We start from the raw sequence: 72089 nt of genomic DNA, 5'->3' as shown, positions 1-72089 counted from the left end.
TAAGGGCTTTGAGGACTCAAACTGAATCATACGATATTAATATGTACATAGATCATTGTGCTAAAATAAAGGTTAAAATACTTTTAAAATACTTACTTGAAATTGGCTACCTACGCAAAAAAAACAAAAAAAAACAAACAAGTCAATCGTGCGGCTTATACACGAGGTGCAGCTTATACACGAGAAATTTTATTTTCCTGAAATCTAAGGGCAAAAAAGGGGGTGCGGCTTATACACGGGTGCGGCTAATAGACGCGAGAATACGGTATTCCAGCAATGTTCACCTAGCTGGGAGCTCAAGATGATCACTTTCCCGATTGAGTCATTAGTAGGGTGTGGATTTATAGGCACTATAAACTAAGAAAAGGCACAAATATGCACTTAAAAGGCACCCTAAAATTAAAAAATGCATTAAAATAGGCAATGAATGTCAACTTATTTCAATTTTCTTCTTACAATGCACACACAGTATTTTCACTTCAGTTTATATATAAAAGTGTGATAACAAACTATTAACATTAATTAATACTCTTTTGATTAAAATTCACATTTGCGGGGAAAAGTAATTCTCACAAAAACAGCATGTGCTAACGACTGTGCGAATTTGAACAATTTGCATCATTGTAACAAATAGAATATTTTGAAACAATGTTCCAATTGAGACCCTCAAATCTGGTAAATATGAGATTTCAGTTAGTACATCATCAACAAAGCCTTACATTTGTCAATATAGGGAAAGCCAAAGGCACATAAAAAAAAACTGAAGTATGCAAAAATTGCATAATAGCGATTTTTGGGCACGATTAATCAAAATAGGCATTTATAGGCACTCTAAAAATGTGTTTTAGGACTAGAAACACCATGAAACGAATGTTAAAGCCTGTTTTACTAGAGAGGAATATAAAAGGCAAATAGGCAAAATTCCGCACCCTAATCATTAGTATTATTCCAACTCATTGCTTCACCATCTGAGACTGTTGGAACACACGTAGTCTGTGCAGGTCCTTTTCGATTGATTGATTTGGTTTATTTTGCTTCGCTTTTCTGCCACTTTTGGCTAATTGCGAAGATAGGTTTGAGTGATGATATGATGATTTTGATGAAGGGGCACTCGTAAAGAACACTCATGCCCAGTCTGAGAATCGAATCGGGGACTGCTGGCATTGTGACGCGGTGTGCTAACCACTCCACCATGGGAATCGGCCAGTTCCATTTCAAGTTATACATACACGATACAGAAACACGTAGTGAGAATTTTGATTATTTAGTAATATTTACTTTCACGGAATAACGAAGCAAAAGTGTAAATTCCACAATTATCTTGCAAGACAATATCCAGCTTTTAAAGGATGGAAGGAACGAATAGGGGTAAAGTGTAAGGTGGCTATCATTATTCCCTGCTGTTGAAAGAGTGATAGAAATGCTCATGGCATTAAAATCATATTTCTCTATCCAATCTAAACTACTTAAAAATTGTAATTCGGTGTTTGGAAATATGTTAAAAGCTAATCTTACTTGTTACATTTGTATTCACTTGTGGGGATATTTCATTCAAATATCCAAGAATTAGAAAAGGAGTAAAAATATGTGCTTAAAATTGTAGATATTCTTTATCATTTGTTAAATAACAGATTAGGAGTGAAAGCAAAGTGTTGGTATTTTTTTATATTGATTAAATTATGAGTAATGGCAAATGTGTTGCCATTTTTTGTGTGTCCTCTTTTTTATGACTTTGTCCTCCTTTTCGCTATGCTTGGTCCTCTTTTTTGAATATGTGTGTCTGGTCACCCTAGAGTTGACCAATCAGATGCTCATACAGCAAGGAAACCCATGGCTCATTGTCATAAGCAAGTTAATTTTGTGTATAGTAAGAAAAAAAAATGTTCCTACATGTGTCTCTGTTTGGTAGGTTGCCAACAGTACAAATTGATGTAAGTATATTTTTATTTTTGTATTAGCTGGCTTCTTGATGAGGATATTTCACAACACTTGCAACAGTGTTTAATAAACTTTAATTTTTTAAAATGATACTGTGAAGTACTTGATTTTTGCACTTAATTAAAATTGATTAAAAAACTTGAAAATGTCTTATCTTATTTGTCATTTATTTGATATCTTCTGAATATCCTTTCTTCTCTTAATTTTTGCAGAGAAAGTTTATGGACACGATCCTAGAAGATGACTGGACAGACATTGTTCGAGAACGTGATCCGGAATCACAGCCACACGAGGGATTAAGGCTTATACATATATATATGCTCGCAAACATTTTAAACAGAGTAATAATTATACTTGATGCAGATCTACATCCAGCGTTCTCAAGTAAGAAAAAATCACATTTCATATTAACCACAGAGTGCTAAGGTGGAAAATCAGTAATGTTAAAGCTAAGGCACAGTCATTTTGACGACCTTACTCTTTTACTTTATAGGAAGAGTTTTATTGACAATTTAAATTGGCTACTAACTAATTTTTTATATTATATTTTTTTTATATTTTATATTTTTTTCCTTGTTCAAACAAAAAGTAGATGTGGCAAATTTGGTTACATTAAAACTATGCTTCGTCGAACGACTATGCCTATAAAATAATATCAAATAATTTGTCAACTGGACCCCAATTCAACCAAGACAGTATCACTCCCTCCACAATTCAAGGCCAATTGAAGGTACTGAGGGTGACAAGTGCATAATGTGGTAAGAAAGGTGGGGGATACTTTTGTATTTATGCATCATCTATTTGATGAAGCCTTAGCTTTCTAGGGTTAAGCAACCTTGTGGATACCAAATTCAGGAGGGTGTTGGAAATGGCTCCATAGGTGTGTGCATGGATGGTGCCAGGGGTAGGAGACAGTCAACACTTACCACAAATGAAATATCATAGCATATCCCGTCGGTGTGGGTAGAATCTTGTCTAAACTTGTCAGAACCTGCTACTGGATTTTGTTGAGGAAAGTGGTTTTTAACGCAGGAAGTCGCATGTCTCTCCTTGAGTCAGGGGAGCCAAAGTCGTAGCAAGAGGTACAAAACATAGGAATGTATGGGGGGGGGGCACTTTTGATTGTGATTCGCCAAGGAAGGAACACTGCGAGGAGAGAACTATTCGTGCCAAATGGGGTACATCATCCCTTAACCTTAACCTGCGCTGCCATTCTCAGTCAGAAGTGTTTGGTTTTAAAACATCAATCATGCCATTTAATTATTAGTTTAGTACCTCATGTCTGGCCCTTTTAGGGCCATCGCTTCCGGTGAGTCTTTTATGAGAAGAGGCACAGAATAATGACAAGGGTGTTGATACATTAGAGCAGTGTTCGAAAAATTTTCTTCAAAGCTAGGTGCCAGCTCTGAAAATCAGGCACCAGGAAACTACCTACTAGCAATTGTGCATACTACAGAGTGTTTCAAAAGTCGCACAACCCAAACATTGAAAATGTATATCATGAAAACCGTACAAGGTATTTACACCTGGTTTTCTGCACTAAACTAATCATGTATACTATCACTGGGTTAATAAATTTATGTTAGCATGTATCCAAATAAAAGCAATTACATTATTTTAAAAAATATTGTTAATTTGCTGAAATCATCTGAGAATTGATTTTCAACAATATATACCAACGTAGAAATTTTCAGCAAAAAATGCAGGTTCAACCAGGACTCAAACACGGGTCTCTGGTATACCGTGCCATTGCTCTAACCACTGAGCTACTGAGCCGGCCAGGCATCGCCTGATTTTTATCACTGTCGCTGTGTGACATGCGTGGAATCTTCTCTGCCAGTGCTACTGCAACGGGATCTGTTGCCTTTGAAATACAGTAGACTTCGACGTTGGCTGGTTCCTCCCAGCGTAGAGATGTTAATTATTGAAGGTGAGGCACACACAGGAAATGTAGCTACTACGTAGAAATTTTCAGCGAAAAATGCATTAACATCTCTACTCTGGGAGGAACCAGGTTGGTTGATTTGTTGTTTTAAGTCCACTTTATGCACAGTAAGGCTAATTGGGACTGGACCTACAGTTTAAAGTGGGATCCGAACCACTTGTACCTCCACTGGGTATCGAACCTGGGACCCCTTGATTACAAGGCGACGATGCTACCACTGTGCCATCAGGAGGGGGGGGAGGAACCAGGCAATGTCGAAGTCTACTGTGTTTCAAAGGCAACAGATCCCGTTGCGGTAGCACTGGCAGAGATGATTCCACACAGTTAAAACAGTGACAAATCAGGCGAGGCCAGGCCGGCTCAGTAGCTCAGTGGTTAGAGAAATTGTACGGTATGCCGAGCCTGCATTTTTCGCTGAAAATTTCTACGTAGTACATCTCCTGTGTGTGCTAATCTTCAATAATAATACCAACTCTTAACAATTTGTGGAAGCATTTGTTGGTTTGACTAGTCGTAAAACAGTTGCTTTGTGAGGTACAGCAGAAGCAGGGGATTTTTCTTGGAAAACCTCTTGCACATGAGTGTAAGAATGAGTAGTAAAATACTCTTCAGCAATGTACACACGCTGCTCCAAAGAATACGCCATGCTGAATCCATTAAAAGAACAGGCATAGTAGCGTCGAAAGTGAGTGAAGAGAATTCAATGTAACCAGAGGCAGACTAGGATTCTCTCAATAGTCCAACTTCGGCACAAAATCTTGGTTTATGATTTTTCACGTAAATATATAGCCAATACTTAGGCACATGTGGCATGCATCTTTTGATAATATTTCGACCTGCTAGCATTGCCATATATGTCCCAAAAATGGCACTTTTTCACTCAACCCATAACATCACCAATAAAAAATCCATCAAATGTTGCACATGTCCAATATTGGTCGCAAATGACAGATTGACATGGCATCAGTCATCAGACATCTAATTATGACCCTTCGAAAATTTCTTACGTATTTTTCTCATTCAAAAGTGCATTTCTGGAAAAAATTTAACGCTGCCTTCCGCCAGTTATTAATTTATCTATATTTTCTGTATGGAGAAAACTGATAATTTTAAGCATTGAAAAATATCTCAATGGATGAGAGACTTTATAATGCAGAAAATCCGGTATAAATATCTCTTACGGTTTTCATGATATACATTTTCAAAGTTTGGGTTGTGCAACTTTTGAAACACTCTGTATAAGAAGCTGAGCATCACGGTATTCAAAACATCGCTAAATCATTCGAGAAAACAGGAAATGGGGTTTTCGGGGGATATAGAGTAAGAAATTATTACTGACTCTTTGGAATGTTTACAACATTGATTTTTTTTAAAAAAATCATTTGCTAACTTACGCTGTACTGCAATTTGAACTTAGAATCATCAAAATTTTGTACATATTACAGGATAAGATCACAGTCGCCAGGCTGAAATTTTTAGTCGCCATGGCGACCGGGATTTTTGAGCCCTGCATTAGAGTGTAGCTAGAACGTAGGAATGGCATACGGGTGTTGACGAAGGATGTACTGTACACTCTCATCTGCCAAATCCATGATAATTTCTACCTTGGCAAAACCTCTACTCCCTTGAACCTCAGAATCAATAATCATCATTCTTCCATCCAAAACTCTGACCTCATGGTTGCCACCTACCCCAACAGCAATAACACCACGTTCAACAACTGTTTCTGTGTTGCCATTATCCATGTATTACCCCCTCCCCCTCCCCACTTCTCGCTGGCCATGGGAAAGGACCTATATATCAGGCATGCATGCCACTAAACCCCCCGGAGAAACCTTTCCTCACAACATAGCTATGGATTTCGCTATCACATGCACTGAGAACATGCATTTCTATCGGAACTTCAAAACACCCCTACGTCAGGGAAAGAATGGTTGGGATTACTTCAGCATGATAACGTGCCGGCAGAGTTAAACTAGATCCAGTCTTGATTAGCCTAGCCTATAAGTGCATAAATTCTTTACGTATGAAAAAAATCAAATTCCTTAATCATTATTTAATATTTGTTGGGCTTTTTTATTGTGTTAAGTGGCTGTATTATCCCATGTTACTTTACTAAAATTTGTTTTTGTAAGTTATTGTTAGGCTTTTCATATTGTTAGTCCTACATAAGTAATAATAATAACCCATGGCGCAACAGTCCAATGAGGGCCTGAGTCTACCTACAGACTGCTGGCCCCACTCCCACCTGATTCTACTCACTCACCTGAGGTGGGAGATCATCCAACCAGGTGACATGTGGTCAGCATGATGAACCCCCAGTCATTGTTGTGGGTTTCCATGACCAGGTTATGCTACTCATTCGTAGCTCCCCAATTTCCTCACTATGGTGGATGGCCACCGGTCCCATACACAGGTCGAAATCTCAGGAAGTGGTTAGCTTCCATCAGGAGACTGCATGCATCCTGTAGCCAGAGCCCAAATTATGCTGCCTGAGACCACACGGCCATGGTGCAGGTCACCCCTGTATAAGGCTACAATTAAATTTTGACAATTAATAACCAAATACCCTATTCCAGTATGCAGCATATAGTTTTTAATTTTCCAAGATATCAGATTATTTTGAGATAGAAAAGGTAATTTGTTTGACGCAACCATGCCTATTAGTCAAGTTGTAACTTCCTATTCCATTAGCAGAAAAGCTGTCTGTTTACCTGAGCTGTTTACTACGTACATCAATACTCCAGGAAGTCTTGTTTACACTTGACTTTGCATTTTTGACATACCTAAAAGGAGCAATTGGCTGGTAGAATAAGTGAATGACCTTGGTCAGGTTGAAGCTTTGAAGCTTCTAGAAAATGTACAGGCTTATGCTTTGTTATGATTGTAATAAATATTTTGCCTCCAGACATAACAATATGACCAGTACAAATAATTTTCTTCTTAACTTGGCTCCAAAATGACCAGTCATCAAATGGTGGTTTATTATCTGTTTTCATCTGTATCATCTATAACTAAACTAGAACCATCCATGGAATTATATAATGGCTTCTCATAATTAATGTTTGTCCTTTGAGAAAGCAACTTGTCACTGCATGATGTCATCTTACATGGTTGCTTAACAACTATACACTATACAGGGTGGTGCAAAATTCTGTTTACAACGCGGAGGAGGTGAATCGCCAAGTGAAATGCAGACGAAAATGTAAATGGAATTTTGTCAAATGACGCACCATGTCAGAGCTAGAGGATGCTGAAATCGTGTGAAAATGGACTTCACACCTCCATATGCCGACAAATAATACTCATAAAGAAGATGCGGCACGATATCCCAAAGAAAACACACCTGAGGCGTTGGGTGAAATTGAGCACATTGCTAAAGTGACCGTTAGGAAGTACGTAGTGCGTACCATCTGTGTTGTCTGTACGGGGTGGACACCTGTGTGGAGTGTTTAGCCCTTTGATGGCCATATTGTTTTAGGGAGTGATAAGTAACATTGGACATCATCAGCGTACAGATGGTAATTTGTTGATTGATATGTTTCCGATATATCATTTATGTAGATGGAGAACAGTAGTGGAGACAAAATGCAATTTATCGGCAGCCATGATGACTTATTTTCAGAAATGAATGTGCATTGCTGTCTGACTGCTAAGAATGGTCGAGTCCAGTCAACAGCGGGTTGGGAAAAATTGAAAGAAAATTACAATTTTGCCAGCAGGATATTGTGGTCGACGATTTGGAAGGCTTTGCTGTAATCGAGGAGCATCAGCATTGTCAGATATATCTTATCCATTGCTGACCTTACATCATCCACCACTTTAATGAGTGCTGTGCTGGTGCTGTGTTGTGGGCTGAAACTGGACTGCAAGGGTTTAACATATTTTTCGATTGTACATAATTAAAAATTTGCTCGTGCACAATTTGTTCAAATACTTTTGACAAAGTGGGGAGGATACTGATCGGTCGAAAATCTTGAGCGCTTACTGGGTTGGTGATTTTAGCCAAGGGGCATATGTGAGCGAGTTTCCAAATGTTTGGTCACGTGCCAGTATGTGTTGAAAACGTCTGCAATTGCGAATGAGATGTGGGAAGCGATACATTTTAACATGTTTATAGAAATTTCATCTACTCTGGTTGCATTGGATTTTATTTTATTAATTGCAGTTTGGACCTTAGCATGAGTTATAAAAGAGAAATCAAAACTATTTTTGTTGTTGCTTTTGTGAACACTTACGGAGTCGATCGTATGTTTTTTAATTTTTGGATTTATGTCTGATGAGTTCTAAAAATGACCATTTAGTTCTTCAGTGGAAATGCCAATTATTTAATTTCTATTGTGTTTTTTCCCCCAACACCGAACATTTTACGAGGGTTACTATTTATATTTTGAGCCTTGGCAACACTGATTGAAGTTAGGCGCGATTTGACATTTGCACGGAATCGTCTGGCATTATTGACCATAACGTACTTCAAATGTTTTGTCAATAGCTTCATTTGTGTTGTTTATGTTGCCTTGGAGATTGCGCGACAACAATAAAATGGAATTAACTCGTGAACATTTTCGTGCGATGATTTTTTATGATTTTCAACGTGGATTATCAAGACAAGAGTGCATCGATCAACTTACTTCCACATTTGGCGATGAAGCCCCATCCTTTGCCACTGTGAAACGCTGGTATAACGAATTTGATCGTGGCCGCCATTCGCTCACCGACGAGATTCGCGAAGGTCGTCCAAAATCAGTTGTTGTTCAAGAAAACTTTGATGCTGTGCAAAACCTAATACTGCAAGATCGTCATGTGACATACTGTGAGATTGAGGCAACCATAGGCATTAGTTCCACCAGCATATATAAAATATTACATGATCATTTAGCTGTGAGAAAGGTATGTCTCGTTGGATCCCACACAATTTGACAAAAACTCAAAAAGACGCTCGCGTCAATTGGTGCAAACAAATGCTCAATAAATACAATTGTGATGCTTCAAAAGACGTATATAAGATTGTAACAGGTGACGAATCATGGATATATGCATATGAGCCGGAATGTAAACGGCAGTCGACTGTATGGGTGTTTCAAGATGAACCCAATCCAACAAAAGTTGTTCGCGCTCGAAGCACATCGAAACAAATGGTCGCCTGTTTTTTCGGGAAAATTGGTCATGTGGCAACTGTGCCTTTAGAGGAACGTAGAACGGTCAACTCTGAAAGGTACACAACAATTTGTTTGCCAGAGGGCTTCGGTCAAATACGGAAAACAAACAAACGCCGTCGGATCATTCTTCATCAAGACAATGCCAGCTGTCACACATCTCGTCTAACAACCGACTTTATGAACAGTCAAAAAATCGAATTGATGGGTCATCCGCCGTACAGTCCTGATTTGGCACCCAATGACTTCTTCTTGTTCCCGAATGTCAAGAATAAATTGCGTGGACAACGATTTTCGTCGGCGGAAGATGCCGTTGATGCGTTCAAAAACCATATTATGGAGGTGTCTCAAGAAGATTGGAAAAACTGCTTTGACAAATGGTTCGAACAAATGCAAAAGTGTATTGACCATAAAGGTAAATCCATAGTGATTTTGGTTGTGATCTATAGTTTAATAGTTGTCCGGCAATGGAAATCTTTCTCTTTCATATTTCCTGCATGCACCAATTCCGAAGAACGCGGTATTCTTCAAAATAATCACGCACTGACTGCAGGTTTAATCTGAGTGGGGACTTATATTGCCTGTATGTTGCATCCGTGCAGGACATTAGCTGCAGGATCTCGAGGGTGATCCACGGGCTGGGTCTCTCCTTCTTTTCACGGGCACGTTCTTGTTGTAAATATGTAGGATGAAGTAGTTTATGAAGTTCACTTTCTCATCCACCATTTGAAAAGAGGCAACAAGGTGCCATGGCAAATTTGCTGCTTCGATATTCAGGGCTTGAATGTCAAGTCATTTAAAATCTCTGAAGTAGATTACTATTGGTTTGTATTTATATGTTTTAAGAGAATAGGACATAAAAATAAGATCATGCTTCAATATGCCTGGGACCGGGAACTATCTGAAATTTAGAATTTTTTGTGGGTTAGTTGTTAATATGTGGTCAATAAGAGTTTCACTTTGTTGGAAACGATGTGTAGCTTTACATTATGTATTATGCCTGTAGTTTTATAGATGTATTCTGTTTGTACATGTACAATGTGAAAATTCCAAACTTTGTAAAAGTTGAAAAAGTTGAATGGATGTTAATAAATCAAATTTAATCAAATCAAAACCAAAAACAATGGTGATGTGGGATCCAATGTGCTGACCAAGTGTCACCCAACGAAAATCCACTTTACAGGTCTTGGCTCTCAATGGGCTGTTGTGCCACAAAGTTTAGTTTTTTTGTTGTTTTCTTTTTCACTTCATAACCATAAACCTCCTTGATTTTATGAATATCAGAAGTTGGAGGTTTTTTTAACATGCAAAAATTAAATGAAAGCTCTCCTTCACACTTGACAGTGTTCCATATTTTCTGGTTCATCTTGACTGTCCACAGAAACATGTAGACAACCACTACCATGATGTAACTTGGACAAAAGGTCGCACACAACTGACTCGTACCAGGTGATCTAGGTCTTGTGCACTAACCAATCACTCCACAGTGTCTCGTGAATTCTATACTACCTTTTGCTCCATTGAAGCTATTATTTATTTTATGAGGATTGGGGCCATATATGCTCTATTCTACATTGATAGGTTTTTGGGTCATTGCTATGAACAACATATTCATAATATCCAGTTTACATGGTGAGTGTGTGAATGATTGCTTCTTATTTCTTTTCTTTTAGCTACATTCCTGCCTTCTGTGAGAGACACGTATGAAATCACGCCCCCCCTGATCATCGCATGGGGAAATGCAGCACATAATCATTGTGTGCCGTTAGTGCCAGTACAGTCAAGTAAGTACTAATAATACAATTAATAAATGTAGAGCTTTTCCTCAATTCTGAAACAAAAGGATACTTACTTAAACTCTGTACCAGCTAACTGTAGACCAGGCGAACGAGAACAAGTCTCTGCACAAGTAGTGACGTGAGACGGCTCCACCAATGAACAGTGAGAGAAATGGGATTGTGTAATTTCTACTTTCAGTAGACAGAATCTACTGTTATCAACTGTACTGTACTGTACTGTACTGTGTGTCTCAGAAATCTACTGAAACTCAAAGGTTTCCTACTGAAGAAGTTCAGTAGGCCTACTTACATGTTTCAGTAGAAGAAATACAAGTGAAAAATTCTCTTCATTACATGTAATATTGTATAAAGTGTATGTAACTCAACATGTTGGCTGTAAATATAACTTTTCATTCCTCCTGATTTACAATTTGTTTTTATATCTATTTGAAAATCTAAACTCAGTAGATGTTTCAAAATGCCTATAGATCTACTGAAAACAGTACAGTAGAGAAATGAAAAGTGAATATAACTTCTTCAGTATTATATTTAATATGTATGTAGTGTTTTTAGCTTAAAATGGTGGCTCTAATTATTACATGTCATTCATCCGTATTAACAATTTGTATTTATATCTCTGAAAATCTAAACACAGTAGATGTTTCAAAACACCTATAGATCTACTGAAAACAGTATGCAAAATTTTCAGCAGGGGAGTAACCTGATTTCCTCCTCCTCTCTGTCATTGCAAACTTTTGAAAAGGATAATACCAAACGCACATGACAAACAGGCCATATTTTTTTCTCCAGGTCCGTACGATTGGTTTAAGAATTTCAGGGAAATATTAGGGATAAAACTGCAAGAGCAAATTTTGACAAGCTGTGCATTTAGCATATGGACTAAGATCTGGACCATAGATCTGTACATGTCATGAAATTTCTGTACATGTATGGTCAGGACCGTAGGGTTGGCAACGCTGCTTTCAGTCTGATAGTTGTAGCAGAAATTGTACATTCTGGAAACTGTTGTTCGAAATGTCGTACATTGAAAATTGTAATAGATGAACCAGTATCTATCTCACATTTGATAACCTGTGAATTTATAGATAAGTTAATTGTGTAATTTTCAGAAGAAAATACATTGCTTGTTGAACTTTGGGGTGAAGTTACCGAACGTTCAGTTGAACCAGCTAATACAGATTGTTGACTGAGTGCTTCTACCTTTAGATGAGTTAGCATGAGAGCTGTTAGGTTATCTGGAAGCTCCTCATCAGTATTTCCATAGTGTGGGTGCACTCTGGATGCCCTCTTCATAGATTTATTATCTTTAATCCTTTGTTTCATTTTGCATTTACTGCTCCAATGTTCTTTGCATTTGAAGTAATTACAGATGGAATTCCAAGCTGGACATCGTCCTTGTACAATTGTCACACTGATTAATGTAAGATTTTTCGTGTGTAACTTGTCCACGTTTCTTTAACGTACACGAATCTTGAGAATAGGATATTCTTTAGTATACGATGAATTATCAGGCTTATCATGAAAAGTAGAGCTAGACTTTGTGTGTTATGAATTTATATGTTTAGGATACGTGAGAATAATCTCACTTCACGTTCTAGCATTTCGAGCTGTAAAGCTAATTCCTGGCATTACGCAAAAGTTAAATCAGTTTCTGAGGGGGGAGGGGAATGTTCTACCTTTTGGGGGGGGAGGGGAATGTTCTACCTTTTGGGGGAAGTGCATCATGGGCCTTGGGGGGATGGGCACCCCTATTGAAGCTTGCTGTTTCAACCTATGAACTGAGAAACCGATTCTCCTTGTACTTGCATTTTCTGAATTTAAACCTCTCTGTGGACTCGTTCACTTTAGGCCTGTAATGATGTAGCATCTTATCTTTCATTCTCGTGTACGACAACTGAGAATGTCGTTTCCTTGTAATCGAGGGGTCCCTAGTTCGATACCCAGTGGAGGCACATAATGGTTTGGATCCCACTTTAAACTGTAAGTCCAGTCCCGATTAGCCTCACTGTGCATAAAGTGGACTTAAAACACCAACTCAAACCAAACCAAACGACAACTGAGAAATATCCTCGGGTGCAGTAACATTATGTAATACTTTAAAAGCTTCTGGATCCATAACTGCAAGAAGAACAGGAACCCTTCTTTCTTCAGAAACATTTTGAGCTACGCACAGTTGCTCGAACATCAAGACATAATTGTCAACATCTTCAGTTCCTTCGTGAAACTCACTGAAAGGAATGTTAAGTGCCATTGTATAAATTACTAATGATGCGGTGATGGATCCAAGTATTGAAGTGAATGTTCAGCACCGAATGCTATCCGTCAACCTTGTGACCAAGAAAAATCTACAGAACCTAAGTACTCACGTACGGTTGCTCCAACCAAATAGAAATGGAAGAATACGAGATGTACAATCTCTATGTAAATAAGTTTAGTTATGTATATTCATGAACAAATATGCACTTAGTTTGAAATTGTGCCACATATGTACAGAGTCTATCCTTTAAGCATTCCATCGTTACTTGATTATACAAATCCTTATTTGTTTCAATCATATCCTGTCCACACAGCACCAGAATGAAATGTTCCAAGTGGTTAGTAGAATGTTTAGGTACATGCAAAAACATGGATAGACGAAATAAAATACATTCTGTACATAAAAGCACAAACAAGGTTTAATAGACTTTCTACATGTGTACAACATGCCACCCGAGGAATCTGAAAACTAACTCTATCATCCACAACAGACTGTTGAACATATTTGTTCTTCTTCATAGCTACATGATTATACATACTATAATGCTCAATCACAACATAGGTGGAGGTTGTTGGGAGGTGAGCGAGGTGTTGAAACACTGACCTCTGAGAGCCAGGGAGAATGGCAGGGCTTTCTTGGTGTGGAACGGATGGGAGCTGGAGAAGTGTATTGCTTACGGTTTGTAGGTTTGATGGGGATAATTTTTTCCAAATGTCCTTCCCTCACATGCACATCCACATCCAGGAAGGTGATTTGGTTGGTGGAGTGGGTTCAGGTGAACTTGATGGAGCTGAAGTGGTTTAGTTGGTCTAGGAAGGTGGACAGGGATGATACTCCATGTGTCCAGAGCATGAAGATATCATTGTTGAAACGGAGCCAGAGGTTTCAGGGATTGGGTCTCCAGGAACTCTTGTTTGAGTTTACCCATGAAAAGGTTGGCATAGGATGGGCCATTCTGGTGCCCGTGGCTAGGCCCTGGATTTGAAGATAGTACTTGTCCTCAAAGGTGAAGTTCCACCCCTTCTTCCCTCGTTTGGAAATCTTCTCATAAGCTGACTGCTGTAGAGAAGTGTTAAACTTAAAATAAAGTTTGATTCATTTAGTTTGTGGTGATAATTTAATCTTTATGATACCCCCTGATATATTCATTCTCTGTTAAGTTATAATTAAACATGTTTCTTGATTAAAAACAGAACTAAAAGATAAAAAGTCTCTCTTCATGACTGTACAGTCTAAGGCATCATGCTTTGGACACTGGCTATGGGACGTGTGCAGATTTGAGTCTCCTGGGGAAGTGTAATAACTTTTCTCCTGAGATTTCATCCTGTGTCTGGGATAGGTGGCTACACACTGTTGTGAAGAAATTGGGGAGCTTTGAATGAGTAGCATTACCTGATCACAGAAACCTACAACAAGGACTGTTGGTTCATCATGCTGGCCACACGTCACCCTGTAACTTATTGGATGATTTCCTACCTTGATAGATGGGAGTGAGGCTGGTGGTTGGTAGGGAGACCCTGACCCTCATGGGTTGTGCCATGGGTCATTTATCATGTTCAAAGGGAATAAACGTGATCTAGTAGGAGACACAAAAATTATGAAATTTACATAACCAACTTGAGGTGAAGACAGTTAAAATTCAGGACTTCAAAAGCGTTTTCTTTTATAAGCTGACATGTAACATGTTAAGACTTATTATATTAGGCTTGGCTTATATGCTTTAAGAACCATACTGTTGTTGATCAATGTTAGTGTTAATCTCATGATGTCTCATTTCTAGCATCAAACTTCACATTGAGTATAAGTTACATCCCCCCTGCATTTGCAGATGAAGAGTCAATAAAAGAAAGGTACTTAGGCACAGGTGCCATTGAAATACAATCAAATGGTATAACAGATGATGTTCTGACATTTGTAAATACAATGAGATCGTCATTTTTTACTGAATACGGAATTCCTTCCACTTTCGTGCAACACGTATATCGTGATATGTACCAAGTAGACAGTAAGTTTACAATTTCTTTTGTTCATAAATTGTAGACCTAGTACAAAAAAATTAAAGAGAGTTGGATTCATTTAATTTCTTGCAGATGATTGCCCATGAAGTCAAATTCATGGTTAAATTAATTAAAATTAATTTAAAATAATAATAATTCTTGACATAGAAATTTGTTAAAATGTTTAGTCTTGAATATGTTGAATCACTACAATGAAGAGGCTAATGTTAATTAGTGCTAAAGTGGTATTTTTTATTAGGTGTATTTAATATGTTATTAAGTTCTGCAAAACACATGCAAAACTTGCAAGATAAATTTCATTTTCAGATATACAAGAAATTATGTTTACATTCGACAGCAAGTATGTTGTGAACTCTTTATTTTCAATTTTCATATATTTATACTAGCTAACACTCCCGCCTTCTTAAACCTGAAGATTTATGGCTGCAGCAACACAAGCCTTCCATCTGCCCCTATCCTGGATAAGATCAATCCAATGTTTTCCATCTTTAACTGATTTTCTACAGGTCTCTTACCATGAGGTTTCCCAACAAGAATCCTGTAAACTCCTCTTTTCTTTCCCAATTGTCTGTAGGGTGTGCAAAATTTGATCTGTTAAGTTTAAGTCCACATTGATAATCTTCTATAATTTCATTAGCATGTGGGGTTATGCGACACACGGTTTTAGAAGCAATATCGAGCAGAGCTACAGAGAGCATGTCCTTGGCAACCAATCAATGGCAGAAGTGCAACATTGTACACTTAGGTACGGCATACAAGTTAAATGCCGTGTTCTGCATTTTTCTTGCATGCAAGAAGTTTTTCATAAGATGGGGCTCGACATTTTGAACCTGGCTGTCCATGTCCCATGAATTTCTGTCGCCTACAGCCGGAGTTATCGTTCTCAAAGAAACACGGGAAACAGCACATCTCAACACACACACACACAATTACCCTTTCATTTTCATTCAGTGTTCCGTCTATTTTTTCGTTGCCACCGTGTTGCCCCCAATGAGTTGTTATGTCTTGGTAAAGCTATGAGTGTTAAATACGATTCAATATGCACAATGACCCTTCATTGACATGGGGGTTCACGAACATTGTGAGTCAGATTAAGTCAGTTTAAGTTCAGGGTTTTTGTAACAAGGGTGGTGTAAGATAATTTTACATGTATGCGATGAAGAACAGTTGTGAGAGGATTCAATACAGCCCTTATTGATTTGATTTATTTTACTTCGCTTTTCTGCCACTTATGGCTAATCCTGAAGATGAGGATGGGTGATGATTAGGGCCAGGGACTTTATGTCCTATAAAAGTGTAAAATATGTATGTAAATATGTCAGAAAAAATTAAAAATGTGTCTTAAAAATTGAAAAATATGTCAGAAGAACGCAAAAAAAATGCAGTGAATCCCAAATATATGCAAAGCAGAACTTCCTTTTTTTCATTTACAATTCAATTCTGGGTTTTCCACGCAGTATCAACAAAGTTCGGATTATGTATTAAATGAAATTAGAATGTCTTTCATGTAGAATGCATGGAGAAACATTGAAAATATCGTGACACTTATTGCGCAAATATCCTCAGTTGCATTTACAATTCTGCTACATTTTGTCTATTTGTTGGAAGTGTAATTTTCGAATTTATATACAAGAAAAGGCAGAGTTTAAAGAAAAAAAATACTGTATTCAATCTCCATACAAAATCTTTGTTAAAACATGCCTCACACACAGAGGAAATATTTTAAAAAATTATCATACGTAGGCATATAAACAAAGAAAGTTCACAAATTTTTAATTTTACTAACCTCAAGCATTGCAGTGAGAAATGAAAATTCTCTTCAGGTTCTCTACCGTGAAACTTTGCCTGTTATCTACCAGCAGCACTTTGTAGCGTGACAATGTAAGTCGGAGCATGATGTAACTGGAGCAAACCTAAAAAATGCTACATCTGCAGGTGTCAAATCTTCCTCAACACTTTCCAGAGTTGATCTTCCGTCACCGCTCATGACACCAGCGATGGTGGTGAATCCAAGATTGTTGTTCAAGATGGTTTTGAATTTCTCTCTAATCAAATCTGCTGTTTGCCCCCTCACTATTGACAATTTTGTTTTTACTTCTTCTATAATTTGAAGTTAGTAGTGCTCCAATTGCTCAATGCACGACACGAGGAATGCAATTCGCAGAAATGTATTTTGAAGTAATTGCTGAACAACACTAACAGATGCAGCACCTTCACTTTCAAAACAAGAAACTACTTCGGAAAGAATGTTAAGATTGGTGCAGTAATATTGAACTTCTGAGAGCCATGTTCCCCACCACGTCACCACCAGCTGTGGTGGCGAAAGAATATCTGGTGCAGCTTCCTTTAGCGCTTGGCATCGTGATGGGCACTTTTGACGCAAATCGATCTACGTTGGGATACCTTATTTGAATTTCTTCGCATAGACTATGAGGTCCGTGTGCCAGTGAGGTTATGTGGATCATTTTCGAATATAGAACCCTAAGGCTTTTCCTGCCTTCAAAATATACCTAGCTGCATCGGTTACAAGTAACAGAATCCTATCATGCGGAATACCTTCAGGAAATAGTATCTGCATTGAGTTTTCAATTAAACTAGCGATTGTTGAATGGTTTACCTTCTCCAGCTGATCAACATGCACAAGGAATATTTCTCCTGCCTGTTCCGTTTCTAAAACACCCGGGGTGTAAGGGGTGACCTTCCACGTAGTACACCCAAATGTCAACCTCACTTCCACATTAGTACACCCTGGACTGAAGACTAACGAGGCTCTGGCGACTGGCCCCATGGCCAGTATAATTTTGTTTGTATTGTCCTGTTCTTTTGTCCTTATGTGTGCTGAGTGCCCCTTTACAGCCTCAGCTTTTAACGAAAGTCAGAAGATTTTAATATATTTTTTTATTTATTTATTTCTGCAACATTAGAGTTGTTATTTGTATGACGACGGGAAGTAATAAGAATCAGTTTCCTTGACTTACTGTTTATTCGACACAAACACGTAATTACAGGTATTACACCCCGTACAAACGTCAAGGCACTGCTCGATTCCCAGTCCGACGTCAAGCGATCTGCCGTTTCAACTACTAGCACCGCCCCCTTTCCACCTCGCTCGAGCCACGAGGCATGAGGAGCTCTGAGGTAGTCTACCACGTCACAGCGACGATCCTACCTCAATACACTCGGGTACAAAATTAATCAAATAATACAACTGTCATAACTCCCCTCTCTTGGGAGAAAAATTTCCTTCAAGTGAAATTTTTACAAAATAAAATACCCATTTATAATTTACACATTGTTATGTTATCTACACTCATACTTTGTGTAGTTACAGTTAAACTGGTATACATCATGATCAAATATACTGGATATAATCAATACAACAACATTTATGTTAAAGAAAATATAAAAATAGCAAATAAATATAAATAATTTGAAACAAAATCTAAATCTTTCTTTGATCTACCCAAAACAAATGTTTGTACAATTTTGGATTTAGTTTTTCCAATTGGCTTAAATAACAACTTCTCTTTTCAATGGTACAATTCCAGATTTTTAGATTATCACTGTGATGGTTACCACTGATACTGCCAGTTTTCAAATCTATTACAATGTATACATTAGTTGCTTGTTTGTCAATTACCATATACGGGCCTTCATAGACCTCACTGTACTTTTTAGTGCGATTTTCTAGGAGGCTGCTAAGATAATGTGTTTTTACAAATACCAGGTCTTTTATTTTAACTTCAGGTCTATTTTCTTGTTGTAAGTTGTACTTGTCATTTTTTTTCTTCCTTGCTTGGAAACCTTTTACAAAAGCCATGTATAGTTTGTCTTTCCACAGAGAAATTTCATTAGGCGGTAAATTAAAATGATTCAAAATACATGAGTTAAGATCTCTGTTTAGTTGTAACTCTGAGGGAGCAAATCCTAGCTGTGTGTGTACACTATCATTTAATAAGCTTACCACTACATCTATATATTTCGGCCAATCTTTGTGGTTGTTTTTACAAAAAACACGCATAAGCCGGTTGAGTTCGGAATGAATTCTCTCAACTAAATTAGAACTAGGATGATATATTGGGGTATACGCCAATTTTATACCTAAGCTTGTTAAAGTGTCCACATATTTGTTAGAATGAAACACCGTGGCGTTATCACTAACCAACCTGTGTGGAATGCCAAAATGCCTGACATATCCTTCTAGCAAGGCTTTTACAATACTGTTGGCTGTACTTGACCTCATTGGATAAGCGAACAGATATTTAGTGTTAGCATCTTGTAAGGTTAGAAGAAACCTTTCTCCTTGTGAACCTTTAATTAATGGTCCTTGTATATCTAAAAACAAAATAGTTTCACCTTGGTTACAATGTTGTTGGAATATGCCCTTGGGCGGATGTCTACTCGGCTTCGTTCTCATACATAGTTCACAATCTTTGATATAACTCAGAATACCTTTTCTCATACCAGGCCAAAAGTACAATTTCCTAACTCTTCTGAGTACCTTTTCACAACCAAAGTGGCCCATATTGTCATGATAATTCCTCAGTATTACCGAAACTAAAGATTGAGGTATACATATTTTCCAGATGTTCTCAAAGTGAAAATCTCTTATCATCAAAATTCCATTGCATACTTTATAAAACTTTTTCCAATTTCTACACCTTTGAGGTAAACTTACATTTACGTTTTCACAATTGTTCAAATAATCAATAATAGGTTGAAATAACTTATCATTGTACTGTTCTTGGACTAACAACTCTACAGGTATATCTAATACTTCATTTTTAAACCTTACATTATTGTTGATGTGCATCAAAATCGGCTCTGATTCTGAAAATTGTCTGGACAATAAGTCCGCTAGGCCATTGTCAGATCCTTTGCAGTATTCTACAATGAACTGGTATTTTTGAAGTTGAAGGGACCAACGCAATAAGCGAGGGTTCCAATTCTTCGAATGGTTCAGCCAAGTGAGACACTTATGATCACAAACTAAAGTAAATTCTTTACCCAAAAGATATTGATTACATTTCTCAATACAAAATAAAAGACTTAAACATTCTAGCTCGGTTATGGTGTATTGTTTCTCATAACCTTTCAGTGTACGACTTACATAACTTATTATTCTTTTCTCACCATCAATTATTTGATACAAATATCCTCCGATGCCAAGTAAGGAAGCATCTCCCTGGACATAAAACCTTTGATTAAGATCAGGATGAAATAGTTTAGCATCATTAGAAATTTCTTGTTTGAGCAAATCAAAACTCTCTTGTTCCTTCTTAGTCCATATCCATTTCTTACCTTTCCTTAACAATTCATATAAAGGTGCACATATGGTAGCAAAGTTTGGAATGAATCTTCTCATCCAAGAGAAACAACCTATTATTTTTTGAAGTGTCTTTACATCCTTTGGAGTAGGAAGATTGAGAATAGCCTCTACTCTTTCTGGATTTACTCTTATACCTGTTTTGTCAATAATGTGACCCAAGTACAATAACTTTTCTTTACAGAGGAATGTCTTTTTGAGACGTACAGTCATACCAGACTCTCTTAATTTAGAAAATACACTTCTTAAATGTTCTATGTGACTTTCTAAAGATTCACTTCTAATGCATAAATCATCAACATAAATGATAACATTCTCTGACAGAATGTCGCCTAATACCTTGGTCATTGCCATCGTAAATGCTTGTACTCCATTACATGTACCAAATACTAAACGTTTGTATTGGTATTGTCTACCTTCAAACAAAAATGCAGTATACTTTTTAGATGACTCTGACAACAAAATCTGGTGAAATCCAGAGGACATATCGATCAGTGATACATATGGTCTACCAACAAATCCTTGTAACGCCTCTTCAATATTAATTGGTCTAATTTGACTAACTTTTTGGTGTTGATTAATATTCCTGAAGTCAGTACATACTCTTACACTTCTATCAGACTTAGGAACTATTACTAGTGGATTTAAATAAGGTGAATCAGAAAGTTCTATAATGTCCCACTCAAGTAATTTTTGAATATGATCTCTAACATTTTGTCTGTAATGATAAGGTATTCGATATGGCTTAGAAACTAAAGGTTCTGTTGTATCTAATTCAATATGATGTTCATATTTAGTACATAAACCAGGTTTTTCATCAAACAACATCCTAAATTCAAGTAACAAATCAAACAGTTGCTTCTTTTCATCTTCATCGAGTATTTCAGCTTGCATAGCTTTTAATTTAAGATCTTCTACACTAGCAACAGTTATTTCCTCTTTTGACTTTTGTTTTACATTAAGACAACTACTCTCTGCCTCTTCACTCACATCAAAAGTTGGACAAGATATAGGTAATAATTTAACTAACCTTTCACCTTGTTTGGTGTGTAACAATAAAGAATTTTCCTTGAAGTTTACAAGAGCCTCTACATTATACAAAAAATCTAAACCTAAAAGAATTTCTACTGTCAAATCTTTGACGACAACAAACTGAACAAAAAACATAATATCTTCAATTTCTATATCCACACAAAATTTTCCAAGTACTTTCTGTTTTCTTTTTCCAGAATAGTCAACCAAAATAATATCTTCTATTGGCTCTAATTTAGGTCTGGTGACTTCGCTAGTAATACGTTTCCATTTGTTCTCTGACATCAAACAAATGTCACTACCACTATCTACTAAGCATTTACTCTCTATCCCATTAATATTTGCAAAGATAGAAGTTGTATTCTTGACTTTGTTCCCGAGGTTTACAGGTAACATTAAGTTATTAGAACTATATTTCGCTTCATCTTCTAACAAGTCTTCATAAAAATTAATATCTACCCTACATACATTTTTAAGGCATGATTCACAGTTTGCTTTACTAGAATTTTCATTACAAAGTTTGTTTCTTAAATCTTCAGTATTAAGATTGGCTACTGACACAATATTCTCATCTTCGTCTATGCTATTCTGTGTCACAATAACAATAGACTCACTATCTAGTTTAAAGGTTGTTCAGGCATAAACCAGGGCGCATTCACCCTAAGTGAAGACCCATCATTACCATTTTCTATTTCTTCCCTAGTACTAGATCTAGGTTCACTTCTTTGAGGATTGTTTTGAACATCATCGTGTGACACAGTGTTTGTACTAGTATTTCTATACCTAGGTCTACTATTATCAGCATTTATACGATTTTGGTTACTATAATTGTATCTACCTCGAAAGCTACTGTTTCTATAGTTATTACCAGAATATGGAAAACGGTTTACTCTCCAAGATCTCTGACCAGATCTACTATCATTACTACTATTATTATCAGTGGCATATCTCCTGACATTACCATAATTCCTTACATTAGTCTCATGGCTTGTATTAGAATTTTGCATATTGCTTACTCTAGCTTGATGATTTCTTTTAGTTTCATTAACAACTTGTACTTGTCTAATACCAACAGGCCTTCCATCTCTCCTACTTTCACCTTCAGCACTTGCATACAAAGCTTCATGACGCGCAACCAATTCCGCAGCGGTACCAAGACTAATATTAGGTTGATTTAAGATTGCTTCTCGAACTCTATTTGGTAACTGTTGGGCTACTAAAATAGTTTTTTGCTGTTCTGGCATGTCTGGCTGAATGGAATTTAGTAAATTAATCTGTGACCAGAAATAATTTAACAGAGTTTGTCTACTTTCTTTGCTGTATCTCTTGCACAAGACATTTGCAAGACATGTTGACTTCCACGATGCACTTTCAAAGGCATTAAGGAAAAGAACCTTAAAAGAACTATAATCTACAATGTGTAGTTTCTCCTGAGAGAACCAATTTTTAGCAACACCTTTCAAAAGCATTGGTACATACTTCATGTAATCTTTTTTGGGAACATTTAACATATCCAAGCGATCCTCAACCTCTTGAAGAAATTGTGACGCTAAATAATCCATCCTGGTTGCAGTAAATTTGGGTAACCTATCTAGATCAGAGTACTTAAGTGTACTAGGCACAAACTTCCTTCTGTAACTACTACTTTTGTGATCAGTTCCACTTTCCGAACTACTATCATGAAATTTATCTCTTGACATGCTTTTCGCAACTCTACCTGTCTTATAGCTACTTACAGATTTACGTTTAAGCCCCCTTAACTGAACTTTAGTTTCAGAGCTAGAAGATTTTACATCTGAATCAGATTCTCCTTTACGTAATGGTCTTTGATTTCTAAACGTGATATATTCAGTTTTTTCAATGGGTAAAGAAGCTTTCCTTGCTTCCCTTTGCTGTTCAGACAATCTAGAAACATCAGGACTAACTAAGCCTTGTACTCTAGTTTCTAATCCTAAAGAAGATTTTGCCGGTTCAGCACTTACTCTAAAAATGGAAAAATCATTCGTTAAATCTCTAACTTGATACCGAATATTCTCCAGCTTATCATCTAGAACCTCATATTTGTTAGTAATCTCTGTAAGTTGTTGTAAGCAACCCTTAACAGTAATGTCATTACTAGATATTTTCTGTTGAACGGTTTGAACGCTCAAGTTTAGATCTTGAATAGTTTGTCCAGACTTAACACTAATTTCGTTAAATTTACTATTCAACTCAGCAATAGCAACTTCATGTCCACTAATGTTATTAAACAACTCCTTCATATTACTTTCATTTCCATGTACAAGGTTGACTAAACTTTCAAACTTCTTTTGATTTATTTCGAGTGTTTTCTTAATTTCTACGCATTCATTTTCTACCTGTTTTACATGAGAATCGAAAACCTCTCTCAATTTTTTATGTTGATTTACACACGTAACAGAAACCTCGTTTATCTTCTCTTCCAATTTCGTGCTCAAGTTGACCACTTGTTCCTTTAGTTCATGGGCGCATTCTTTTGTTTCGACCAAATTATCAGACACTTTCTTTTCGACTCGTGCTTCCAATAATTCGAAGTCTTGCCTTAAGAGACCTATACTGGTGCCTACATTACTTACACTGGCCTCAACACTATTAATATCCGCTTTGACGTTCCTTTCAACACTGTTAATATCAGCTTTGACATTAGCTTCAACACTATTAATATCAGCTTTGACGTTAGCTTCAACACTATTAATATCAGCTTTGACGTTAGCTTCAACACTACTAACTTGTTCCGCGAGTCTAGCTTCAAATTGTTTAAAGAGAAACTCCAATTCCTTTTTTGTAGCCATTTTCAATTTCAGTTACTGCTAGCTAAGAATTTTAGTCGCCGTATTCAGTACAACTATTTTATAGTTTCGGTGCTACAATCACAGCGCGATAAAGTTATTCGTCATTCTTCTTTTCCACATAGAAAAAGTTCAGTACTTACGTCCCAACATCACAGACGAAAAAGTTGAATTCTTCCATCTAACAGCTACAACCAGATTCTAACGACGTAGACGATCGAGTCCTCCTGTTCGTGCGCCATACTTATGACGACGGGAAGTAATAAGAATCAGTTTCCTTGACTTACTGTTTATTCGACACAAACACGTAATTACAGGTATTACACCCCGTACAAACGTCAAGGCACTGCTCGGTTCCCAGTCCGACGTCAAGCGATCTGCCGTTTCAACTACTAGCACCGCCCCCTTTCCACCTCGCTCGAGCCACGAGGCATGAGGAGCTCTGAGGTAGTCTACCACGTCACAGCGACGATCCTACCTCAATACACTCGAGTACAAAATTAATCAAATAATACAACTGTCATATTTGTAACGATAAGGGGCTGGACCCCGTATAATGTGATGGGTGCAAAATAGCCTTAGTGCTGACACACCCAAAATTTTAAATTCAAATTCAAATTCAAATTCTAAAACACCCACCACAAGATTTTACATGTAACACCCGCAACAGTCTGTCGTTTCATCCACTGATAGCCACAAGTTTTTGTTTTTCACTTTGTTCCAGATGACATGTATAGTGTCACTGTATATATTTTCCACATAGGCCTTCCTTAGTGTGGATTTGTGAGGAATTTCCCTGTCGCAGTACTTCTGAAGAAACTTACGAAGTGTTGGTTCTTCCAACTTCCACAGAGGAATGCCAGATGCGATGAATGCTTTGCACAGTTCCTGGGTGAAAGAAGATTGCCGACTGCCGTGGACTGACATCGCATGTGGAAGCAATGCCTGAGCTACATTTGTTTTCATCCTTGCAAGTTTCTTATGTGCTTTGCCATGTCTAGATGATGCAACCCTGAAGACCTCTTCGAATATCCAACAGAAATATCACATAGCTTACAAAACAAAATCTTGTCATCTGTCGAGAAAACATCACTACCAAATTCTTTAACGTAACCTCTCAATTTGACGAAATCTGATTCCTTTGCTGGAGGCATCATTCTGATACTATTGCGCCTCTCAATCAACCACGGATTCGAGATTGCCACATCAAACCATATTCACTTGGCATGAAAGAGAAGCTGCTGCGTTAACCAACACTCCTTCGAAGCATTGTTCTTACTTCTTATCGACAAACACAAATGTCCAGGTTATTTTCTTGACATCGGCCTCTTTTTCGCATTATTGGTAAAATCAAAGTCTGCCGACTTGAGCACATAACTGTCACCTGGCACCTGGACGGACATTGTTCACACACAAAAAAAGATTTAATCATAACAACTGAACTAACTAACTAACTCTCTAGCCTTTTTAAACCCGAAGGTTCATGGCTGCAGCAACACAGGTCTTTCATCTGTCCCTATCCTGAGCAAGATCTATATACTCTTTTCCCCTATCCTGAGCAAGATCTATATACTCTTTTCCATCCCTACCGATTTCCTTTAGGTCTATCTCAACATTGTCCCTCCATTTTCGTCTTGTCCTTCCTACAGGTCTCTTACCATTACTTACCATTAGGTTTCCCAACAACAATCCTGTAAACTACTCTTTCCTCTCCCATTCGTACCACATGGCCTGCCCACCTAAGTCTTCTTGATTTAATTATTCTAATAATATCTGGACATGAATACAAATTATGTAGTTCTAAATTATGTAACCTTCTCCACTCACCTGTATCCTTATCCATTTTAGGTCCAAATATTTTCCTAAGGATCTTATTTTCAAATACTCTCAATTTATGTTCCTCTTTCAATGTAAGGGACTAAGTTTCACATCCATATAATACAGGCAAAATTACTGTTTTGTATATTTTAACTTTTGTCTTCTCGTTTAATATCTAAAGAACTAAAAGTTTATGAAGAGAAAATTAACATGCATTTCCTGAATTAAGCCTACTTTTTATTTCTTCTTTAATATCATTTTCATTTGTTAGTATTACTCCTAAGTATTTGAATTTGGAAACTGGTTGAAACAAGTCGTTATCAATAATTAGATTTTGATTATTACCTAACACTTGGTTTCGGCCTGAAGCATATATTTTATTATTCATGTGACTTGTTTTTGCAAAAAAGTAATAATAATAATAATAATAATTCTTGAGTAATCTTGAATCCATTTTATAGCTTGATTTGACTAACTAACTCTTTAGCCTTCTTAAACCCATCATGGCTGCAGCAATACAGGCCTTCCATCTGTCCCTATCATGGGCAAGATCAATCCAGTCTTTTTCTATCCTTACCGATTTCCTTTAGGTCTATCTCAACGTTATCCCTCCATCTTCATCTTGGCCATCCTACAGGTCTCTTACCATCAGGTTTCAACACAAGAATCCTGTGAACTCTTTTTTCCTCTCCCATTCTTGCCACGTGGCCTGCCCACCTAAGTCTTCTTGATTTAATCATTCTAATAATATTTGGACATGAATACAAATTATGTAACCTTCTCCACTCACCTGTCTCATCCCTTTTAGTTCCAAATAATTTCCTAAGGATCGTATTTTCAAATACTCTAAATTTATGTTTATCTTCCAATGTAAGGGACTTTTAGTTTTTTAAAGGAGAAGACAAAAGTTTATGAATAGAAAAGTAACATGCATTTCCTGAATTAAGCCTGCTTTTTATTTCCTCTTTAATATCATTTTTATTTGTCAGTATTGATTTGACTTAATGTAAAATTTTAGGAATATCTGGTTAAAAAATATACAGTTTTTCTTATCAGGTTTTTATCATATCGTACTGTTTTTCATATAGAATAGTTTTTACAATATTATTTTTGTTCTTTCAGATCCTTGCACCGGTATAACAAACCCATGTGATTTAGTAAATGCAATCGAAAGAATGATTCTTGATAAGAGTTTGTACAGATGTGAGACATGTTTAAAATTTTCAAGAAAGAAATTCCCGCAATCTGATCTGAAAAAAGGAAGTGTCCTATATGAGGTAACTGGGGCACGTTTCAGAGGTTTAGTTGATCAACACCATTACAAAAATGATTTTGTGAGTATAATGATATTTCAGTAATTTTATGTTACAGTAATATAAATATTATATTGTCTGGTAGTGCAGCCAGTTCTGCACTGCCATTTTGTTAAATACAGTGGAACCATGATTTTATGTTCCCTGATTATACATTTTCCCCCCTTAGATTCAATGCTCATGGTCCCGGTAGAGCAAAATTCTATAAAATTTTCAAAGATTTTATGTTTCCCTGTATTTTAAGTTCATCCATCTTGGGCCCCTGAAAAACGTAAAATCCGAGATTGCACTGTATATTTAGTTTGGTAAATTTGCATTCACAGAAATGATATTAAAGGTATTGAGAAATTTCTCATTCATATAAATTTAGTTCATGACTTGAGCACTTTTGACATTTTTGGTTGCATTTTTTGAACTTGCCGATGTTACGTGCTGAAATGAGTGAAGCCAACGGCAAACATATGGGAAAATAGTTGGTGAGAATGATGATAGATGGCAGCACAAGAGAGAAAAAAAACGGACAATGAATTATTAATGAATTAGGAGGAATGAAGAAGTGATTAAAACCAAGTAAAAGGAATCAGTAGTGATTAAATGGTTGTAAAAAAGGATAGAAAAACAAAGGAACACGGGAAAACTCAAAGATTGGCATAATCCACATACATTGTACATATAGAAGATTAAAGAAGTTAAGCAGTCATTTCCTTCTGGAAAAGAAGGTAGCTTCTTGCTAGAGTTTTGTTTAGTCCCTTGGTGGTACTATATATCAGGTGCGGTTGGCTGTATAGCGCAAATGTGCAGTGAACCCCCAGTAATTTACAAAATAAACAATAACTGAGATGTTCATAAGCGTAGAGTGCCAAATTCTCTTAGTGACAAGGAGAAACCACGGACCAGAGCCACTCAGCTCCCCTCTAGTTCCGTTTCGTGCAAAGCCCCCGCTGAACCTCTGTAAGGCAACCCCTACCATGCTAAAAGCATAGGACAGCTAGCAGAAGCTCGACGCGTACATATGGCGAAAATACATGCAGTCGGATACTCCAGGAAGGTCGTCTCGTCAAAACGGACATGCGCAGTTTGTAGGATCACCAACGAGCTGGAGTGAACCACGCTCTTCTCTCTTCCAGTGTTGCACTATGTGTTTCAATTTGAATTCATTTGGCATTCTCTTTGTATTATTTATATTTTACAAGACTTATTAGATTAATGAAGAGGGTGTAATATAAATATAGAGGTGACCCCAAACGAAAGCTAGAAGTAAAGATGATGGGACAAATAAGATAAATATGATAGAAAAAAACTTGCCTACACATTCAGAGTTTTCTTCTTTAAGATGGAAACACTTCAGGTGGAAGGAGCTGAAAAGTCAAAAATAGGGCGAGGGCGAGGGGTCGCTTATCAGACAAGACTTAAACAACCTTTTGGTCTTCTTACATCAGACTAAATGCTTTTGTTGACATGTTAGGCTTTTTAGGTTTAGTTGTCTTAGAATATATACACTGCAATTTTCGGGGCTTTACTGTGCTTGACCAAAAATGTAGTATTTACTATTTATTCAAGCCTAACCTAACAATGAAGGCATTTCGCACTTACTTCAGAAGACAACCAAAAAGTTGTTTGGGTTTCGTGCGATCAGTTATACTCTAGAAAGAGAGGGTGTTCGAGGGGACACGCACGATTGACTTTGTTACGTGTCATTGTCTCCATACTTGTTAGTTTGTTTTGAAGTGCGTGGCTGGTGATTGAAATATTTGGCATGGTGATACGTTGAGTGGAGTGAGGTGGATTGTGTATTGGAAGGAGTGTAGTTGTTTCTGTGTGAGAAGTTAACATATTGCATAGAATAGAATCGAATCACTTTGATTTAGCGATATACTTTCTAATAGTTATATAAGAATTATCTTGTAATCAAGGGGTCTTGGGTTTGATTACTGATACATACTCATTTTAGCAGGCAGAGATTTGTATTTTTAACTGTAGGTTCAGGATCCAGTTCCAATAATATAGTCTATTTGACAGTGGTGGGACCAGAAAAGAGTTGGCAAGAGTGGAAGAGGCAAAATTGAGGCGAGAATATTTTCTGAATTCTGAGATACCTTTAAATACAATACCATACGAAAATCTTAAATTAAAATGATCGCCCCCTACACACACACTCCTTGGTACTGCCACTGTTATCTGAACATAAAGCAAATTAACTTTGTCAGTAATCTACCGGCCAAAATTTGATAATTTTCCCAGTACTATCTCTACGAACCAAAGCGTGTAGTGTCTCAAAAGGTTTAGATAAGTCCACTTTGCATAATTTTGGTGAACCCCCAGGAAAATTATGCGCGAGCCGCACCTGTACTATATCCATATTTGTTGCCCCAAAGCACGATGGTTAAGCTATATACATTTGTCGCACTGGGCCAATGGTAGCGCTGGTATAACTGCGATCCTTGGTTGTCCATTCGGTCGTTACCCTGGTGGCGCTATATCCATATTTGTCTGTAAAAGAAGAAGATAATATTTCAATAAAAGAAGAAAGAAGATAGCCTTTCCATAAAAGAAGAAAGAAGAATATGATCTTTCCATAACAGAAGAAAGAAGAAGATGTCCTTTTGATGATAGAAGAAGAAGAAGAAAAAGTTTTGTACCAAGAATTCGTACATATAGTCTTTGTATCATTGAAGTCTCAGAATATATATTTTCTTATTTATATCCATTGGTATATATGCCACTGTTTGATTCACATGCCAAGAAAACAACCCATAACCCATGGTATACAGAATTTACACCAAAAGAGATGTGGCATAAATAAGTGGCAACCAACGTTGTGGCTAGATAATTGTGAATCAGACTGCGAACCGAGAGAAAGTTAAGAATGGAAGATGAAAATAAAGCTGAGGGAGCGAAAGATATAAGTCCAGGATACCGAGGCCTCAAGAGTTGCAACATATGCCTAAATTTAATGGAAATATATCTGAAAAATGCCCACGAAAATTCTTGAATAAACTTTGAACAAATGTACGACTAATGAGGATTCCAGATCACATGATGCTGAGCCTAATCAACACATGTTGTGAACAATCAGCGGCAGGTTGGTACCAGTTTAACCAACATAAGTTCAAGAACTTTAGAGAATTTAGCAGAAAGTTCTTAGATTATTATTGCAGTAAAGATATTAAGGAAAGAGTTGGAAACCTTGAAACGAAGATATGTTGACTGGTCAAATATTGATAGTTTGGAAGAACACACATGGGAAACATTAAGAAGTTTCAAGAATTTGAAAGAGGGATGCAGTGAGGAGGAGCTGGTTAAGCAGGTTATACAAACGCTACCTCTGAGAATACAAAGGGCCATAGCAGCTGTAAAGATAAAAAGAGTAGATGACCTTATACAAGGGTTGGATAAAAAGTAATGGCAACATTGCTAAACCTTACATCATGGCCTCTTGTCTCCAATGAAACCTTAATGGTTTCCATACTCATCTCGAGGAACTGCAAATATTAATATCTGAATTTGACCCTGCCAAATTTACAATTCATGATGGGTTAAAACAAGGAGATGCATTATCTCCATTGCTCTTTAATTTTGCCTTAGAATATGCTGTAAGGAAGGTAAAAGAAACTAAAGAAGGACTAAAATTAAATGGCGTGACTCAGTTGTTAGCATATGCAGATGATGTAGACTTACTGGGGGATGATGTGAATACAATTAAGAATAATGCTAAAATATTTTTCGAAACTGCTAAAGAGATAGGTTTGGAAGTTAACATAGAGAAAACTAAATATATGATTACAGGCCTAAACCAAGTGTTAGGTAATAATCAAAATCTAATTATTGATAACAACTCGTTTGAACCAGTTTCCAAATTCAAATACTTAGGAGTAATATTAACAAATGAAAATTATATTAAAGAGGAAATAAAAAGTAGGCTTAATTCAGGAAATGCATGTTACTTCTCTCTTCATAAACTTTTGTCTTCTCGTTTAATATCTAAGAAACTAAAAGTTAAAATATACAAAACAGTAATTTTGCCTGTAGTATTATATGGGTGTGAAACTTGGTCCCTTACATTGAAAGAGGAACATAAATTGAGAGTATTTGAAAATAAGATCCTTAGGAAAATATTTGGACCTAAAAGGGATGAGGAGACAGGTGACTGGAGAAGGTTACATAATTTAGAACTACATAATTTGTATTCTTGTCCAGATATTATTAGAATAATTAAATCAAGAAGACTTAGGTGGGCAGGCCATGTGGCACGAATGGGAGAGGAAAGAGGAGTTCACAGGATTCTTGTTGGGAAACCTGATGGTAAGAGACCTGTAGGAAGGCCAAGACGAAGATGGAGGGACAACGTTGAGATGGACCTGAGGGAAATCGGTAGGGATGGAAAAGAGTATATAGATATAGAGTATATATTGCCGTGCATTTGTCTTGGATTGATATTTTCATGCCTGAATGGCAAAACATTTTTGTTTCACATGTTCCTCAGATGGTTGCAACTGCTGTTGAATCATCAGCAATAAAAGAACTGGTTGTGAATCTAAGGAAAGATTTTCCTATACCTTTTGATGGTGACATGTCCAAGTCGATCAAGCGCTTCGAGATAGACATGCCATTGAAAGACGATGCTACGCCAGTGTTCAAGAGATATTACGACGTCCCGTACTCGCTTAAGGAACCAGTCAAGAATGAATTACAGAAATTGGTTAGTGACGGAGTCATAGAACCGATCAAATCATCATCGTGGGCTTCTTCTCTTGTTGTTCGTAAGAAAAACGGTGAATTAAGGCTATGTGTGTCCTACAAGAACACTGTAAATCCGCAACTTAGGAAGATGGGACATCCATTACCTAAAATAGAGGACCTCTTCAACAAGATGGTTGGTTGTAGTTGGTTCGTTTCATTTGACCTTCGAAGGGCTTACCTTCAGTTACGCCTATCTCTACAGGCTCAGAAGGTCCTTGTCTTCAACACGGAATTCGGGTTATTCAGACAGTTGAAGCTTCCCTTTGGAGTAAACTCTGCCAGTGCCATTTTCCAAGCCACGATGGAGCAGATATTGATGGGTGTAGACAAGGTTTCCATTTTCCAAGACGACATTTTAGTAGGAGGAGTTACTCTTGAGGAGGGCTATGATAAAGCACGAAAGGTGCTGAATCTTTTCTCCGATTATGGCATCCGCATAAATGAACAAAAGTCTATGTTCTTTGTGCAAAATGTGAAGTATCTGGGACATTCTCTTTCACAGGAGGGAATTCGTCCTCTGAAAGAAAACATTGATAAAATAATTCAGTGCAAGCCACCCACTAATGTTGGCAAATTGAAGTCATTTCTCGGTATGGTCACGTATTACGCTTCGTACCTACCAAACCTAGCTGACTGTGTTGCCAGTTTATATGATTTGTTGAAGAATGGGGTACGCTGGTCATGGACAGATGTTCATCACAAGGAATTCCAGGATGTCAAGAATCTGCTATCTAAGGACTTAGTACGTACTGTATATGATCCTTACAAAGACTTATACCTCATGTCGGATGCATCTCCTACCTCTACGGGAGCAGCCATAATGCACAAGATAAACGGAGTCCTAAAGCCTATCATGTGTATGGCCGGTACTTTATCCACTGCGAAAAGGAAGTACACTCAATTGGAAAGGGAATCACTTGCATTAATACGTGGAGTCAAATACTTTCACAAGTATCTCATTGGACGACATTTTGTTGCGTTCACCGACTCGAAACCTTTATCTCACCTGCTGGATCCTAGAAGTAACCTGCCTGCTTTAGCCATCAGCAGAATCAACAGATGGAAGTTAGTATTGGAAGAATATGACTTCAAAACTGTTTAGACGCCTCATGTTGAGTTGGCTGATGCACTGTCTAGAATTTGTGTTGCAGATGATCCAGTTCATGATTATTATGATGATTTCGCATGTCAGTTGACAGCTGAGCTGGTTGTCCTTAATCTTATTGAATCTTCGGTGTTGACGCGCATTTCGCTGGAATCACAACGTGATCCTGAGCTTTCTAAAGTCTTCGAATATGTTCAAGGGAGATGGCCACAATTCATCGGAAGAACAAAAGGTCAGCCTCTCAGAAAAATATCCGATAGGCGATATGATGTCCACATACAGAAGGGATGTATTTTCATGGGCGAAAGACTGGTTGTACCTGAATCTTGTATCCAAAGTGTCCTATCTCTGTTGCACAAATTCCACCAGGGAACATGCAAAATGAAGGAAATAGCTCATTCATCATTCTTCTGGAACACGATGAACGAAGATATTGAGAGGGTTACGTCTTTGTGTGACACATGTTTGCGATACAATAACAGGCCCAACGTACCGGGTACCGCATTCGAAACGTGGCCTATTGCATCGCAGCCTTTTGAGCGTGTTCATCTTGATTTCTTCCATTTCTCAGACATGAATTTCCTGTTGCTGGTTGATGCTTATTCTCATTGGATATCGGTATGGAGAGTGAAGAATATGCAATTTGACACCATGATTGGTCATTTAGATGAATTTTCTTCATGCTTTGGATATCCGAAAACCTATGTAACTGACAATGGCCAACCATTTGCATCTTCAGAGTTCAAATCTTATTGCTCAAAGAGGAATATCAAGCTTCTTCACTCAGCTCCGTACACCCCTTCCCCCCCCCCCAATCAAATGGTCTAGCTGAAAGGAATGTCAGGGTGGTGAAGAACTTACTAGAAAAGAACTTTTCAAATCGTTCATGCATCACGTTGCGAGAGATGGACAAGTTCGTTCTTGAGCTTTTCGGCAGATTAAGGAATACTCCAGTGCACGGGTATAGTCCAGCAGAACGTTTGTTTAACTTTCGGCCAAGAACAGCCATTTCCGCTTTTGACATGTCAAATGGTTCAAAGAATCAGCCTATTAGTCCCGTTCCGTTTATGCCGGGGGAAAAGGTACTTGTGGAACGTCACAAGAAACAATTCAGCCATGGGTCCAAGTACAAAATCGGCGAAATTGTTAAATTGATGGGCCGGAAGATGGCGAAGGTGATTGTAGATAATGAACTGATTGTTGTTCATCTCACGAAGATCAAGAGGTATTCCGACAAGGTTGGAGAAGACACCTTTGTCCGAAATCAAAGTCGACCGTGCAGAAACAACCCAATGCTTGTTAGAGAAGAGGACTATCTTCCAGTACCTGCTACTGAAGATCAAGGGGAGCCTCCAAATGCAACCTGCGACAATCACCCGGTTAGGAGATCACAGAGACCAAGACAACCGCTATGGGCAAACTCCATGAAACGGGAGTCTCTTCAGCCGAAGGGGGGGGGGGGGGGGGAGTGTCGTATGCCGATTGAACTTGAACGCCAGACCTGGTTATTAAATGTTGTTTGTTATCAGTCTGTGTATTGCTTCTCTCATGTATGTCTCAATATCATAGCTGTTCTTCGTGACGAGACTTCTTTCATTTATACCAATGTGTAAGTTGTTGTACTTGTTCTGTTAACTGTGTTCCTGAATTATACACTTTTGTTTGTGTTACAAATACTGTCTTATTCTTAACTCCATTTTCTGGATTACGGAAGAACTGAAAGAACCCAAAACTCAACACCATCCTCAGGCACATACTCTGCATTGGACTTGTCCTTTTGCAGTCCCAGCCTTGCTCCTACCATCTCTTGGAGCGTTCACACTGATCTCTGTGGGAGTGATCACTTCCCTCTCTTTTTCACCTTCGAACATTTTCAGCACTCAGTGAACAACCCCCTCACTGTCATCTCAGTCGAGCTGACTGGGGTGCATTCGAGCATGCAGTGGACCTTGAAATCGATCTTGCGTCAACTCTGGCAGCAAACGATGCCCTAGATATCTTCGTGTCATCAGTCCTTGATGCTGCACGCACCTCAATTCCACATCCCAGTGGACCCACAAAGCATCGTCCAGTCCCGTGGTGAACTGCGGAGATCAGTGCAGCCATCAAGGAACACAATCGTGCCCTAGATCAATTCAACATTAACCACACTGCCGCAAACGTCGAGCAGTTCTGCATTAAGCGTGCCCGTGCTTGTAGATTCATTCGAGCCAGTAAGAAGGCATGCTGGGTCCAATATGTGTCTTCTTTGATGAAGCAGGCTTCGTTGAAAGCCCTTTGGACCAAAGTATGTCGCATCCAGGGAGGTGCATCCACTCCTTTGATTGCTCTGGAGCATGACGGGACTTTTTACACTACATCCGGAGACATAGCAAATATCTTGGCCACACAATTTTCTGATGCTTCATACTCCGAAAATTACGAACCTTGTTTCCGCTGTGAGAAGGACCGTCAGGAACGATGTCGTCTCGTTTTCTGAAGTCGTAACACCGGACCATACAATTCTCCATTCACTGAATGGGAGTTCGATTATGCACTTTGGGATTCAAAGGATACAGCTACTGGAGTGGACAGGATCCATTACGAGATGCTTCATCATCTGCCCAGTAGAGCTGAGCTTTTCCTTCTTACGGTGTTCAACAGGCTTTGGTTGGAGGATCTATTCCCCATTTCCTGGAAGGAGGCAATTATTGTTCCTATCCTAAAACCAGGCAAGGAACACACCACAGCCTCTAGTTACAGGCCGATCGCCCTAACTAGCTGTGTGTGCAAGCTAATGGAGCACATGGTCAACAAGCGTCTCACCTGGTTTTTGGAGGAGAACTCTATTATTAATAACTTTCAATGTGGTTTTCGCTCCAATCGTTCTATGCTGGACCATCTGGTTCAGCTAGAAATGCATATTCAGGGTGCTTTCTTGAATTGCCGTTTTCTTCGACCTCCAAAAAAACCTATGACACAACATTGCACTTTGGTATTCTGAAGCAGCTCCACTCATGGGGTGTTCGTGGCCACGTGGCGTACTTTATCTTAAATTTCCTAAGTGACCGATACTTCTGCGTATGTGTTGGGAACTCCTTTTCTGATCCTCATCTACAAGAGAACGGCATCCCGCAGGGCAGCGTGTTGAGCGTGACTCTGTTTGCCATAGCAGTGAACAGTGTTATGACCAACATATTCACCCCTGTATATGGTCTTCTCTATGTAGACGACCTAACCTTATTTTGTCGCTCACGGAATCTTGCGTCAGCTTCTCGTCAACCCCAACTGAAGATAAACCGTTTGGTTGAGTGGTCCTCCCAAACAGGCTTCACCTTCACATCCGAGAAGACCATGTGCGTCCACTTTTGTCATCAGTGTACATGCCATCTTGACCCTGACCTGTACATGGGGAAATCTGCACTTCGTAAATGAGGTCCGCTTTCTGGGCCTTATTTTCGATAAGAAATGAACAGGGTAACCTCACCTTCGCCAGTTAAAGTTCTCTTGTCTTCGAGTTCTCAACCTTTTACACATTTTATCTCATTTCTTCTCTACTTTCTCTCTCTCTCTCTCTCTCTCTCTCTCTCTGAGAGAGAGAGAGAGATGATAGAAGCAGATGAGAGAGATACAGAAAGAGAGAGAGGAAAGGAAAAGGAAGGGAAAGAGAGGGAAAGAAGAAGATTCTTTCTTTCCTCTTCTCTCTCTTACCGAGAGAGAGAGAAGAAGAGAAAAAGAGTGAAAGAAGAAGAAAGGGAAGTAAGAGCTCTCTCTCTCTCTCTCTCTCTCTCTCTCTCTCTCTCTCTCCACCCTTCTCTCTGTCTCTTCTCTCTCTCTCTCTCGACAGAGAAAGAGAGAGAGAGAAGAGACTTTTTCTCTTTCTCTTCTTTCCCACGTTCACTCTCTTTCCTCTCTCTCTCTCCCCCTCAGAGGGAGAATAGAGGAAAGGGGAAAGAAGATGATCTTCTTTTCCTCTCTCCCTCCCTTTCTTTTTTTGTCACCCCCTTCCCACCCTCACCACAAGGGAGGGAGAGAGAGAGAGAGAGAGAGAATGGAAAGGGAGAGGAAGAGAAAGAGAGGGTTCGCACCCTACACCGTCCACCATGCTGGTATTTGTGTGTGCTCTGGTGCTTTCTGCACCAGTCCGGTCACCAGTTTGTATGTAGAGGCATCTGAGCCGCCGTTGTCTCTGCGAAGACAGCGGCTGGTAGTGAACTACCTCCTCCATCTTCGCTCGATGCCCTCACATCCTTCATACCATACCATCTCAGACGAGAGTAGGCTGGCAAGGTATTGGCTCCACCCTAGAGCCACTAGACCATTTGGTGTTCTTGCAGACGACATCCTGTCAGCACTTGGTGTTGACAGTGATCTTCCTGGCGTCTCTCCACTCATTCCGCCTCTCCCAACCTGGGAGTTTCCTGCACCTTCTATCGATTTTTCTCTGACTGTCCTTCCAAAGGCAGAAACACCAATGGTTGTATACAAGCAGCAGTTTTCAGAACTTCGTGCGAAGCACCCCAATTTTAATGTTTTTTATACGGATGGGTCCAAGATAGTGGAATCAGTTGGTTGGGCCTTCGTCCTAGACACACAAAGTTCCAGTTACCCTCTACATCCTGCCTGTTCCATCTATACGGCAGAGTTGTACACCATTCTAAAGGCACTGGACTTTGCATACGTCAATGGTCTGAAGAAAGTGTGCAGTGATTCGACCAGTGCGTTGCAGACTCTGGATTCACCGTATTCCCGGCATCCGGTAGTGCAACGCATATTCAGACTGCTTGTGTCGATGTACACTTCTGTTGGGTCCCTAGCCATGTGGGCATTCATGGGAATGAAGCAGCTGATGCTGTCGCCAAGTCTGCTTGTAATGTTGTTTTAAGTATTCGACATATTCTCGTTGAATGTGCCAATCTTGCTTACCTCCGGCAGACTTTTAAGCTTCCTGTTGTTTGTCATCCCTGTTGGGTGATGACAACAGTATTTTATCAAAGGTTTTTAGGTTCTTACGAAGAGTTGGTCTCTTCCACCATCTGTGAGGAGGCTTTTAGTTTGTTTCTGACTTTTTAAAGTGTTGTGTTTGTCTTGTGCCGGTCTTTTTACAATCTTGCACTTTTAATTTTTCCAAGGGGCTTTTACACCCCTTGTTTTATGTAATCCCTCAAGTCAGAATTTTAGGTAAGAGGATATTTCCCCGAATATATTGAAAGGTGCAAAATGGCCTTAAGTGCTGACGCATCCAATCATTTTAATTAATTCATTCATTCATTAATACCACTCAAGGTGCCATTTTGCAAATTCAGTGGGCCAACTCCTTGAGCAGTGGGGTTGGGGCATACTAAAGCCTAGCCTAGCCTAGACATGAGTTCTTATGGCTACATCTTGTTTTGGAAGCTACAATATCCTGTATGAGTATGTTGCTTCAAGACCATTGATGACATGGTTCAGGAGGCCTTAAGGTGGTCTCTCAGTGATATAGGGAAAAACGATTCTGCTGACGGAGACTATTACAAAGGAATACAGGAACCTCGTCCTCCACAATTATATAAGTAGGCAGTTATGAGGATATAATCTATTTTTTGAAATAATAGTCATATGTAGTTTATATATAATATTTATTTCTGGATTTACAGGGACTAACATATATTTATAACCAACCAGAGGATAAACTGCTTCTTGATCTCAAAACCTGGCCTACAGACCACTGCTCTCGATGTAAAAGGTAATTCGCTATACTTTTATATTTTCATATTTCTGGGTTTTTGCAAGTATCTTTTCATTAGTTTTCTATTTTACAGTGTATTGATGTTATTATCCACTTCATGTCATAATACAATTGTGTTTTTGTTATACTGATCTTGCCTATCTTCAGAATATACACAGGGTGTGGAGATGAAAGGTGCCCAGTTTTGAAAGTGTTATGATACCTAATTTGATTTTCTCATTTGTTTCCAAATTTTTCAAAATTGGATTTAATCTTTTGGTGCTCGACCTTTGAAATATGGCTTACCAAATATATACCTGTTCAATATCACTTCATTTTGCAATCACTTGGGGTTGCAAAAAATACCTAGTCAATATTCAACTTCTGTGCATGTGTATTTACAATAAACCTAATATGGCCTCTAAATTATATGTTGCATATATCTATGCATTGTATATTTATAACATTAAATACACCATACATACTATAACCATTAGCTTTCAATTGAATTGTTTCAACCCAGAAGTGTCTGCAACTGTACACGCATGCATATGTAAGTACAGTGAAACCTCGATTTCATGTATTTCAGGGGACCAAGCTGAAAGAACTTAAAATCTGGGGAAATTTTATAGAATTTTGCTCTATTAGGACCATGAACGTTGAAAGTATATTGCAGGAAAATGTAAAACTGGAGAATGTAACATTGGGGTTCCACTGCATGTGCAGGGTTATTACTAAAGAATTGACACTTCACCACAGGATAAAAAATGAAAACTCTACAGTCAGTGACTGTGTAGCAGTTGGAGTAAGGATGACACTTGCAGGATGTCTACTAGTCAAGAAATCAACAGGTAGGTCAAGAAAGTCAAGAAATTGTGATCATGGTGAAGAATTTTTGTTATTTTTTAGTGCAGTGAATCTACACTTTTGTATATCTGGGATTTGATAAAATTGAATATTTGGAAATGTAAAATTGTATTAAGTTGTGGTCAAGATTTGTTCACTTTGTTTCTTATTACATTCTTGCATTCATGAAGTTTTGTAAAGATATCAAATAAAGCAATGTTGTTATTCCCCATCCAAGATGAGGTCTGAAACATTAATTTTTACATGGATTAATAATTAAGAAAGAGATTTAGGCTTTCTATAAAATACAGCTTCAGTTTTCATCTTATCCAGCCTTGTGGTAAGAGTTTTTCATAAAAAATAAAATAATTGAATAAAAATATATATTTTCTTAATTTCTAACTATACCTAAGTAGGAGGTGATTAGATAAATGTTGAAGAAAAAGGGAGGGGGGAAGGTCAAGAAAAAGGAAAGAAAGGTCAAGAATTTGGGATTTGTTATTTCGGTAGACATCCTGCACTTGCTACAGCCAACGGCAAAGATAGTTGTAGGCGAATTGTCCATCGCCATTTTCATTATTTTTTATTCCACATCCGGTGTTATTTTAAAGAACGAAATTCTGTTGATGCGAAGCAGATGTTGCCTTCTGCTTATTGACGTTATTATTTCAAAACATGATCATTACATTGTGGAAAACAGACCGAATAAAAATGGTACTGGTCAATTCGCCTACTGTTGAGTGTACCAGTGTACTTCATCACCTGTAGATTTGCATTGCCAGTTAACAGGGTGGTTCCTTGTTTGTGTTTAAACTGGCTACAGCAAAGCATGCAGCTGTAATTAGAATGATATGGTAATCCACCACTGACAGGACAGTCCATCTGTGATTGTCACAACAAATTTCAAAACACATAATGTCCCAATTCTTGTAAAGGTACAGTTCTGTTAGAAAAATCTGTCGCATGGAATTTTTCTTAGTCTACGTCTTACCAAATTATGTTGGTAGCTCTGAAACAAGGAAGTGTTGTGAAATATACGATCCTCCAATCAGAGTGAAGTTTGATACGGAGGAGCAAGAGGCGTGACTCATGATCTTGTCCACAGGAAGTTCAACCAATGCAACATTTTCTGACATGAGATAACGTCCCCATTGGTTAAATATTGTTTCAATAATGCGAATCAGCAGAAAGATTGCACAACAATTCACTTTGTTGCTTTAATTGCCTTTAATCATTTCAAATTAGTATTAAATTGTCCCAATTATAATTCACGAACTTAATATATGTATTCATGTATGTGTTTGACAATCATATATCACTCATTAGATCAATTTTCACATTGTTTTCACTACGTGAGATGACATTTCATTTACATTTACGAAAAAATAGTAACAGTTTTCATTAATTAATTTAGAGATGAATTTTTATTTGTTGAGTTAATGATTAGGTTAATTCGTTATTTTTCACGGAAAGAGGGAACCACAGCTGAAAGAAAATACACAAATTGCATAATCTCACGTAGTGAAAACAATGTGAAAATTGTTCTGATGAGTGATATATGATTGTCAAACACATACATGAATACATATATTAAGTTCGTGAATTATAATTGGGACAATTTAATACTAATTTGAAACGATTAAAGGCAATTAAAGCGACTAAGTAAATTGTTGCGCAATCTTTCTGCTGATTCACGTTATTGAAACAATATTTAACCAATGGGGACGTTATCTCATGTTTGAAAATGCTCCATTGGTTAAACTTCCTGTGGACAAGACCATGAGTCACACCTCCTGCTCCTCCGAATCAAACTTCACTCTGGTTGGAGGATCGTATATTTCACAACACTTCCTTGTTTCAGAGCTACCAACATAATTTGGTAAGACATTGGTCTTAGAAAAATTCCATGCGACAGATTTTTCTAACATTACTGTACAGCTAATGAAACAATCATAAAGCCTGTTTATACAAGTATTGGTGAAGATATGCTGTAACATGTTTAGCAGCATAACAGAATTGGACTATTGCATTGATATTTAGCACTGATCAAAATGCTAAAATTTGAGAGTAGCTTGCTACACTCGCTATTCGCTACTTTTGCATAAAGAAAATAAACAACCGTATGAAAATTCAAAATAAGTCCTTAGCAACCATACTTACTACATAATAGAAGGGTTGTTCAAGGTTGACAGAGGCTTTTATTTCTAGGAAAAAATTAGAAAGTCAAAGCACCAAACTATGTTGAGTTTTTCAAATAAATCCCCCTGGGCATTGCTGCCATCATTGTGTCAGTTTCCTAAGATATTTGGTGTAGAAGGAAGTTAAATGCTGTCATAGATGTTTCATGACATCTTTTGTCAGTGCTCCGTTTGTCTTCAATTTCAATTCTCTCTATGCTCTTTAAGTGGCTCAAAACAAATCTGATAATCAGTGAGGGCTAAATCCAGAGTGCAAGAACATGGAGCAAAACCCTTTCGGAGAGTTGTTGCTGTCAAGTTGACCATGTGGGGCCATGCATTGTCATAATGAAGAATGACATTTGCAGACAACATCCCTGTTTTTTCTTACGAATGGCACCCTTCAACAATGTTGATGTGCAAGAATACTGGGTATTAATCATGACCCTTTCCCCCCAAAAAATCCACATAAAGAACACCTTGCATATCCTGGACGGACAAATGTGTCCATGCAGGAAAAAATTCGAGTGACCGACAGATCACCTGAACCTTCTCACGATGATAAAAAATCAAAGACATACTCGAAAAAAATTGGTTACCATAGATTAATGCAAAATTCAATAAGCTAAATTTTGATGTAACTCATTTTTGTGTAGGTCTACGGGTTAATTTTTAATTGAAGTTCAAACTTGAGTACCCATAATTTTTAATTCCACAGTATGATCCTATCGAAATTAATGTTTAGAACCTGGCACAGCAGGCTAGGATGCCACGGGTCACAGTTTGCATATTTAATAAATGCACATGTGATTTGCATCGGCGAGTCATTAGCCAATCAACAGCCAACACTGAATGTGATGCCAAGGCGAGCTTGTTACCACCCACTTCCTCTTCAGTTAAGAGAGCCGTCACAGTACTTGAACCACTCTGTCTTTCCAACGTCCAATATACTTCTTATGAAGATATGTGTTATGTAACAAATCGATTACACTGAAGTAACCTTAAATTGCTTCCTTTACAAAACAGAAGAAAATACTTTATCTTATCACCCAAAAAAGCTACCTTCACATACACAAAATGTTTTGAGACAGTGGAATATAATTTGTTCTTTTTCTAAGTTTCATTAATTTTTACTGCATTTGGAAAAACACATATTTCTAAGTCGAGCTTAAGCTAACATTTACAATAACTTACAAAAAAAGAAATTAATGTAATTGCAGTTTTAACATGTACGTACTTCCATTTGGCACACTTAATTATATGTATATTACAAAGTTTACATTGATGAAATCTACAGTACCATCAGCTATGCTCTTGTCTTACATCTTACATTACACGAATCACATTCTGTGCACTAATAAAAAAGAAAACAAAATTGAGATTCACACACACACTATGTCTATCACACACAGAGAAAGTGAATACACACACATTTATATAAAACATATTCCATATATCAAATTAAAGCCATGTGTATATATATATGTGTGTGTGTGTGTGTGTAATGTGCATGTGTGATATGTGTATGTGCATGTGAATGTTACATTATACACACAAGAATTATATTACACATGAATTATGTGTATAACAATCTTGAGACTACATCTTCTGTGGCTCCTTTTTCCACACACACATGTGTGTATACCATGTAAGAATGATCAAAAAACTTTCCTTTGCTGTAACAAAACATGCAGAATATATACATATGACTAGATAATTCCATTTATAAATGGTTTACTGATGTTCCACTCTAGCGATTTTTCTTATTCTGCGTCGATGTTTGACACTTATGATGAGCATGACTCATGAGTGGATAAAAGAACACTCAGAAAGTCCTCACCCATGGCGACAGGACAACCTGAAACCTATGATTGTAAGATCATCCCTTCCACAGGCTCCACCACAGATACAGCGTAATGTCATTGGATACCGTTGTTGTGGAATCACTAAAAAAAAAAAAAAACTTACAATTTATATACAATTTTGACCGAAAAATCAAGAGTTCGTGTTAAAAAAATTCGTGCTAATCAGGGGACTCAATTTTATTGTTGCAATACAGTTCTTGCTACACATTAACTATTTACAATATGTATTATGTATGTCATCATAGAAAACACTACTACAGTACTACAGTAATTAACTTTTAAAGAAAGTACTCGTAGATCATTTTCTGGTGAAAAATTCCTGTATATTGCGCTGTCCTAGATGGGAACACAAATGCCTGGTAACTTCAAGGTCAACTGTACTCATAGCTTCCGTAAAACTAGCAGTCAATTCGGATCAAACTCGTACTAGCTACGTTTTAAAGAATAGAAAAATACATCTGAACACAAAACTGAATTTGTTGGTTAAATACGTATAAGCTCATTGTTGACGCGATTGTCGAGCAATTGCACTCAAGTTTTAATCTTAATGTTACTCTTACTGGGTATGTTGTAAAGAATAGAAAAACACATTTGAATACATTGTTGATCTGAATCTGTTGCTTACAATACTGTATAAGTTGATTGTTGACAAGATGATAGAGATTGTTGAGTGATTTCTTACATACCTAGCAGAGGAACAACAGAAAAAATATGAAAACTTTGAAAGTATGTGTTAAATGAGATCTAATGACGCAATGGACTAAAAAACAGTTCGTAATTTGTGGTAACCGAAATTCGCGTTAATCGATAAAACTTTCTATAAGATATAATACATCCCTGCTGGGACCAACATTTTGTTCATGTTAACCAAGTGGTCGTCTTAAGCAAGTTTGTATCAACGAGGGTTTACTGTAATACAGGGTAGGGCGTAAGTTGTAGAAATTACAGCATTTTTTCAATAAATATCCTACAATGTAACATTTCTCTTGCTTGTACGGCGTATGTATATATTTTGGTTATATTAAATGCAGCTCTCGTGTAAATTCAGTGGTTCAAATTGATATATATAAGCTGAATAGGAATTGTGAACATCGTTTGAATATGTCAACCCTTCCACAGTTCAATTCCTTTTAAATACACTAAAATTTATTTTTACAGACGTCTGGAGCAACTTTATTCCACTCCTTGCCAAGACAATACATGTATTACAGTGAAATTTATAACATATTGCACGTTTTCTCCAGATACAGTAATCAACTGTGTTTTGATTTCATTCACATTGAAAAACCTCTGATAGGTTAGCAACTGTAGCATGTGTAACGTGAATTCTGTCCAAAGAAGGGTGGCTTCGAGGAGGTGAAATGCTTGAAGAACCCCCATTCCGTACACTCGCAGAAAATGATGTCAGCATGTTTCTCCCTTGTAACTGGTTGAAAATTGTCCGGTTGCAAATCCCATGTGCATGTATGAAATACACTCCCAGGTTGAAATCCTGACCTGGGCATGGGTGTTCTTTACGAGTTTCCCTTCATCGATTTCATCATATCATCATCGTCGTCATGATTAGCCAAAAGTGGCAGAAAAGCAAAGCGAAATAAAATCGTCAGTGTATTGGAAAACCCTCTACTGAGTGTTGTTTAACCTTTAAGGGGTTGACACTTTTGGCAATTTTTTTCTCCGAAAGTATTAGCAATAAGTGCATACATTTTTCCACGTCAATGGCAAACATACCAGGCATTATGCGAGTATCTTTTGGAGATTCGCATCCTGGTGTAGCCTGCGTGGGGGTTCGATGAATTTCAAATTTTGTGTAAAAAAAAAAAAAGTAGTCACTTTCCCTTTTTTCTTCTTCCTCTTCTAACTAATTACAGAATTTTTATTTTTCCATCAGGATTATAGCCCAAAGTGTACTAAAAAAAATTAGGTATCATTTGTACCTCTAATGTTCTTAGTCCAGGAAATATAAAATTTCATTTAGAAGCATGCAGAATTTCAAATTTCCCCCTGAAAACATGCTCGGCGTTACTGGAAATACTTGGAAAACCAGCCTCAGCATCTAAGGGTTAATAGTAAATGCTGTGGCTTTGAGGATGTAATGCATCTACAAGAAATGGATCACTCGTTTTTGCATTGTGAGTTTTGAGATGCTTATGTTTGAGACAGAAATTAATGACTTTTTGCTGTTGTTTACACCATCTGTAAGGTTATTCCAGGGAGGGGCAAAACAAGGTATTTTCTTCCGAGAGGGGAGCCCTGTGTTATATTTCCCCCGATTATAGTGCTGATCACTCAAAAAATGATCTTTAATTTGAAGTCAGGGAATGTCATTTCTGCTTGCCTGTAGCCACCCTGATATAAACATGTAAGTTATTAACTGCATTTTACCTTACTTATTCTAGTACATCGATACGGGAGTTTGGAACAAAGGAACTCAAGTTGTACAAACTTCAGGAATGTGGCATAGAATCAAAGGTGGGTGTGTCATATATAATTGCATGTGAATTCAAAAGATTTGTACAGATTTCTTTCTATCAAGTATGCTTTTTATATTCCAGCATATGCACACAAATGCATACATAACTAAATAATTTAAGAATAACAATAAATCTAACTTAAAGACCCCACCATAGTACTTGTTTAACATTTGTATTGTGTGTTCTTCGGTGTGACAGTTTTGAGTTCTTTTCATATTCGACTGTGACTTATTTCCTTAGTTTTGTTTTGAAAGTAGTTATAATGATTGCAATTTGATATGGCTTGCTTGAACCAAGAATAGGGTGACCATACGTTCCATTTTGACCAGGACAGCCCCATTTTAGAGGTGTATTCCGGTCATCCCATCCATATTATTAAAAAGCCACTATTTGTGCAGTTTTTAAAAGTCTAGGAGTTATCTTGAAAACCAAGTCTAAATTTGGGAGACCTTTCATGCTAAGAAAAGATAGTGTTGTTTTGTATGTGTTCTGTTATTTGTAGACCAGTGAATAAACATGCAGTTTCTTTACGGAATTGCAACAAGAATTTAAGGTTTTGCATCTTGACACAAACTCAAAAGAAAAATATAGAGTTGCGTGTCTGATATGTGGGGTAAGGTTTTCAGGGAGATTTGTAACGGTTAATGAAGAATAAAGCTGCTCTCGAGTAGATAGGTTCTTCTGCTAAATACTTCTGGCATTACAGGACTAACATCAAAGGCTGATTAGAAAGGACGAGAGAAACAAAGTAAGTCATACCAAGATTATAATAATTAATACCTATTGACAATGGGAGATCATATTTCATTTTTTGTTTATGATGCATTATTTATGTGATCCATCCTTTAATAAATAATAATAATAGGGTAATAACAATAAATTTTTCAGGAGTGGGAGAAGTAAACTGATCCTCTTGAGATGTCCCATTTTTGGGTCAAAATATTATGGTCACCCTAACCAAGAATCAATTGTAAATTTAGTCATCATATGACTATGAACCAAGCAGAAGTGGACTTCAGTACTGGCAGCTAATACCCATCATACCCGTAAACTGTATAAGTTTATTATTTCCATTTACAAAAACGTGGATTTAGTTTACAATTGCCAGGGAAAAATGCAAAATTTGTTCTGGTAATCCTGGAAAAGTCAGAGAATTTCATTTCTGCTTGTCTGTAGCCACCCTGTCATTTCATGGATCTCTTAATTCCAAACAGCTTGTGTAGGAAACTTTTGTTTTTATTGGTCCATGGTTTCCTAAATTCATACAGGCTATTTTCAAAATAAAGAAATTGGAATAAAAAAAATTGTCACAACATGAAAACACACGAGGTGAGTGGAATGGTGGTGTTTGGAAACCCCCCTCTCACTGCCTGGATGGGTGTTCAGATATACTTGAAATATTTCAAATGGGGAAAAGAGATCAAGTGATACCTTGTTCGTTAGGTCTCTTAATTTCAAGCAAATTTTATAGGAAATGCCACAGTTGTGAATAAGTGCTCCAAAACAGATTTCTTTGTGAAAAAATAATAAAAAAATCATTCAAACTTTCTGGACACACGATTGCAGAAGCTTACTGTTAAGTTTGGGTTTTTATTCTTCGATATTCTGGAATATGGTGTAAAAAATACGACTAGAGTTTAGACACAAGTGAAAGTGTATTATGCACGAACAATATAACACAGTTTGTACAAAGAACTTACATTATGGTATAGATGCTAGACGTCTCGTCATGAAGGACGGTAAAGATTTTGCAGCATACATATTGGAAACTAGATAACAGAAAACTGACGTTAAACAACATACAATAACCAGGTCTGGCGCACACTGATGATGCAGATCAGGTCTGATGTAGATGAGCATAGATGTTCAGTCAGTACACGACACTTACCACCTTACAGCAATTTCCATTTATCATGCAGAAGAATTAGAAATGTTTTCTTTACTGCTGCTGTGTATTGCAAATCTAGTATTTTCTTTTGGGTGTGCATGGGAGAGTCAGGATGCCCTCTACAGAAGAGGATAGAATATCACAAACAGCACACATGCAAAGGTGAAACAGACAGGTCAAAAATAGCTGAACATGCCTTGAAGGAAATACAATGGAAAAACATAACAAAACAAAACATACCGATACCAAAGATTTTCAGTGGCTAGAAGAGTGGGCAAAGGCAACAGCTAGTCTCAACATTTGTCCTTTTTAAAAGTTCGTTCACCCTTCCTTGTGACAGATTGGGAGACCAGCACAGGAAGTTCCATAGATTTTCCTAGAAACACTGGATAAAACCCCACCCTCCTGGGAATCATATGGCAAGATTAAAGGCATGGGTAAGTGAAAGCTGAACCCAAACGTGACTATGAAGACATGTAACTGTTTAGTTAACGCTGTGGGAAATAAACCATTCATTGCCAATTCTTGCTTGAAGATTGTGGTCGTAAGATAGATGGATGTTTGTAACCCCCCGCCGCACTAATGCCGGGTCAGGTAGTTGCAGAGTTCTTGGAAAAGAGGAATGAAGGTCACTGTGAAATTACTTTGTTTTATCTACGTTCAAGCGTGAAGGGGAATCAGCAATGTATACTTATCCTCTTTGCTTCTCTCTTTCCTGTGACTGCCGGTATCAGCCAATGATGGCTATTTATTTCCGCAGAAAGATAATAATTGTTAGGCTACTTACATATAGACATCCCTGGTCCCTTCGGATCACCCTTTTATATAAATATCACACAGAAGTTGAAGTTGAAGACTGCCAAAAGTATTTATCTGAAGAACCAATCTTCTCCAGAACAGCTTTGTTAAAACTCCCACAACTCTTGGTGAAATTTACTCGCACCAGCAAGAGAGACTTCATTGTTCATACATGCAAGGACGTTTTTTCATCAGTCCACATATTGTTCACGATTGAAAAAGCACGATCAATGGGGGTGGATGTTCCAGGCAAGCACAACACCATTTCCACAGATTTTAATAGGATGTCATACTTTATGTGGTTTGCTTCCAACTTACTAAACACCTGTACTCATTTATCCAAAATACAAACATTTTCTTCCCAATTCTTTTGGAATTGTATTATGATTTCTCTCGCAGACTGCCACTGATCAAACAGTTTTGTTTCATCTTCTAAAGTAACAAATATATGAACATTTACTAATTTCTCAGGAATTGTTGACATACTTTTTGGATATCACACCAACTAGGTGTACTCTGCAGCAGAACCCACTGAAAATTCTCAGCTCCACCATAACTAGTTTCCCATTTTTCAAGGTATTCCAAGCAGGTTTTGTAAAAAATATCAACAGTGGCTAGAAATTCTTCACTTCTAATATCACCAGAATCTTCTAAAGAGTAGAAATAGGTTCTAACCTGAGTAGTGACAAATCTTTCTTCTTGTCTTCCCATCAGTTTCTTCTTTAATAAAGAAATGTGGCATGAAGACTCTGTGGCTGATATGTCATCCCTCTCTATCATAAGTATTGTCTCTTCAAACATCTGACATTGATCAATCACAAACATTAGATACAGTTCAAAAGTAGGGTCACAAAATAGTTTGTTTTTTTAAAAAAAAAATTAGAGGAGGCTTTTCTTGCGAGAGAAAGTAGGAACGCAGTCCTGCAAAAAAATTTAAGATTCTTTTCAGTGCTGGTCCTAATGTCAAGAAACTGGTATTTCCATGTTCCAGAAGTTTTGCATATTCCACACCAGCAAAATAAGTTGTTCTACATGAACTGTGTACACATGAAAATATTTGTACAATTTCACAGCAAAACTTTCAATATCGTAAAGAAGACAGTCCATGGCAGTTTGCAAACAATTGTGAACGTTATGTGCATCACAACCTATTCCTATTAGTTCCTTGCTGATTTGAGACTGAAGCCTTTGCCACACATTGTTTTTTCCACGCCTATTTACAGCACAGAAGTTTGTATTAGTGTTATCGGCACAAAGTCCCACAACTTTATCTTGCAAATTATATGTTTCGATTACCTTTGTCAACAGCGAGCATTGCAGTTCAAAACATTCACCCGGCAGTTATGCAAATTCAAGAATTTTTATGTGAATACCAGTCGCAGGAAGGAAATATCTTACTAACACAGGGAACAGTCTCTCAGATTTCTTGTTAGAAGCGTCAATACTTAGCGTAACACTCGAGCAAGATGCCAAATTATTCCTCACATTCTCCAAAGATAACGGTGCCAACACATTACACACAATCACATCACTCTTAGTGCGAGCCGTGGAATATTTCGGTTCGTAAAGCTTCTTTATTAACTTCCATGTGCAGTCATTTGATCGAAAGCTATGCCCATGTTTCACACTATGATACGCAAAAGCTGCTTCACTAGTGGAAATTTTCTCGGCTTGCACTTTCTCAAAGAGTGACATGACACTACAGGTTCTACATTTTGCTTTTTCAGCCTCTTTGTGTTTCTTTGAAACGACGTGTTGGTTAAAGTCACTTCTTCCACCATGAGAGACTGAAAAACGTACACCATATATCTCACATGTAACACGAGAATTATCTTTTGAGTTTGAGTCTAAACGAAGAAATTTGAATTCTTCTTGCAGGTCCGAATTGAAACTGCATGATCGCTTCTTGGCCATGCTTATTCTCACAGAACACGCATAAAACAAAACCAGTCGCGGCGCAAGCTAACTTCACAATGCAAACTACGGCAATGATTCCTTCCTGCTTTGGTTGAGGCTTACAGCCGATCTACGACAATGAACAGAACATTTCAATTGTTATGAAGTGCTTAAAAAACAGTCAGCTGTGTTGTCATGGTGCGGTGTTGCAATACTGCTATTGCATCACTTTTTTAGTTTAAATATATCCCAAATTAAGAATTGGGTTTCACATTAACTTTTAGACTATTATAAAATGGGACAAATAGCGCTTTTTAAATAAAACAAACATAAAATATTTATCAGGAACTTCACTTTTCATGAAAGGGATATGCCATCATAAAGTAAAGAAAAAAGAAAAGTGTTCCCCTGTGCTTAGCACCACAACATGAAGGTGTATAGGGGGTGTGGGGGTAACGCCCCACACTTTCTTGATCCGGTCGTGAGTGGGGGTGATGTGATCAGCACCACACCCCTGACCACCTTTACCCCCCAGGGTTTCCCCCAGGTACCCATGTCATTCGACGCTGGGTGGGCACCGGGGCCGCTTCCAACGTTAGAAAAGTTCCCGGATATGAACCAGCCGGGGATCGAACCTGGGGCCTGTAGCATGGTAGTCAGCCACGTTACCGACTGAGCCACCGCGGCCATCATTCTTTTTGTTATTCAATAAATATTCTTTTTTTTTTTTCTTTGACATAAATTTCTTTGCCATGACTGTTGTTTTTATACAAATTTTTGCGGTCTTAACTACACGTAAGCCAGATGATGAATATGTGCTGTTTTATCTGCGATTTTATAGCGTCTTTTTACTATTTATGTAATAATAATATTTTTTAGTCAAGATAGTAAGAACAAAATAAGTATTAACGTTTACTTTTCTCCATTTCTTAGTCTGTCATTACATACAACAATACTCCATACGCATCGAAGAAATGAAGTACCAATGAATTAATTTTCATATTATTACAAATAATTATATTATCGTATTAAATAGAAACACTTTTATTATTTCTGAAACACTTGGCTCAGATTGGCTACCCAAATTATATTTCTAGATACGTGCCTAGATGTGACGAGTTAGTATGACTTGGTAACTAGCCTTTGTTATTTTGTGCTGGAATTATACAAGTATAAGTATCGGTATCTGTATCGGTGGGTATGGGTCCTGCTATCAGTATCGGCATCGGCAGATGGTGGTATCGGCTCAGCTCTACATAATAGTACTACACAAAGTACCAAATTCGAATGCACAGAGAATCAAAGCAGCAGCCCTCATAGCAATGATCCAAAACTCTGCAAGTCATCCAAATACAGAATTGAAGCAAATTTGGTCTACTTGCATCAAAAATTTGAAGTGGTGTCATAATGGAGCTAAAATTAGCACAGAATTCTGGGGGTGCCATGTAGTTAGCGCACTTGATTTGTAGTGAAAATTACATGTCTGTCGTAAGTTTGATCCTCACCACCAGCAAAAAATAAATTTGTTCACCTAAAGATGAGGAAAGAGGTGCTCTCTCTCTCTAAATGTAGTGTTAGAATAAATATAGTTAAAAGGCACTAGACTATGAAAACTGTCCAATTAACACTGCATGCTAATGTACAACCATTATCATTCAGAGAATTATTAAAGAAATTTATGGTAGGAAATTTGCATTTGCTACTGTACATAACAAAACCAAATAGTAATCATGTGTTCCTGGGTTCAGTACCTGATGGACACAAAGGAGTTTGGATCCCACTTTAAACTGTATGTTCAGTTCCAGTTAGCCTTTCTAAAGTTAAGTGGACTTAAAACCAAAGTCAAACAATCAGTGGAAACAAAATTTCCAGCATCAAAGAAAGCCAGATTAGTAGCATATTGATATTAGTACTTTCTTAAGACTCATTAATATTTCATGCTGGTTCATGGCTAATCATAATAGAGATTTGACATTTCAGCAGTTGTGAAACATACTAATGCTGGGGATGTTTTGTTGGATCATTTTTTAAGTGGAAGCTATGTAATTTATTGTACATAATTATATATTGAATGTAGTACATACACAAGCATCTTATAAACATGCAAAAATTCTCTCTTTCAAAGAGTATTGTCAGATTTTCATATGTTTGATATAATTGTTTTATTCAATGTTGCAGCCAACCAGACAAGCTGTTGTTCAAACTACAATTCAGAAGACTGTTAATCTAGATCCAACCATCATAGGTAAAAATTGGTTTCTGCTTTAGTGTGACTATTATTAATTTTTTCCATGCTTTACTATTTACCTGTGTGTCAAATAATAATAAATAATGTCCTTCATACAATGGATTATTTATAACACAACTCCAGTTTTACTGTGTAAGCCATTTGTCTATCCGCAGTTCTCTCGTATTATACAAATACTTGTGCAAGCTCTGGAGCGAGCACACACAAACATTCTCTGTGCAAATAGTGACTCAAGAGTTCACAACCAATGAACGTGAGAGACTGAAAGTGAGTGCAGCTACCAGCCATTTGCAGCAGCTCCATTGCTTTCCTCCATCAACTCACTTTCTCCCCTTCCCTTCTGTTATGCACAGCCTTGCTCCATGGATTGCAGGGACAGAGTATAGAAACAATGGAAATTAAAGATTTTGTAGGTGTAAGACTTGAATTGTACATTTAACTCACCTTCTTTTGCACTTTGTGCAGTTCACCCAGCACATCATAAAATTGGAATAACTAGTGTTAGGATTTGTACAACTTAAAAGTCACCAAAGCACAGTAGAACCCCAATTTTACATTTTTCTACATTTTAATTTTTTTTATCACCTTGATCACCTGAAAAACATAAACACAAAGTTTCACTGTACTTTTGATATAAAATTTCCATATATATACTTACCCCAATAAAAAGTTTTAATAAATAAGTTGTTTTTTCATGTGGTTAGATTAATGTAAGTTTAAAAAACAAAGAAAAGCAAGTAAAAATATTATTTTTTCAAGTATGTAGGACTATTCATTTTTCTCTGATTACTAATATGTATCATATGCTGTTATACTTTCACATATTTCTTGCTACTTTGAGCCCTGAGATGCAGTGGCTCTGGGAATTCTGCATGAATTTTCCTTCATAGATGTGAAAATTGCAACTTCTATTAACCCAAATTGCATTGAATTTATACAGGGTGTCATTTTAATGGCACCCATGGACCATGGAAATGTATAGAGGACATCAAAACAAACAACTTTTCTCAGTAACATTTTTCTCGTTGGTGCATCATTTTGGCACTACAGTCATTCAAAAAAGCCCGTTTTACCACCTGAATGCTGGCAACCACACACAACATTTGATTGCATTTGTGACGTCATATCCCATCGTGAAGCGATGTGTTTCAGCTTTGCCAGGAACACACATATTCTGTAAAAAATGACATAGCTACAATCAGCCACATTATGTACCAAAAAACAAAATGAGATAACACGTTCTGTAACCTAACAGGAAGTAAACAAACAATACGAAAAATGGTAGAAGGAGAATAGAATTCAAGTGGAAGTGGTCATATCGAATTTTGTCTCAGCTTGCATGTCAGATATTTGCAAATCTAGTTACCAAGTTGGCATCTACAATTTAGTCTATCCACTTCGTCCTTCTAATACTAGCTGTCTGCGACACACTGAACAGAAGACAAAATAGAAATGAAAGAACTCAAAATTCCAAAGGTAAGCAACACATAATATAATGTATATTCAGGGCATTATGAGGCAAGTGACAAAAATGGTTGAAAATACAGGGATATAAGTAGTAAAACAAGCTCTCCGACGAGTGTGTTTATCTATGCACCTGATACACATGTAATAGTTTGCAACTGTGAACAGGGCAGTATATTCGCTACTGATTCATCATTAGATTGTTACTGTGGTTGTACGTGTTTTAGCCGTAATGTAACAACGTGAACCTCTGTTTCTTCCGTTATCAATCAGCACAAAAGTAGCATAAGGCATCTGGACATAAACCTGTAGATATCAACCTTGCAACGTGAACGAGATTTGCAAATATTTGACATGTAGCTGGGCGTAAACATCCACATGTAAGCTGCAAGTCCAATAAAATGTATTGTTTTTTATATTTGACATGTAGGCTGAGACAAAATCCGATATTGACACTTCATTTTGAATATGTATTTTACCATTTCTCATATCATTGGTTCCCTTCCCCCTTCCCCAGAGATAACTGCTGAATATTCTGGCTGGTAGGCTATGATGTTTGGTCTTCTTGATGCATTTCTCGCTTCGTTTTACAGCTAATAATGTTGTTGGTAGTTTGTCATTTTTCACAAAGTTGTGTGTTCCTTGCAACCTTGCCATGCACTGTTTCGCTGCAGGAAATGACGTCACAGATGTGTTGGGTTGCCAGCATCCAGGCAGCAAAACGGTATTTTTTGAACGGCTGTAGAGTCGAATCGACGCACCAACGAGAAAAATGTTACTGAGAAAAGTTGTTTGTTTTGATATCCTCCATACGAATCTGTGGTCCGTGGGTGCAATTAAAATGACACCCTGTGTACATTTATCAGTGCCTTGAGGCAAGTTTTCCACAGTTTAGCTTTTATTATTATTCAGGAGGGAAAGAAAGCTGCATGAAAAATAAAATAGAATTCTTTCAATCCATTTACTTTGTTAGTGTCCTTAGCAGAACAATCTATCTGACAGATGGAAGATTATTGCAAAATGAGATATCTTGAAATTGATTAGGTAAATTTGAGTTTGAATGTACAATTAATAATTTTGCATAGATTAATATATCCCGTAACATTTGTGACTTGTGTTTGTAGATGTACTTAGAGTCTGAGTATGTGAAATGGCAAATGTAAACTTTGCACCTTGAATTTTTTATATATAATGTGTGTGCGTGCATGCATGCACGAACACACACACACACACACACTGTTAATTGACTTGAATTAGAATTTTTGGATACATTGGAATCACACTGTCCCTTTATATTATTAATATATTTGTGTGTGTATATGTGCTAAGTATGGGTGGTGAGAGGTGGTGGTAATATGTAAGGTTGAAATAGAGAAAACATCTGTTTGTATCCTTGAATTTTTTAGAAAACTGGGAATTATACTTGAATTTTATCATGTTATTAGAGTGGCCATCCCGTCCTATTAAGTTACTGTTTGTTTGAAAGTGAAAAATTGTATTATTTTTTCACTAGTTACACAGTTAATGCATGAAGCGAATTTTAACTATGTGTTGGTTAACTTTTCTTAAGGGTCGACTGGACCTTTGGCAACCGAATGGGTGAATTTTTTCAAATTTTCCTCTCCATTTGAAAAACTGCTTTGATATTCCAAAATCTGAAAAATTACATACGCTTAGAATTCCTTCTAGAGCATTCATGTGAATTTTCATGTACAGTGACTCAAAAAAGTATGAGTCCATCGGCTCAAATGTCATTACAATTACATAATTTTACAAGAAAGAATTACAAATGGGTCAATGGGCATCTGATGGGTGCATGATTGCATCGCCACAAAAGAACTGTGAACTAGATGAGAAAAATCTCACAGCTACAACAAAATACCATGGGGGGATGGGTAATGGTGTGGGGCTGTATGAGTGCGAATGCTGTTGGGGATTTGTGTTTCATTGATGTACAATGGACCACACACGTTACATCAACATTTTTAAGGTGCACCTATCCAACTCAGTGAACATTATGGGGCTTACAGGTGACTACATGTTCACCCAGGACAACGACCCGAAACATTCAGCCCTCAACACCAAGCTCTGGTTATTGTGCAACACCCCACGCTGGATGAAAACAGCAAGACATTAATCCTATCAAGAATGTCTGGCATATTTTTGAAGAAAGAATCCAAAAACACAACATTTTCAACAAAAATTACCTCAAGCACGTTTTGTTGGATGAAGGGGCAGATTACCCAGCAAACAACAGATGCCTTGGTGAAATCAGTCCCACAATGGTTGCAGGAAATCATCAAGAGGAAAGGGAGTCCAAGCAGGTATTAAGGATGTCACACACACCTAATATTGTATGCCGCAAGTATAGAGTTGAACACTTTTTTGAGCTCCAATTACGCATCTTGTCTTTTGTTTTTCTGTACTCCTTCTGTCAACTACTAAAGGTGTTTCTTTTCTGTTTAGTTTGTAGCTCAATAGTATGCACTAAACTTCTGTTCACATGTACTTCCATCTTCGTTCCTTTTCTGCTTGTTGTACAAGTTTCCATGTGAAGCCGTGGTGAGTTTTTGAGTCACTGTAGTTTGCTTTCACTGTTATCTAGATATTATCAATAGTTTAATAGACTTACGTAATCGCGAAACTATTCATAATATCTAGATAACAGTGAAAGAAAACTACACAAAAAGTCATGTCAATGCTCTAGAAGGAATTCTAAACTGATGTAATTTTTCAGATTTTGGAATATCACAGCGGTTTTCAAAAGGTGAGGAAAATTTTGAAAAAAATCACCCATTCGGTTGCCAAAAGTCCAATCAAACCTTAAGACCAAGGGGGGAAAAACTTGATTGGTGGGGAAGAAATTAATGAATAAACTGTTTGAACCAATTAATTTACCCTCTTGATGTTAATATTTTATAGCACATCTTATGTGGTTATTTCCTTTGTTGGGTACCTGGAGCATAACAACAACTTGATAAATTCTTTAACTTCTATGGACATCACACATCCATATTCTTGTACTTTCTCATTCTTTTCCAGACTCCATGAACGAAACCAATTTTTGGCAATTCGTTGCTGAACACAGCGATTGGTTCATAAAAGGAGGATTCCTGTATGGACTTGTCATCAATGACGAGACAGTTGATGGACAACATTTTATTTTTGACATTTTTGGCTCTAATGTGAGTACTATTTTTTTAATATTCATTAAGTATTGTACATAGATTGTGGAACTGACATACTATTGTGCATCATCTACTCGTGGTTTCACAGAAAGGTTAGGCACAAGCAACAGCTTGTCAATGAAGAAGATTTTGGTTAAAAAGTGGTTTCTATTCTTGTTTCATTCTGGTTCCCCCGGAACATTTTTGATCTTACACTACTAGAACTTACATGTTAGTTACTGTATGCTAATAACACATGTTTCAGTATATCATTTTGAATGATACTTGATTGGTAGGGAGTGGATTTATAACCATTAAAAAACCTGTAAAATAGGCAGGCAAATAGGTACCAAAAATAATGGAGGCATGGCATGGGAAATTGGTTGGTGAATCTAAGAACATTAACCCAAGGTACTTGAGCACATGGACTGGGCACAAGGTAGTAACATCACTGCAACAAGAAACATTACTTTCTCTAGTATTGAATTGCTCCCTTCATATGGCCTTCCATTCCATCTTGCACTGTAGTACATGTTGGAAGTTGGTATCAACTGCTTGACTACCAGAAAAAAATAGTTGGGAGGGAATATTTTCCTGGGGGGGTAATTTGGCACATTGATATAGTCCTTAGTCTATAATCTTTAACCAAGATTTTTGATAACTTCCAGCCTTGAGTTTCATTTTTAGGATTAGAGTAGTGTGAGCAGTACTGTTCCACAACTTGTGAATGGTGTTGCTTCTGGTCGTTGGATGAGCAAAAACATTGATGACTGGAAGGCCTTTCAGGATCACCAGTACTGTCTTGAAATTGTTACTATTCCATCCTGCTGGAGGTTTTGTCAGATATGGTTTTGGAAGCATGAGGGGGTTGTCTCTTCTCAGTGGACTCCTCAATTTTTTGTTAATTCTTATAGGAACATTACATGAATCTTCTTCCTTTGCTTGAATCATTTGACATATAAACTGTTTTTCTTCAACAAAATGAATAGATCAAAGAAACCAAAACAAGTTCCTCACCTAAGTACCATATTGTATCTGAAGATATCTGTTTTGTGGTTACGCGGAGATGGATAATTATTCTAATGAGTTAACGTTTCATTTTTCCACACTTTTTGTTTGCAATCTATTTCACCACCTGTCTGATGGCTTTGTCAGGCATGTACTGTCTTTTTGCAGATGGCGTTGTTCCTTTTTCTCCCACTTGTATTTGTGGCAGTGCTAGTTGATGTGGGCCTTTTACGCCCATCCTATTACAACAGAAAGTGAACTAGCTCTGCCACAAACGCAAGTGGTAAAGAAAGGAACCACACCACCTGCGGCAAGACATGTTATATTCCTCGAGTACGTGCCTGATGAAGCCACCAGATAGGTGGCGAAATCTATCGCAAAAGATTTCTTCAGTCCCTGCCATACTTTATGAATCTTGTCTAATTTGCTGATAGCATTGTAGAGTTGTTAATTCGAGCCCTTTCCCAGATAAGTTAACAATATTTTTGATAGCTAGTCTCACTTTCACAATACATTATCTTTTCTAACAAATGAAAATACAGGAGAGACAGCAACACATCACCCTCAATGTAGTTTTTATTTGTTGAAATAAAATATACAAACCTTCTTGTTTATTGTTGACATAATCTTACTGCCCGACCCTGTGGCCGAGTGGTTAGCACATCGTGCTGCGACACCAAGGGTCCCGGGTTCGAATCCCGGTCGGGCTTGGTTGTTTGTGAATGTCCATTCATCAATTTCATCACTCATCCCCATCTTCGCAAATTAGCCAAGAGGCACAAAACACGAAGTAAAATAAACTAAATCAAATCAAAAATCAAATCAAATCAAATGACATAATCTTACTAATTCCTGTATTGAAAATTTATAACTCATGGTACTTAACACTTTCCTTGATAACAAGTGAATCCTAGTACACTGACACTTTCCTTGATAACAAGTGAGTCCTAGTAAAATGATTCTCAACCAACAGTGTGTGATGTGTTGCCCAGTCTGAGCATTGACTACATCGGCTAGCAAAGATTGGACTACTTATGTCCTGAAACAGTTTAAAACATTACTCTGTGTGATGCATTGATGAAAATATTAAAACATATTAAAGAATTATTCTGCTCAACTTCTAAATATTATTTATATTCTTCCAAATTTTGAGCATGCATTTTGTTAGTGAAGGAGAATAAATGCAAAGGGTAAGTAAATTTGAGGACCATCCTAATACTTACTGAATTGCAAACACCTACTACCAAATACAGCTGTCATAACAGAAAATGGTCAGTGATGCAAGGTTGGCATCATTCAGTTTCTGAGTCAGAAAATAATGCTTGAGGGTGAAAGTGAAATTTTTGCTTCACTAGAGCATCTGATGCTGTTTGGGAGACGAGTTTGGTATTCAGATGTCTGTGCTACCTTCACGGATGCAGTTAAGTTTAACGGTTGCCAGTTGGAGAAACTCTTAGTGTAATACATTGTTATGTGCATTAATTTTTATAATAAAGTACTGTACTACCAATTAACATGTTTAATTGATGTAGTGAATTTAGCATAGTGTTGTTCAGTCAGCTATGTTAGTTGGATGGAATTAAGACATTTCCATTTTGCCGGCCCCGTGGCAGAGTGGTTAGCACATCGTGCTACGATGCCAGGGGTCCTGGGTTTGAATCCTGGCCTGGGCATGGATGTTTGTGAGTGTTCATTCAACAATTTCATCATATCATCATTCATCCCCATCTTCGCAAAAGAACAAAAGCGAAGTATACGAGGGTCACTATTTATATTTTGAGCCTAACAATGAAAAAACAGGAATTTGGCATTGAAAACTGCTTTATTGTTTTTCGAAGTATTCTCCTTTATGGTCAATACACTTTTGCATTCGTTCGAACCATTTGTCAAAGCAGTTTTTACAATCTTCTTGAGACACCTCCATAATATGGTTTTTGAATGCATCAACGGCGTCTTCCGCCGACGAAAATCGTTGTCCACGCAATTTATTCTTGACATTCGGGAACAAGAAGAAGTTATTGGGTGCCAAATCAGGACTGTACGAGGATGACCCATCAATTCGATTTTTTGACTGTTCATAAAGTCTGTTGTTAGACGAGATGTGTGACAGCTGGCATTGTCTTGATGAAGAATGATCCGACGGCGTTTGTTTTTTTTCCGTATTTGACCGAAGACCTCTGGCAAACAAAGTGTTGTGTACCATTCAGAGTTGACCGTTCTACGTTCCTCTAAAGGCACAGTTGCCACATGACCAGTTTTCCCGAAAAAATACAGGCGACCATTTGTTTCGATGTGCTTCGAGTGCGAACAACTTTTGTTGGATTGGGTTCATCTTGAAACACCCATACAGTCGACTGCTGTTTACGTTCCGGCTCATATGCATATATCTATGATTTGTCACCTGTTACAATCTCATATACGTCTTTTGAAGCACCACAATTGTATTTATTGAGCATTTGTTTGCACCAATTGACGTGAGCGTCTTTTTGAGTTTTTGTCAAATTGTGTGGGATCCAACGAGAACATACCTTTCTCACAGCTAAAAGATCATGTAATATTTTATATATGCTGGTGGAACTAATGCCTATGGTTGCCTCAATCTCACAGTATGTCACATGACGATCTTGCAGTATTAGGTTTTGCACAGCATCAATGTTTTGTTGAACAACGACTGATTTTGGACGACCTTCGCGAATCTCGTCGGTGAAGTACGTTATGGTCAATAATGCCAGACGATTCCGTGCAAATGTCAAATCGTGCCTAACTTCAATCACTGTTGCCAAGGCTCAAAATATAAATAGTGACCCTCGTATTAAAACAAATCAACAACAACATTTGCATTTTCTATATCTCAATTCCAGTTCACTTCTGCTCATGATTGCAATGTGTGTTATATAATGAATTTATATACCAAAATAAATATTATTTTTCTGTTTGAAAATGTGTATTTAATGCATATATTTTACAGGAATTTGTGTATGACAGAAAGGAAGAAAAATTGGTTGTGTGCCTTAAGTTCCACAGACACATGGAAATCCATAGACGTTTGGAAGAAGAAGTTACTATGTTAATGCAAAAATTCAACAAAATGAATGAGGGTTTTTAGTAAAAAAAAAAATGTAATGAGGGATTTTAGTAAAAAAAAATGTAATGAGGGATTTTAGTAAAAAAAATGTAATAAAGTTAATAAAAGTTAAATTATTGGTGGTTGTGGTTCATGTTTAATAGTGGTTTTTGTTTAAGAAGAATTTGTGTCATTTATTTAACCTCTTAATTACAGATTTGTCATAACTTTTATTATATAAAAACATAACCTTAGGTTCTGTGGCAATCTTGATCTTTGCAGATGCAAAATGAAGGGTCAGAGGAGATAAAATAAGAGATATGTCAATTTTCTGTTTTAAGTGAGGTATTTTTCTTTTGTTCCAAGATGAAGAGATGCATCATTGAGCTATATGAAATTCGGAAAGAAACATAACTTCATTAACAACTTGCTCCTTTCCCAATTTCATACCTCTCAGTGATGCAACTCTTCCATATTGAAACAAAAGAACACCACTAACTCACAGTACCTGTTTTTTTTTTACCCTAACTCTTCAAATAAAATGTTGATTTTGCAAATGCAAAGACAGCATATGACTTTGCCCACATTGGAGAATTAACAAATTCAATATTTAGAGACTATATTTAATGCTTTGGTGCAAAGAATCCATGTAAATTACAATTTTGGAGGTACTGATCCCCTAATTTGTGTTCATCTATCTAGGTCAGCTATCAGTATGAATGGAATTACTAAACCTGCCAAATACTAGTTTATTAGATTCAATTAATGCTACAAAATATGTAATATCTTTGGCTCTAATCAGCCAGTTTTAATGAATGTAAATCTGGCATTGAATTGCTTTCCAAGTTGCTAATTATGTGTTTATTTTTTTAGTTTTATATTACTTGAAATTGCATTGCTTTGTAACTCAAAATGCCTACTTCCATGTACACTATTTCTAAGTAATTTCAAGTTAGGCTACTAAGTCCACACAGCAAAGCTGCCCCTGTTCTAACCAACTGAATTACTATGATGAATTTGCTGTTAAAAATATTTTAAGCTATTTAAACTAATGCCACACTCACTAAAGTTGCACTTACATGCCAGAAACTTCCTACAAAGGAAGATCTGAATTTGAGAAACTTGATACCCACTTATTTGGGAATCTTGAGATGTTCTTACAATTGATGCAATGATTGAAAAACACACACACAAATTGTGAGTAATTTAATTTTATGAATAAATACAGGGTGGCACAAAAAAAGTTGGTTGGTCAGCAGTATTACATGAACTCAGTGTAATAATATTGATATGTACAGGGTGGTAGGAGGCCAAGGATGCATCCCCCCAAAATCGTTCATCAAAATCCCTCCCATAAGAATTCTTCATCACAACCTCCCTCCCCCCACACACGAATATATGTAGTTTGGATAAACATTCAGTAATTGATTTTTGTTTGTCAATTATTTGCTTTCATTTTTTTAAAAAATTAAATTTTCGAAATACGTAAGATTTAAACAAAGAAAGCTGACAGTATGTTACAATTATCCAGTCAGTTGTAGCACAGGAAAACACACAAGCAAAACAAATCATGCCTGAAATCATCTAACACTAAAACTGAAGTCTGTATGTTGGAAGTTCCGAGCCGACTCGGAACTACCATAAGGCACATGAAATTAGAATCCTTTCATTGCAGTTGAAATTGTTCGTAAAATACTAAAAAAAGAAAGAGCAGGGTGCATGTTTGTTACATAAAAACCTGCAAAACTGCTCAGGCTCACTGCCATTGTTCTTAATAGTTTGTCTGCTGGACTAACCTTGTAGTAATGCAAACTTCATGACCCCCCCCCCCCCTCCCCTTCCAAACCGTGCATTTAAAAGCTGATATGAAGTGTTTATAACTTTTGTAGGATTTTTTTTTTTTTTTTAATAATATTCATGTTTCTATGGCTGAAAGAAGACTAATGACACAGCGAGCGCTGGCGTGCCGTCGGACGCATTGAAGCAGGACAGTCAACCAAAGATGTCGCTATTTTCTTTGGTGGTGATCATTCGGTAATTTCTAGATTATGGAAACAATTCCAAACAAGTCAAACAGTTGTCCGAAGACCTGTGCCCGGTCGTCCAAGGGTTACCGCTTCCTCTGATGATCAGTATATTGCTATAGTAGCCAAGCGGAATCGACGAGCGACCTCCACAACTGTTACATCCATGGTTGCAGCAGCACTTGGTAAGACAATATCTGCCAGTACCGATTAGCCTTACTTAAAACACCCAAGTCAATCAATCGATTAATAAACAGCATTCCCAGTCATGTTTTCATTGCAAATGAAGGTTCAGCAGGTAATGAGTGTAATGGTCCCAGAGATGTGGCTCATTATCACAGTTACGACACCCAGTGTTAGTAAACCTGAAGATTGAGAAGATGCCTGCAGTTCGACTGGAACTCCTTCAAAGGACACACAAGATCTCAGAGAGACGAAGGAACAAAGATATACCTTTGAAGAAATATTACCTGTTCCTACCGTATCTGTTCCAACTATTATTTCCAAGATGAAACGACAAGCTAAACTGCTACTGGTAACTGATGTGGATTTTCGTTCAACAAGGATTAGACCTGTTTCTAGTATTCAGTGGCATGCCCAAGGGGGGTTGGTGGAGGTTTTAGCACCCCCATTGACACAGTATCCAAAATACATATTTTACAGCTCTATTCAAAGTGCCATGTGAGTGATGTTTAGGTAAATAATTGTAGTTACTGATTGATTCTGTTTGTTTCTGATAATAACATCTACAATCTGCGCACATCTTGACTTTACAATTTGGACCAGGCTTTCTTTCTTTCCCATCTGAAAATTACTCTTAAGGTGCAAGCATTCATCGAGTGGGTCACTTGTAAATATCTATCTATGGATAAAACAAGGAGAGTGACACGTGAATGACGGAACATCTTAAAATACATCTGCTGATGTTCCTCGCAACTTACTCACTTAATTTCAGTGGTTTTCTTTTTGAGAATATTAACGATGTGTTTTATCACACAATGGTTTTCAATTTTAGCACTTGTTTTAAATATCGAGGCTTAGCAGCAACTAAAAAATCTCAATTTCAAGTAGTCTTGAGTAACAGTCACTTTCTCTGAATGAGTAGTAGTTTCGATACATATTTTCTTATTGGCACGCAAACAATAACAAAGTTTCAGGCTGCAATTGGTGTGACGAGAATAAATTACATTATGTAGCACCCATTTGGTAAGAAAAAATATTTTGGATACACGGGGATTCGAACCTAAGATTTCAGCCTAGAAAGCTGGCCTTTAACCGACATGGCCACAAGCCACGGTGAAGAAACCAAGCTATTAGAGTAATTTATCCATAGGATTGTTTTTTTCCTGTCCAGCTCAAAATTTTGATGTCGCTTCTTGATAAGTACATTAATTTGAAAGCAATACGCTTCATCAGATAGGGTTCATATGCTGTACACATTGCCGACAAAATACTAGTGAAGCTTGTGCATGAAAATTAATGAAGACCTAATGAAATCGTGCTTTTGTGGAAGACGTATGTGAAGAATGCCACAAATGCAAGCCACGCCCCTTACGGCAGGCTTGCAATCCTCGAGTACACGGAAACCAGTTCTTCCCGGCACAGATGTAAATGACCATTTCGGATAGTAGGAGAACATGAAAGATGCATTTCATGATTTTAATGCAAATAATACACATCAAGGAACACAACCAAAAAAAGTTTCTACGGTAAGTGTTCACAAATAACGAAGATATAACCACCCCAAAATGACTCGTTTCTCGCCATATGCAACCATTACTGTTCCAGCCACGAATTGCATTTCGGGCCCTTAGAACGAATCAAAGTTCCATTTAATGACTTTAAAAATAAAGAATGAACATCAAGGAACACAACCAAAAATACTTTCTATGGTAAGTGTTCACAAATAACAAAGATAAAACCACCACGAAAGGAATGCACTGATTTTCCTATTTCCCCCTCAGCTGGTGGCGGCATGGAGCATACAAGGGAAAGATACTAAGATTACTATGACAGGTTAAGGGGATTGGAGCAGCGGAGTATACTCTGGGTCACCTAGGTAATCTGAGATGAGCCGGCTATAATTTTTTAAAAAGTTGTTTTTTATTTCTTCGCAATATTCTTCCAAACCAATCTTTGATTCACATATTTCTTTGCTCCCAGCATGCGAATGTTTTCAACCGTTTGCCGCAGAACGTCCGTGAGAGGCTTTCAGCCATTTTCTCCAGCTGGTGGAATCTGGTGACGTCAGGGTGAGATTCCACCGGCTTCCTTTAAATCCCTTGACGGAAGGGAGGGGAGAGGGGAAGGAAACACTGCTTCTCAGGTGCGGTGATTCCGTGGCAAGGGTAACCTCCTCCTGGAGAGAGTCCATCGGTCGCACACACCACCCCAGAGCCTTTGCCGTTCCCTTGGCTGACACCCTCTTCTGCCATTCTTCCCCGATGGCCTTTGTATCGTAGGAGCTGTGTTGTTTACGACAGGGAAATAAATTTCTCAGGAAACAGAATTCTGGGTTTACAAATTACATACTGAAAAGGGAAGTAGAGAAAATATATCTGAAAGTGCGCGAGAAACGGGGAAATCTGAACAACATTTGCGAACCAATTATATGTTAATTCTCATTTTAAGTTTGCTTCTGTCTTCCCGATCTCTGCTATTTCAACAGATATTGTCAAAGGAAAATAAAGCACTTTAATACTGAAGATGAAGGTAATTAAATAAATTAAAATTTGAACTAGAAATTCAAGAAATTACACGGACCTCTGTTGCAGAGTGTTAGCACAGCTCCCTTCGACGCCAGGGTTCGAATACCGGTCTCGGCATGGGTGTTCTTTGTAAAGGTCCCTTCATCAATGTCATATCACTTGTAGTGATTAGCCAAAAGTGGCAGAAAAGCGACGTCAAATAACAATTTAATCAATCGATTAATGAAGTAATTAAACTATTTATATGCTTACTTTTTCATTTTTGTATTTTAAAATGCGTGATTACTTTCTTTGTATCCTTCAAAACCAGTGAGAGTACTTCTTTCACAGAAATGAATAATTTTGAAAAGGGAAAGCTATCAGAAATAAATTTTATATATATACGTACATATATATTAGGTAATTTAAGTTGCTTTTCCCCCTCTTTAGATTAAAAATGATCATAATGATAAAAGATGTTTGAATGTAAAATGTATAAACAAAAAACGCAATGATTTCAACTTATAGAACCTCGCGCATCGCAGGGAATATAAAGCTGGGAAAGGGATTTTTTCAGCATACATAAAAAAAAAAAAAAAGTAAAGTGCTCCCCTGTGCTTAACACCATGCCATGAAGGTGTACAGGGGGTGTGGGGGTAACGCCCCACACTTTCTTGATCCGGTCGTGAGTGGGGGTGATGTGATCCGCATCACGCCCCTGACCGCCTTTACCCCCCAGGTACCCATGTAATTCGACGCTGGGTGTGTGCCGGGGCCGCTTCATAGGGAATTTAATTCTATGTCAAGAAGGAAGGAACCACAATAGAAGATTGGCGCAGGGAATTGAATGCGTGTTGTAGCGATTCGAGAATTTAATATTTGTTTAGCTGTTAGTGGTTTAGTATTCGTGCTAGTGCTGTGTTTACTCAACTTAAAGGCAATGGATATAATACAATATTTGCATGTGAAAATATTTGGAACGGGATCTTTTCCGGAGAAATTGCAAATAGTTAATGTAGGTAGGTCAGTAGCATCTCTTGTACCACAGATCTTGAACTTATACTTCCGTGTATAAAACAAAAATCGGGAATGCACGAGTAACTGGGTACTGGGGTAACTTGAATTTTACACTTGAATTAATATTGAGGGGTTTTATTTCACTACCGCATTCCTTTCATATTCTTTGTTACAGGTTTTTTTCTTATAGATTTATTATATTTTCTTGTTTTATTATTTGAAATTCTAAACGTAGATTAACTGCAAGTGCAATCACAACAATTATTCGACAGTGGTCGCAACAATAAGGTAAAATTTTTAACACATACATTCATAAATCCTGTATGGATGTTGAGGTCAATTTGCAGGAGATTACCCACTAGTTAAAACCAGCATACGCCACTGGATTGGAGTAAGCCTCTTTCTTTTACCTCCTCAGTGCAATAAACCTGTAGTCAGGGTTTCGGAGCGGAGTGCGGAGCGTACTAAAGGAGCGCTCCGGAGCGACTTCGAAGCGTCATTTCTACTCCGCCCCTCGCTCCGGAGCGGAGCGTGGTACGACAGAACTCCGATCCGGAGCGGAGTGATTCGATTTCTTGAGAGACACGCTCCGCTCCGGAGCGGAGTGGTTCGACTTTTTGAGTCGCACGCTCCGATCCGGAGCGGAGCGTGATATAACAGCACTCCGCTCCGGAGCGGAGTGGTTCAGTTTTTTGAGACGTACGCTCCGATCCGGAGCGGAGCGTGATACAACAGCACTCCGCTCCGGAGCGGAGTGGTTCGGCTTTCTGGGACACACGCTCCGATCCGGAGCGGAGCGTGATACAGCAGTACTCCGCTCCGGAGCGGAGTGGTTCAGATTTTTTAGACGCACGCTCCGATCCGGAGCGGAGCGTGAGACAACAGCATTCCGCTCCGGAGCGTGGTGGTTTTGACAGCACGCTCCGATCCGGTTAGGAGTTGTTTTTTTAAACGAATGCTGTAATGCAACTATGAATAATGGAATGTGCGCATTAAAGCCGACTTCCGTGACGGAGTGGTTATAGTGGAACCACATGGAAAAGAGCCTGCAGTCCTGCTTCCACGTACTCTAGTTGTTGGTCTGCATGATCGCCCCCGCTTGGAGGGGAGGGACAGAGTGGATCATGCTTCCTTATGGCCCTAGTCGAACGGGTGAAGGGGGAGGTGCGCGGGGACTTTTGGCCGAAGCATTTTTGTTTGTGTTCGCTCTACAGCACAGCACCCTATGACGTCAGGGATCCGTGGGGTGGTTCGAAACCCGGCATGGGCTTGTACAGGGTCAACGAAGTTAGTAATAAGTTTGTTTTATACACTTGTATGTTGAATTGTATCTTCTACAAATATGCTGTATAAAGAAACAAACTGCCAGAGTACTAAGTGAGGCGAGTGTACAATCTTTGTGTGTATCGTTAATCAATTTAATCATAACATCAATCATCTCCATCTTCGCGATTAGCCAAAAGTGCCAAAGAAGAGAAGTAAAATGAACTAAATCAATCAATCAATCATGCACATTAAACATTGGTAAAACAATACAATAATGTTGTTTTGGCTCAATAGAGAGAGAGAGAGAGAGAGAGAGAGAGAGAGCTATAGTACGTAAATTGTTCATTTGATATAAGTTGAAATATGAATTACGTAAATAGTATTTCTGTATTGAGATGAACTATTTTGTATTGTGACTCTTAGATATAAGAATTTGAATGTTATGTGTTGAATGGGTTACGAATAATTTCAAGCAATCAGTTTTTCTGCTTTGCGGATTTGTCCGACCCACCTCCCTCATACAACAGACAGCTTCGTTTTGTACCGTATTCCGTGTTCCTTGCAGGTGACTCAGTGCAATCGGCTAGCGCTTTGGTCTTGTGCCCGTTTCAAGAGGGGAGGAGGGTGTTTGTGTTTGCTTTCGGGGTTGAGAACTTCGTTCGCTGCGCTGTACGTTGCGTTCGACTTATCCATACATGGTAGAGACATCGCCTTTGCCAGACAGCTCCAGTGTTGCCAGTTGTATTAGAATTATGCTACACCAATTCTGGCTAGATTGTTCTCTTTTAAAAGTATTACTTGCGCGTGTTGTTCTTCTCTTCACTTTCACAAAAAGAAGTGAATACATTATTAGGACTTTGCCAGATTTCAGAAAACACACACACCCACACATACGTAAAAGATATGAATAAGAGGTTGTTCATTTGGAAATTAATTTCCAAGTTGTATTTTTATGCTCTTGTGAATAGATGTAAAGGAAAGTGAAGTCTCTTATTGTTAAACAGAATTATAAATGTATATTTGCTTAAGGATTAATTTATCACAATATACATTGCAATTATACATTCAACATATGTTGAAACAATGCCTTGTGTTATGGACTTTTGGTGGATTTAAGATTCAACAATACGCTATCGAGAATAGACCTACAGTTTAAATCCTACCTAATGTGGGATTCGAGCCACTATGTCCCTCCACCGAGTATCGATCCCAGTGCCCTTTCATTACAAGGCGACGTTTACCACTATGTTATCGGGGTACAGCGCGCTACATTTTGTTTAGTACACATTTATCAATTCTCTCATTATCATCGTCGCGATTAGCCTAAATTCAAAGCTAAGTAACAAAAATCAAATCAAATGCCATCAGTGAGGAATGCACGTATTGCTCGCAGCCCTGTTTTTCAAAAGGAAACCATAAAATTCAGGACATGCCCCTATCCAAGTAGATAATATTACATTTTGTGTTTATCACGGTTATTAAGGTTTATACATCTTGTTTCGACTTATCTGCTGACTACACATTGTTCATTACTGAAAACTTGCTTTCAGTTTGCTATGTATAACGTACTCAATACAAAAATATTAATTTTATACGTATACGTTTTCTGGCTTTCTAGACTCAGAAAGTTAAATATAGCAACATTCCATTCGTCGTTTTTCCAAAATTTTTGCAATTTTCTTATAACCACCATGCCTATTTCCAGGTTACTGCTTACAAACTTGAAATGTTAGATATGGCAACCAGACATTTTGTAATTTTTGCAGTAGTATACGTATGTAACCATTAAATACCTATTTCAACTTCCTGCTTTTAAAATTGGGAAAAAGAATCGATATGACAACCCTGTATTTCATACTATTTAAATTCCCCAGTTCGGCTGTATACAAACAGCATTCCGATTTTCGACTTTATACTTCATAAAATTAAACCAAATGTGGCAACTTACATTTTTGGTTAAGCCGGTTTTCAACTTTCTAGTGTCAGGATTTTTAAAAAGTTAGATATGAAAACTCTGTATTTCAAATTAAAACGTTTCCTTATTGGCCGACGGTAACATTAATAAGCATTATTCCGATTTTCAACTTCATACATTCAAAAATCGAAAATTTAAAATTAGCAACCTGAATTTCCAATTACTTTAAACTTTTCCCTTTCGCTACATTCAAAGTATCATACATAACCAGCGTAAAAGAAAGTTAGATATGGCAATCATGCACCAGCGAGTGTTTTGCATGAACACCTGTCTGCCTTTTATCTTCCTCCGTACAAGTTGCTTCGCCTTTACTCTGCGCGCTCCTAGCCTTTTAGAAGGTCGAATGGATTTTTTGCAGTAGTTTCGCCAGTGTTACTCGAACCAATATTCCGGAATAACTCACTTCTCCCGCGCCGTGGATTGTAACGTCGGGCCGATATGCCGAAGTGCTTAGCCCGAACCAGAAGTTGAACCGAAATGAGTTTCAGTCGCGATCCCTGGTGGCAGGAAATGAGAGAGTGGTTCCATTCTCTCAACTTATAAAACCACAGGTGGCACACCTGCTATTGAAATATATTGTCCCCAGAAGTAGTAGTAGAGTAGTAAAAGTGATAATGAAAATGTAATAATAATAATAATAATAATATCGCTCTCTTCACGAAAACAGTCCAGTGAAGATCGAAGCTTTCCCTTGCTTCCTCCACACCCCTGGCCCTCCAGGTTTGCCACACTTCTTATACACTTCACAGTTGACACATTGCGCGTTGTACAGTCACGGACACATCCGGCTTGTAACGATTCGATTGAAAGTCAATGTATTCATTACAAGCCGGCAGTGTCCGTGACTGTACGTATGCGGTGATTGTGCCTTCCCTGGTGTATTGTGTAAGGATTATTCCTTGCTTATTGGCAACACTGTAGGTGAGTGACGTAATCTTTTCTGGACTGTTTCCTTGGCGTTAGCTTTAGTAATTATCAGTTATATAACAACAATAACGGGCGATTTTCAAATGCCGTACAAATTCCACAAACAAAATTACTAATGTACTCGGAACCTTTGATCGTTAGTTTTCTGTACACACTCGTATTATCCAACCTCGGAGCACTCCGGAGTCGCTCCGGAGCGGAGTGCACAAGTTCTTAGAACATCGCTCCTCGCTCCGGAGCGGAGCGTCACAAGGTATCGCTCCGCTCCGGAGTGGAGTGAACCGTTTCCTAAAATTTCGCTCCTCGCTCCGGAGCGGAGCGAGAAATTTTTCAACTTCCCCTGCTCCGATCCGGAGCG

General features: G+C 37.7%; 1 long non-coding RNA gene across 1 annotated transcript; it reads left to right on the top strand.

Annotated features, from left to right (window-relative positions):
* The first annotated feature begins 14881 nt into the window (after window positions 1–14881).
* LOC145995316 (uncharacterized) lies at window positions 14882–38958 on the top strand. Its single transcript, XR_014442435.1, has 3 exons — window positions 14882–15100; window positions 27219–27430; window positions 38870–38958. It is a non-coding gene; the product is annotated as an uncharacterized LOC145995316 (long non-coding RNA).
* Window positions 38959–72089: the final 33131 nt, after the last annotated feature.

This window comes from Lepisma saccharinum, chromosome 11, assembly GCF_977018435.1.
Source record: "Lepisma saccharinum chromosome 11, izLepSacc3.1, whole genome shotgun sequence".
NCBI classification, from domain to species: Eukaryota; Metazoa; Arthropoda; class Insecta; order Zygentoma; family Lepismatidae; genus Lepisma; species Lepisma saccharinum.
This window is presented reverse-complemented; position numbering and strand designations above follow the sequence as displayed.